Source organism: Pseudorasbora parva, chromosome 2 (genome assembly GCF_024679245.1).
Source record: "Pseudorasbora parva isolate DD20220531a chromosome 2, ASM2467924v1, whole genome shotgun sequence".
Classification (NCBI taxonomy): domain Eukaryota; kingdom Metazoa; phylum Chordata; class Actinopteri; order Cypriniformes; family Gobionidae; genus Pseudorasbora; species Pseudorasbora parva.
Window position 1 is genome coordinate 7,482,896 of NC_090173.1, and position 60,948 is coordinate 7,543,843.

At 39.0% G+C, this 60,948-nt stretch overlaps 2 protein-coding genes and 1 long non-coding RNA gene across 6 annotated transcripts; 2 read left to right on the forward strand and 1 right to left on the reverse strand.

Annotated features, from left to right (window-relative positions):
- Positions 1-3,488: 3,488 nt before the first annotated feature.
- LOC137091157 (uncharacterized) lies at positions 3,489-11,477 on the reverse strand. 4 transcript variants are annotated; one of them, XR_010908032.1, is made up of 6 exons: positions 11,224-11,477; positions 10,877-10,974; positions 10,522-10,555; positions 9,772-10,434; positions 9,281-9,362; positions 3,489-5,716 (listed from the first exon to the last, which is right to left on the reverse strand). It is a non-coding gene; the product is annotated as an uncharacterized lncRNA (long non-coding RNA). The 4 variants fall into 4 exon arrangements; XR_010908030.1 differs by lacking the exon at positions 10,522-10,555; XR_010908031.1 differs by having other exon boundaries at positions 10,877-11,477.
- A 334-nt stretch (positions 11,478-11,811) lies between these two features.
- Positions 11,812-28,552, forward strand: cdc42ep1b (CDC42 effector protein (Rho GTPase binding) 1b). The gene is made up of 3 exons (XM_067455227.1): positions 11,812-11,934; positions 13,130-14,982; positions 28,012-28,552. The coding sequence occupies exons 2-3, from the start codon at positions 14,526-14,528 to the stop codon at positions 28,506-28,508; spliced, it is 954 nt and encodes a 317-aa protein (XP_067311328.1). The 5' UTR covers positions 11,812-11,934; positions 13,130-14,525; the 3' UTR covers positions 28,509-28,552.
- A 10,290-nt stretch (positions 28,553-38,842) lies between these two features.
- Positions 38,843-47,851, forward strand: LOC137048408 (interferon-induced very large GTPase 1-like; the record flags this gene model as incomplete). The annotated part of the gene is made up of 5 exons (XM_067426566.1): positions 38,843-38,894; positions 39,008-39,604; positions 39,846-39,892; positions 40,156-40,175; positions 43,069-47,851. Coding segments are annotated over 5 exons (5,472 nt in total), but the record flags the coding sequence as incomplete, so codon positions are not given.
- Positions 47,852-60,948: the final 13,097 nt, after the last annotated feature.

The following is a 60,948-nucleotide window of genomic DNA, read 5'->3' on the forward strand; positions in this document are numbered from 1 at the left end:
GACAGGTGTGGTGGTGTGGGTCAGTTTAAGGGTAGAGTTAGGGTCAGGTGTGGTGGTGTGGGTCAGTTTAAGGGTAGAGTTAGGGACAGGTGTGGTGGTGTGGATCAGTTTAAGGGTAGAGTTAGGGTCAGGTGTGGTGGTGTGGGTCAGTTTAAGGGTAGAGTTAGGGTCAGGTGTGGTGGTGTGGGTCAGTTTAAGGGTAGAGTTAGGGTCAGGTGTGGTGGTGTGGGTCAGTTTAAGGGTAGAGTTAGGGACAGGTGTGGTGGTGTGGGTCAGTTTAAGGGTAGAGTTAGGGTCAGGTGTGGTGGTGTGGGTCAGTTTAAGGGTAAAGTTAAGGACAGGTGTGGTGGTGTGGGTCAGTTTTAGGGTAGAGTTAGGGTCAGGTGTGGTGGTGTGGGTCAGTTTAAGGGTAGAGTTAGGGTCAGGTGTGGTGGTGTGGGTCAGTTTTAGGGTAGAGTTAGTGACAGGTGTGGTGGTGTGGGTCAGTTAAATTAATATATTATATATTATATATACATATAAGAGTGACTGTGTGTGCGTATATATATATATATATTACACATATATATTTTATTTGTAAAGTGTTTAAATGGATTACTTTAGGACCCCCCCCCCCCCACACACACACACACACACACGCACACACCCCCCCCAGTTGGCCCTTAGCTGGGCCAATAAACAGTTGCTATCTGTGCCGGAATTTGTGCAGTTTCACACTGTACAGTAAGTGCTTGCTGTGTGTGGACTCTCTTCTATGAACTGCTGGGAAAACGAAACCAGGGTGACGGCATTCAGGAAACTGTGGAATCCTGCTCTGAAATAAAGCTCATTTGCATTGAAATCTGCTCCGGCTGTGAATTCTGCAGTGATTGATTCCTCTGAAACATGCGTGTTTCCTCTGGCTTCAGTCCCGAGCTGCTTCCCTGAGCGCTCAAGTTGTCCCGACAGCAAACGGAGGACCAACATTTATGAGAGATTTACTCCTTTGATTGGGCAAACTATGAAATAATCATAAACATATAATGTCATCCACTTTAAGTTGAAACCCACAACAGCCATAGAGAAGTTGGAATATCAATATATGTCATATTAGCATGATATATTACTCATTTAGCAGATACTTATCTAAAGTGACATCATCCAAATGTGGAGTGAGAGTATCTGTTTCCCATGAGAAAGACATAGACCGTGAAACGATAGAAAAAAAATTCCCACACCACATCATCAAACGCTCTCTTTGCTGGTGTGATGCCAAGTTCACGGATGAGTGGGTGGGAAAACCTGAAACCTGTGAGGGCAAATTAAATGCACCTCGATTACACTCATACCATGAAATAATAATAATAATAATAAAAAACATAAAAAATAACATTGAAATTATAAATCAGCGAACGTTCAAAAATAATGTTACCATATGCTATTGTTTGCAAAATGATAAAAATGGGAATAATGTGCTCAAAACCCTAGTAATGTTTGTCTCTGCACTTGAATCCATGTTCATAATTTATACTTTATCAGTCTGCATGTTGCTTGGGAATATGGGATCATGCAAACCACCAGCCCAGAGCAGAAAACACCAGCAAAACCATTTCTAAGCATAACCCGGATTGTGATGGACCCTCCTGTGACGACTGGAGAGTTTGAGGCTTCATAAACCCGGAGCGGCAGAACGCAGACGCTATTAAAAGGTTGCATGGATGCTGTGAGAAGGTTGTAAAAGTGTTGCGGGAAGCCAGTGTGGGCAGCCAGAGCGCTTGGCTCGAGGCTCAGGGTGTGTCTGTCTGTGGTCACGGACACGGAGAACAAACAGCAGCTGGAGGAGAGAAAAAGAGCTGGAGGATCTCTGAGGGTCACGGCCGTCAGAGCCATGAAATCAGTTACTCATGAAACAGAGTTATTTATGTAACATAAAAAGTTCTGGTATTTGCTGATATTTTGATATGTCTGCTTCATTTTATTTCAAGGTTTTTTTCATTTTCAGTATTTTTTAAGGCATATTTTAGGTGTTTTTTCACATTCGTTTTCTGTTTTAATATATTCACAAATAAATTAATATATGTGACGTAAATGTATCAGTACCAGGCATAACATTATGACTACAGACAGGTAAAATGATCTCTTCATCACGGCTCCTGTTAGTGGGTGGGATATATTAGGCAGCAAGTGAACATTTTGTCCTCAGAGTGGATGTGTTAGAAGCGGGAAAAATTGGCCAGATTGTGACGGCTAGACGACTGGGTCAGAGCATCTCCAAAACTGCAGCTCTTGTGGGCTGTTCCTGGTCTGCAGTGGTCAGTATCTATCAAAAGTGCTCCAAGAGGAACAGTGGAGAACCGGCCACAGGGTCATGGGCGGCCAAGGCTCATTGATGCACGTGGGGAGCGAAGGCTGGCCCGTGTGGTCCGATCAAACAGACGAGCTACTGGAGCTCAAACTGCTCCATAAGTTAATGCTGGTTCTGATAGAAAGGTGTCAGAATACACAGAGCACCTCAGGCTCTTCCAGCAGGATAATGCTCCTGACACAAAGCACAAACGCTTCAGGAATGGTTTGAGGAGCACAACGAGTTTGAGGCGTTGACTCGGCCTCCAGATTCCCCAGATCTAAATCCAATCGAGCATCTGAGTGCTGAGCAAAAAAGTCTGATCCATGGAGGCCCCACCTCGCAACTTACAGGACTTAAAGGATCTGCTGCTAACATCTTAGTGCCAGATACCACAGCACAACTTCAGGGTCTAGTGGAGTCCATGCCTCGACGGGTCAGAAAAAGGGGGACAGACACAATATTCCCAGATAGCACACATACGTCGGGCCGATGTCGGCGCGATGCACAAAGTTCCATCGGAAAGACATCGATCAGAGAGCGTTTGCTAATTGGGACAAAGTCGCCGAGACATCGGCATTTGATCGCGAATGCTGTCCGGCCGACGTGTGGACGATGCAAAACAGCAAATCCTGGCCACTATTCATGGGCTTTCTAGGACCTTTATTTAGGTCGAACCTTTCGGGTTACACCCAGATAGCACACTGGCATAGAATCAACGATACACTCACGGCATTAAAGACCAACGTCACACACTCCATTCAAAACATCAATCTACGCAGATCATTTACTTACCTTATGCTGAATGACGTTGATGTCAGTTGAGTGAAACACGATGTTGATTTCAGTTTGGTACAGTTAACGTTAACACATTTTCTGTTTTAAAAATAGCAAATACTTAATACTAATAAGATACATTAGCCTGTTTATGTAATAATCACACATAGCATTCAGTTAACATTGTTTTAATATTTACAGAGCAGTTACAGATAGCCTACATGTTTAGAGCAAACAATCTATATAAATATTCAATATGACAATATAATAGAAGAGGCATTTAATAGAAAAATATATATAATAGAAAAGGCATTTACATTCAAATACACAAAGAGGTAGGCTATACAGGTACATAAATTAAAAGCAAAATTTACTCAAGAACAACTGATCATGTACCAGACACATTATTTTTATTGGAGCACAAAAGGATATGTCAGTCAGAACATAATGAGACTCAAATCACAGGTTCTTTTCTAATGGTGACTGAGACTATGTGACTCTTTTTGTGTTACACAAAATAAATGCATATGGGTGAGTAGATGGTTTATAAAGAAAGCTTACCCTTGAAAATGTAGGGCAGAAGAATATTGCAGATGAATTGGTTCTTTTGCAACTATTGCAGCCTACTATCAGCAAGTGTAAACTCCTTGGTGAAAAAGGTGACAAAGATGTAACCCACATTTTCAATAGCATAGAGAAAATATTTTTAATTACTTTAAAAAATAAAATGCATATTATGAGCCAAAAAAGAGGTTTAAACCACGCTGAAAAGTCATTATTAAATACCGATGAGAAGGATGCAATACTAGAGAAACTGGAAAATTAAAGCTTGACCATTGGACGAGAAATACTGATCGAGTCCGCAAAGTCCAGCCAATCTCTTAAATTAAATATCAATTGTATATATATTGACTACAAACAGAATTAATAGTTGTTAATGAAATAGGTTTGGCATTGGTAAATTGAGACTGGAAAAAATATAACCAGAACATCGACTCAAACTATGCATGTGCTGTATAATATCGAGTATTATTTTAGCAAAACTAAGCACTGCTGACAGTGCAGAAAATTTCAGTAAAGTCACTGAGAAAATGTATTAGGATTTGTAAACTTGTAGTTTTCTTTTCTCTCACAAACACAACAGTTACATTTGTACTAATCCTATTCTACAAATCACAAATTAATAAAATTGTGGGCTCATTTTTTCCATCAAGGGGGAAAAAATCATACTCACGATCTCACATCATCTAACAAGTAAAATTTGTCCATGGCTTCACACTTTTGATACATGTGTGCACCAAACGCAGAATAAAGGTACGGTCACACTACACTTTACATTACATTGACGAGAAACCTTTGTATTAAAGTCAAGTAGATATTTTTTTTATATTTTGAATATACTGTTTTTAAATGTTGAATTCATGTTTATATAAAGACTCTGCAGAGCATGAAGTCATATCATGTTTTGTCATGTTTTTATCATTTGTTAATTTGTAGAATAGGACTTGTGCACCACCAGAAAATAATTTGAAAATGTTTAACTGTTGTGTTCTTTGTAAGAGAAAGAAAAGTTTGCAACTTCTAAAAAAAACATTTTTTCTGACTTTAAGGGTGTTTTCACACCTGCCTTATTTAGTTCAGTTGAATCGTACTAGAGTTCATTTTCCTCTTTGGTGCGGTTCGTTTGGTGAAAGCAGCAATCGCACTCGGGTGCGCACCAAAAGCGGACTAAACAAGCGTACCGAGAGCTCCTTGAAGAGCTGATCTCGGTGCGCTTTCAAACGAACTCTGAAGCGGTTAGCTGGTGGTGAGAACGTGATCCGACCTCGAACAGAACCAACTGCAAAAGTACTGATAATATTTTGACTAAACCAGCTGCCGTAGTTAGCTGCGCTGACATTATGTGCATGACATTATTACCTGATAGATCGTTGGAAATATTTTCGGAATGAGCGTGTCAGAGTTAAGAATAATTAATGCACGCCTCCGATTGAAGTGACGAGTGATGTGCGCTCGCCTTCTGCAATACGTTGTTTTCAAGTCGCATCCGCGCTTCATTATAGAAAGGTATTGTTTGCATACTGTGGTTAATACACAATATGTAGTAGATTATGGCCAGGGACAAAACCTGCCCGCAGTCGTCCTTCTATAGTGTTATAGTTTGCTGGCTTTTCCTCTTCTGTTGAAATTTTCCCACAAAGTAAATTCTGACCAATCGAAAAGCAGTTTAGGTAATACACCATGGCCAATGAGTGATGTGGATGTTGTCACGTGTTTAAACTGGTCCGGACCAAAGCAATCAGCGTGGTGTGAAAAGGAACCAAAAAAGCTGTAAAATGTAACAATGTATTATTTAATTGTTTGGCCTTGGTTCGGACCAAATTAACTGAACAAGAGATGTGAAAGCACCCTAAGTGCACTGATGTGTGACTATTCTTTACAACTACAAATCCCACTGTCACAGGTGTTCAGTTTTTCTATAATAATACCCTCACAGAACAGGGTATTGATCAGCCATCCATGCAAAAGCAGAGGTCAGTGTGGTGGACTGTTGGTACATCTGTCCAGGCCAACATTTGATGTCTTCATGCCTTCAACTGGGGATTCCCAGAGAACCTGTAACAAAAATAGTACAGTTCAAAATCCATTGTACATACTCATTACAAAGTATTGAATCTGGTTACACAAATTATCATACAAGGTTCAATTTAACTTTAGCTCAATATACAATATTTGCAGCATAATATTGCACAAAAGGCACGGTTTTGTCTTGCACTCTGAATATTCCATTAATTTGGCAATTTGTGACAAGCCCAGTGACATTGTCACATTTTCTTCTCTATTTAATTTTTATACAAAATGAATGATTAATGTAAAATATAAACAATTACATAACTAAACTGGAAAAATATTAGGGATGTCACAATTCTCAATATAATATTGACCCATTCGGTACGACACCCTTGGATCAGTAGGCGCTTGTGTATTGCATTAATTTCTGTGCATTTTATTTCTCTCTGAATTGGCTCTGTTTTGTGTGCCAATGAGTCTATGCTGATATGAGCAAAATATCCAATCACGATGCACTAAAGTTAGGGGGTGTTTAGCCACGGATGCAATGCTGGTGTCTTAGAGCGGTGAAGTGAGGCTGCAGTGCGCACCTCCATCGTTTAAACCTGTGGTGTGGGTGGGGTGTGCGATATAAAGTTAAAGAGTTAGTTCACCCAAAATTAACCCAATAACCCAATAAATTCTGTCATAATTCCTCATGTGGTTGGACACCGGTCAGACCTCCGTTCATCTTCACACACAGATGAAGATATTAGTGTTGAAATCCGATGATTTGATTTGATTTAATGGTTTATTTGAAAGGGGACAGTGCAATTTCATAAAACACATGAACAAACATGGTTAAAAAAGCCAGAATTAGCTAAAAGGCTATTTTTCATCTGTAGTCCCCTGGCCAAGATGTAAAAAAAGCAATTAAATACATATAAAAATATGTATCAGATTGCTCAGAAAGGCCTTCATTGACACCAATGTCATTTCCTCTCTCAAGACCCATAAAGGCACTAAAGACGGCGTTACAAAGCCCATCTCACTACAGTGGCTCTATAATCATTTTATGATAGTAAAGTAGTAAGTAAGGTAGTACTTTTTCAAAGTTCAGGAACTTTCGAGGGCGGGACTTGGGCGCTGAACATGCTGATTGGTTGAGCACACGCAGCATTTTATTTCAACCGCGTGTTCGTCTCAGCCATCTTACGTGCAATGTCTGTAATAGCTAATAATAATATACATTGTCATTTTAAATCTAGCTTTACAAGCTTTCTGAATATGCTGCTGAATTTGCATATTAGTGCTCTTTTCTGTCATAACCAGCAAAAGCAGCACAGCTTGAATCTCTTCCATACTTGTTATAAATTTTTTTTCACCATGTAAACGACCTGACCGATTACTTTTAAGTGTGCGTTCTTACATGACGTGACGGCGCGCGCCGCGCTCATGTTGACAAGAGAGAATAGTTAATTTTTCTGAGGGGTAAACATTTTATTTCGTAAGTTATGAAGATAATGTTGGAGTAATGACACAGCGTATATTGCCCCAGGCAGTTTTTACTTTAACTGCGCCTGACAGAAGATTTTTTTTTCTGAGATGATTATTACACTTTACAACAAATAAATAGCTATAAATAATACTGTATTAGTCCTGGTGGCCGTTAAGAGTTGCTATGTCTACAGTTAACACATTCCAGCTGCTGGAGAAAACAGCGGTGACATTTTTGATTCGGCAGACAAACTGCATGTGACAAAATGATTGCGATTGAAAGTCATCACATGTAAACACCAGATCAGTTTAGATAACGGCTCATGTAGACAGTCCACTAAATCTTTCAATCGGTATACACAAAAATGATTTCTGTCCAACACTGATGGAGGAGCAGTCGCGCAGTAGGTTACATCACCAGACTAATTTGCCTAATCTTCTCGGAACTTTAGATCGCGGTCGAAACGCAGACAGTTGCAGGTTTGGGGGGGGGGGTCTTGATGAGTATCTGCTAGGATACTCATCAAGATGGACATGTTGACATACTTCTTGTGCGAGTTTGTCCGTTTAAGCGCAAGACTTGTATGAGAACTCAATATTTGAGACGTGCTGTGAGACGTGCACGCTCTCGGATGATGCACAGAGACAGATCTTCTCAAAGCGCGCTAGAGTTCTCATTCGTGTCTTCTGGCTCTACACGCGGGTGATGAAGGTGAAAATGACTGGTTTTTCTTTTATTATCACTGTTGTTGTAGTGTATAACTGAGGAGCCAGTACATGTATCCATCGACAGGATAATTTAATAAACAAAGCATAATTTTCAAGTTATAACCCATATTATATAGTTCGGCCATATTGTTTTGGTGATGAAAGTCTTTTGGCAGAAAGCCGAAAATTTGGTGCATCCCTACTAAATAATGACTTCTATAGTGATGGGTGATTTTAAAACACTTCTTCCTGAAGCATCCGAGCATATCGATTCATGACCAAACTGCTGAAATCACGTGACTTTGGCGATCCGAATCATGATTCGATACTGATTCATAATGGTTCGAAGCTTCAGGAAGCGGTGTTTTGAAAACAGCCATCACTATATAAGTCGTTATTTTGCTTTTTTTGGCGGACAAAAACTATTCTCATCGCTTCATAAAATTAGTGTAGAACCACTGTAGTGAGATTTTTCATTTTTGGGTGAACTAACCCATTAAATTCATATAACAAGATTATAACAGATAATTCCATTAGATTTTGAAAAATGTAATTCAATTTTGTGGAAAAGTTTTCCTTAATTTAAGTTCGTTCAATAGCTTTGTTTTTGAGTGTATTTTCCAGACTAACAATGTAACATTAAACCTATCAAAATAAATTAAAGGGATAGTTCACCCAAAAATGAAAATGTGATGTTTATCTGCTGACCCGCAGGGCATCTGAGATGTAGGTGTGTTTGTTTTTTCAGTAAAACTCAGATGAAGATTTTTAACTTTGACATGCATTATACGAGCGATATTAATCCATATTAAACCCCAACCCCTGTGGCTCGTGGCGACACATCGAAACGATCGGTTTCTGTGATAAACACAACTGTATTTGTTATTTTTTTACCTCATATAAGACGAATCTCATTTAGGATGAGTAGGTCAAAATCCCGGCGCGAACGTAGATGCCTCATTCGACCGATCCATCGAGGCACTAATAAGGCATATATCTATGATCGCACCGGATTTTGACCTTCTTAGATGGAACTAATGGCGTTGGGAATACTAGATGAGATTCGTCTGATATGAGGTAAAAAATAACACAAATACTGTTGTGCTTCTCACAGAAAGTGATCGTTTTGTGTTTTAAGACATCAATGTGTCGCCACGTGCCGCTGTGTTTAATATGGATTCGTATGTCTGTGTGTTTTTTACTCTCATAGAAATACACCCCATTGACATGCATTATATGAGCAACAGCTAAGTTAAAAATCTTCATTTGTGTTCTACTGAAGAAATAAACACACCTACATCTCGGAAGCCCAGCAGATAAACAGCACAGTCTAATTTTTTGAGTGAACTATACCTTTAATACAGATTGAAGCCTGTTGTTTTCAGTCTTTTGATGTGGGATAGTGGCAGCTATTGGGAAACTCACCATCTTCATGTACTAATTGTAGATGTCATCAAGGCCTTGTCCTGAAGAATCTCAGCACCAAACGCTGGGCTTTATATCTGATCTGGTAATAAGAGCACAGCAATAACTGTAAGAACTCTAATGATATCTTTACCCTCTGACACTGTATTGTGATATAATTCAAACATTTTAGAGGCTAATAGTATGAGCAGTGAGTACGCTGAAAAATAACTTAAATGCCTAAAGTTGTTGACCGCCTGAACCACAGTCAGCATTTAAAGTATTTAAGTATTTAGTAAAAGTATTTAAGACCATAACATCCTGTTATCATAATAGTTAATCATAAATACAAACTATAAAACATTACATTTGTCACCTTGTCTAATTTTGCTGATTATTTTACCCTAAAGGCTTTTCAGACGGTCTTACTGTAACAACATGGAGTTAATGTTTTTAAAATGTACAGACCCCCAACTTTTGAACAGTAGTATAATTTTTGAGGTTTTGCTTACCAGTCATCTAGTTTTTAGCCTGAGATTTTCTTCAACAGGAGTGCAGGCCATCAGCATGGAAGAATCTAGGAACATAAACAATTTATCACAGAGCCTATATAATGTCAGGCTTATTAGAAGGAAACAAGCTAGAGCAGAGGTGAAACGCAGATAAGAGAAAGTAGAATATGCAGAGTATACATACAATAATTTCTTAACATAATTTGTTTTAGGCTTACTTCATTTTACATTGCTCAGTGTTACTTACGTGTGGTTGTCAGAACCTTGCAAACTGTAATAAAAAATAATTTTGCAAAAGAAAATAACATGCATGGTGATGTAGGTAAAATATTTATTATGGTAACACTTTGGTATGGGAAACATTCACTTAACTTTTGCCTCAAATTCATAATTTACTGCTTAATAGATAGTAAGGTAGTTGTTGTAGCGTTTAAGTTTAGTTAGATACCAGGAAGAATTTAGGGATGTTGTAGTATAAGGTCATGCATTAATATGTGCTTAATAATACTAATAAACAGCAAATGTGCAAGCTAAGAATTGTTCACCTTACTAAAGTGTTACCTTTTGTAGAAAAAATACTAAAGATCTAATGAGATTTTACCCTTCTGTCAGCAGCCCATGGGACCATCCTTTGCCTCCGTTGTTGTATTATTATTTTTTTTACTGAAATCACAGGGGGGAAAAAAATGAACATAATTGGTATTAAATAATTAAACATTAAATGTAATTTAGGTTGTTGTTGTTTTTTACCGTGAAAGATCATTTCATTTGATTTTGCCGTTTCCTGTAATAACATTAACTTATAGTGAAGTTAGGTTAAATAAATTAGCTCACTTCCAATAACCCATTGACAGACTACCAGCAAACCTAAAAAAAAAACTATCAAAGCCTCTCTTCTGCACATAAAGACGTGATTAAAAACTCACTTTCATTAGAGCTATTAGCAAACTGCTAATAAAAAACGGTTGAGATGCTAACGGACTTTTTCAAAGACACTGAACAATTTTAATAAAGTAAATATTCGACAGAAGCGTGTCAATTACAGTAAGAAACGTGTACGGAACAGTTTTATATTATTTGTGTAATGTTTATGGACTAAACTTACCTGAAAGCAGCGAAAATAACAGGAGCGTGTCCGTTACTGTGCTGTTGCTGGCTTGCTGCAAACTCCGGCCCGTTTCCATGGTAACTTCCAGTGTTTGACTGTTCAACGCACGCCCGTCAAAGTCACGCAGCAGCATTACGTAAATAAACACGTACATTACCAATTTAATGAACAGTCAGTTTATTTATCAGATGATGACAAATGTTCAGACAGTTTGGCAACTCAAAAAACTTTGGCACAAGAGTATGCACCATTTCTGACTAAAAACTGTGAGGAATTCTTGGAGTGAAAACTGCGATTACAAACTGCCTGTTTTTTTTTTCTGATTTCCTCAAGTGAAAATTTACCTAAAACCCACAGATGGCGTCGCGTCGCTTCGTCTTTCTCTCGGGTTGGTGGCAAAGAGATGAATGGGCATCATGAGCAAACAACAGATAAACACAGCATCGGCCTCCAGTATATTGGGCCGACCCAAAGCCGACGAGCTGGAAATAAAGCGATATTCGCGTATGCCTGGCCGATACTTATTCGATGTTATGATTTGGAGGCCGACGTCCGCTCTGGGGCCGACGTCGGCCAGACGTATGTGTGCTATCTGGGTTAGGTCATGTTATGCCTATGTGTGTGAGAGTGAGAGTAGTAATAGAGGAAACCAAGAAGGTGAAACTGTAATTTTGTCCTCTCTGTGGGAGCGTCTGTCCGGCGTCCAAGTCCAAAAAACATTTTCTCTTATGAATAATGTTCTTCAGCCAGAGACTGTTTTGCTTGGAAATGAATGGAATGAGAAACAGAGGGGAAAGAGAGCAGTTAATAAGCAGTTTTCTTTTTGTTAAAATAAAAAAACGACTGCTGTAATGTAGACTATATATATTTTTCATGTATAAAATTTTGAAAATAAAACTATGTTTATCAAAAATGAACACTGTGTGAATATGGCATTAGGTCCGCTCACAGCTGCAGGCGCGCATGCGCGTCATCCTCGCCTCGCGGGTGCGCGTCTCTGGAGTTTATTCATCTGCGCTCTGACAAACTTTGGCATTTATCTAGTTTAAGATAAGGTAAGTTTAATGTTTATTACGTAAATGGGAAATAAATTACATTTGACAAGTCGCTTTGAATGTAAATGTTCATGTTTGGTTATATCCCGATGGCTCAGTCATGATTGTGTTTGTGAAGTGTTTTCCTTCAGACTGTCTGGATGGTGAAAGCCATAAATGTCGTCACAAAATTATTTTTCACATTACAGTAATGAGAATGAGATTAGTTTGCAATACAGGACGAGATGTTTGTTTTGTTTTTAATGCAACGTCAAATGTAATTTCTTTTGATTTCGTGGTGAAAACTAACAAGCTGATTTGTCATCTGTCGCACATTATGGGTGTGCAGGGAGGATTTGTTACCTATAGTCCATGGTTAAATCATCACAGGAAGATTATCCCATAAGCATATAGAATAATGCATGGCCTGAGAGTGAAAGAGAGGAACAGACAAACACACAGACTGTTTCCTTTAGTTCGCACTTAGTCTGTCTGATGGGCTGAACGTGGTTGTGTGTGTTTGTTTGTGCAGAGATAGACACACACTGGTGTGATTAAACTCAACGACAGTCTGGATAGATGGAGACGTGTGTGTTTGTATGTTAAAAACATTACTTTAACATGCCAAAATCCTCCAGAGCCAGATGCTAATTGTGTACGTAAAAAATGTAAATGCTAATATAGCAACAAAGTTTGAGGCCCATTAGAGTCACTTTGTCCAGTAACTCTAATATCACAGGCAGTTTTCTGAGTGCTTTTCCTTTTCAAATGACTTTTATGTAATGTGTTTATCTCCAGTGAGTGTGCATAATATAAAATACTGATCAATCCTCACTTCATCTAGTGATTTCATGGACAATGATGAGCCCAAAAAAGGAAAACAATGAAGATAAAAAACTAAACAAAAAAACAATAAACTATTTATAAAGACAATCAAGATCTGTTTGTCTCTTTTTTTGTTTAGTTTTACATTATTGTTTTAAGAAAATGCTGCACAGATGATGATGATGATGATAACACTCTAAAAAATTCTGGGTTAAAAACAACCCAAGTTGGGTTGAAAATGGAAAAACCCACAAACTGTAAATGGACCTATTCAAACAACCCAATTTTTGTCCATTTTTAACCCAACTTGGACAATTTTGAGTGAAGATACTTGTTTAACACTATGATGAATATGTCATCTGGTTTTTGACTCTCGTTTTCTCTTTCTCAGTGTGCGTGTCACGGTGTGAAAAGAAAAGACTGACTGACGGGCAGCTAAATGGATTGAGACAGTCCGACGAGTAAAAGAATAAGAGAAGTGACAGAGAGAGAGAGAGCGAGGACCAATAATCCCGCTAATCCCGGCCAATCCCAGCCGCTCAAACTCCTCTGGAGCCACAGACAAAACACAGCGGATCACACACGCACGGCTGATGCGCTTTAGACCGGGTGTTTGGGGGGATTCGGGGACGCCGAAGGCCTGCGGTGGGATTCCTAAACACTAAAACATTGGATCAGAGCGATGGAGGATGACAGGTGCGCCGGGACTGAAGAAAAAGGACGGCCAAAAATCTAACAGAACATCGGAGAAACCGTGTGGATGTGCACTCAGGTGCGAATGCAGATTTGAAAAGAGCCGTGAGAGGAGCAAGACTGATGTTTGGAAGAAGTTGTGAAATCCTACCATGTCTCTAAATGCTGCGTGCTATTTTTGAAGACATTTTGTGCAAGGAACGTCATTTTTTCCACTATCGAAGGGGGTTTGTGCTCGCTGGAAGGTGTTTAAACTCTTCATAAATCCTATTAGGCTTCTTTATCAGGTTATTTTTAAACTCTGGATCACAGCCACTCACACAGTACAGCCTATGAACGTGTGGACCTCTATGAACATTTACAAACACTGGTGAATTTGTAGTTCGTATTTATTGGTTAATGTGATGCCATCAGTATCAAGATGGCACTTGTGTCCAGAGTTTGTCGAAATGTCGCTCTTAAAAACGACTTTCAATGACTTATAATCAAACGGAGAGTTTTTGTGTATTTTCTGCCCATCTTGAAGTTTAAATCTGATCAGTTCACATAAAAAGCACTTTAATTATTAATGGCTTTATCTTTAAATGTATGAGTATAGCATTAGGACGTTTATTTGAGTATTTTCTGACATTGTTGACTTTTTTTAATGAATGTAGCATTTATTGAATTGGACTTATCCAGATATTTGATTAATTCATTAAACTAACAAAGTAATTAATTTTTTTGTGTTTTTCTGAAACAAAATCGTTTTGTTTTCTCTCTCAATCTCCTTGAATGAATATTAGACACTAATTTAGCATTTATTAAGCTTAATTTATCTGGGCATTAGGTATTAAGCATTTTTCTGACATAATTTAGCATGTATTATGCTTAATTTGTCTCTGTATTTGATTGGGTCTTTACAATAGCATTAGGCTAAACATTTTTGCAATTTTCTGATGCCTTCCATTTTCCACCAGTGACTTTTTTGGGATCTCTTTTAGTATTTAATTGACACATCAGTTGACTTTTTTTTGTTTGTTTTTGATGAGCACATCCTCATCAACAGCTTTTGGATCTTCTTATAGGCTCATTTAAATCACATATTCCTCATCATGAGTCTGGGAAAGCTGCCGGCTATCAAAGGACTTGTGTCCACGACTCACGGCAAACGTCGGTTTAAGAGCGACCTGTCGGTGGACATGATCAGTCCGCCTCTTGGCGACTTCCGCCACACAATGCACGTGGGCCGTGGCGGCGACGTCTTCGGTGACACGTCGTTCCTGAGCAACTACGGCGGTTCGGCTAACAGCGATGCCATGCGTTACCCGGATTCACCCTCTGGCTCCAGAACGACACGTTTTTTGTCGCGAACTCTACAGCACGTACGGAAGCCACCTATGCCCCGGCTGAGAGGAGGGTCACGTGACTTCTCGTCGCCTCCACCGCCCATCTCGCCCATCATTAAAAATGCCATCTCCCTGCCCCAGCTGAACATGATCAATGGCGGCCTGATGAGGGCGATGCTGCCCACCTCCACCAGCTCGCCGGACGAGCCGCTCTCCTCCTACGGTACGAAAACACAGACACCAAACACCACTGTAGTTTTATCTAGTGATGTGTCCAAATATGCCCCCTTCTCTACTATATATGTGCAAAAAACAATATCTGAAATATCTGTCCGAATTCATAGTGCTCATAAAACGGTAGGCGAAAAGTACCTGGACTAAAGTGCCGCTAAATGTCGCTACGCATACTAATTTCGCTAAGATTCTGAAATGTGACTTGATGGACACTATCCCATGAGGCCATGGTCCAAGAATGGGAGTTGCTATTCCCAGAGTTGTCCCGCCCAATTGCTACTCTAATCCAACCCAAAACAAGCCCAATCACGTTTCGGAGGGTGTTGCCCAGTAAAAAAAATCACGGTTTGGGGGAAACCGCAAGAAAACCGTGGACTTAGCAACACTGGCTTCTTCTGAACGCTTAACCCTAAAGTATACTTCGGCCGTCTGTATCCGCGCCCTGTCTACATTATGTAAGTTTCGTCATCTGGAGGGTTCGCAGACGCTAACACAGGTGCAATTTTTAAGACTGCATTGGCGGTGTGCGTACAACAGCATATGTGCCAGAAAGATAGAAGAGTCACAACAGTTGTACTGCGAATGTGTCAAAATGACCCATCCGCACTCATCCGTACCTGAGTAAGCAAACCAGGGTCTTCGGGCAGCTGACTTGTTGCTTCACCGTCTTATCAGGCAATGACTTTGCAGGTAGCGTTTGCCCACAAATGTTACTCACATAACGGTTTAATGATCTACAACTAGATAAAGAGAGCTTCGGTGATAACCAAGCAAATATTTAGTTACTGCAATACTATTTTTTCCCTAGAAAAGTGGAAAAACTTTCAGCTATTCAACTATTTTTAGCTCAATTGTCAGGGAATAGAGCACACAGGATTGTGGGATATCAAAGGCAACAAAGGATAGGCTGTCTTGAAAAATCAGATGAACCGGATGAAGGAGGTATCAATAGACAGGATGTGACACGATCGTTGTATTTGTTATAGCTTGTTATAATGTTATAGCTATAGTTTTAAAGGTATACTATTTAACTTTTGATGCTCTGGTGGTTAATAAACAACAATCTTGCGGAAGCACTGCAAAAAAATGTTTTTTTAGTATCTTACTTAGTATTTTTGCTTCTAGTCCAAACATCTAAAAATTCTTAAAACAAGAAGTATTTACTAGACAAGCAAAAGTAGTTGTCTTGTTTTCGGAAAAATTACTCAAAATTAAGAGTTTTTGCGTAAAATTTGGCTTTGGCACCAAATCTTAAATCTCCCCTATATCCTTAAATAGGGAATTTTAGGGGACAGCCATTTCTAGTGGTGTTCGAGACCATAGAGAAAGTTATCGAGAATGTTATCCTGTAATGCACCAATATGACCAGTGTAAAACTGATGTACGCTCAACAGCTAGAAAATGCCCATAATGCACTGCGAGGGTCACACTGAACTGCTGGTCCAATGTGGGTACAGCGTAATATCATACAGGTATAAATTCCTTTTAAATTGATTATTGAATTGTTTAATTAAGGTTTATACATAGTTTCCTGAGTGAGTAATACACATTTTAATCTTACTACCGGAGCTTATTAAACAGCAAACACAAAATATGCATAAGCTTTTTTGGCGCACTCAGTTTCCGAATTCACTCACTCGATTTTATTCACTCCCTCGAGTGGACTGTTTTAGTGGACTAATGTGGGGAATGGTGAATTAGTGTAAAGGGGGTGACAGCCTTTGCACTGCCAAAAATGCTTTTCTGACATTATTTTTCTGAGTATTTTTATCTTGTCCAAATATCTAAAAATTCTTAAAACAAGAAGGATTTACTAGACAAGCAAAAGTAATTGTCTTGTCTTGTTTACCCCTCAAAATTAAGAGAGTTTACTTAAAATAAGCAAAATAATCTGCCAGTGGGATAAGCCAAATAATCTTAATTCAAACAGAAAGCAATATTATTTTGCTTATCCCATTGGCAGATGGTTTTGCTTATTTTAATTACCAGAAAGTTATTTCTGACCCAAAACAAGACAATTTTTACTTCTAGTAAGTGTTCCTTATTGTGAGAATTGTTTTGATATTTTAAATAGAAACAAGTTAAAAAAGTAAGAAAAGCATTTTTTGCACTGTGTATATGAAGAGTCACACAGTTACTGGGCTACTTTGCAGCAATTGACGCCCGGCTTCGCTCTTTTGTAACTGGTCCTACTTAACCTGCTCCGAGCGGGATTTGGACTGGGGTCTTCAACGTGAGAGGCAGGCGAGGATCACAGACACTAGTTTGCCTCTTGTGGACAAGGGAGTGAGGTTTACATCAAGCGGCGACCTCCCGCAGATTCATACCTGTCAAGTATCCCGTTTTGTCTGGGAAAGTCCCGTATTTTACCCTTCTTTCCCGCCGTCCTCCCGTATTCGTTTTTTCCCGTAAATCTTCCGTATTTTAACCTGCGTTATTAAAAAATAACAATACCGGAGTAAAAAACCCAAAACATTTCCAATTGAGCTCTGTAACTAGCCTCGCAATAATTGCCATCTGCAGTAGCATACACTATAGGTGGCCGTTGTCATGAGGTTAGTGTGTGAGGTCAGATGACGAGTGATAACGCGGGGAAAAAACAAAACAGAGACGGATGATGGACGTAACGATAGAGACGGAAGGCACTCCTGCCAAAAAACCCAAACCCTCGTGTCAATACCGTGATCAATGGGACAGCGAGTTTAATTTTCTGAAGAGGAGCAGGTGGGGGACAGTCACGCGTTTTGTAAGTTTTGTAACTGCGACTTCATCATGTGGGACAGCGGAAGATCTTTTAATGTGACAGTATTCACTTATAATGACAATGTAAAGAACAAAAGTACTTGCTCACTAAATATGCTCTGCTCTTGAGTAAATAACTTCAGTACCTTTAATAAGGATTATTCGATATATAATTCATAACTTATGCAGTGCAAACTAACTGATAACAATTTATGAATATTTCCTACTTGTTAAGTTGCTATACATGTAAGAAGAGGACTGGTACAAATAAAATGTATTATTATTATTATGGCTTTATGTGAGGATTTATGCCCCCTGTTATTTTTTTATAACTCATTTGTTTACATTATATAAAGCCATAATTAAGGGTGTGGCCACTTTGAGTGACAAGTGGATAGCCAGTTATCTGCTAATCTGATAGTCATCGCATCAGCTCCGTCCATGTCCCGCCTCTTTGGCCATTTTCTGTTATCCGGGCGTGATGCAAGATGGCAACGGCCAGCTCGTCTACTTTACTCTTTAAAACTGCACTTCAGAATCTTATGGGTGACGTCACGGACGCAACGTCCATATTTTTTTACAGTCTATATTTTACACACACAACTCTTACTGGCCTATGTCCATTGTACTCATCCCCCTAAACCTCAATCCCATCCGGGTCACAACACCAAATGTAGTCGGTCCTAGTCAACCCACTCCGTGCCTCGGAGACCTAAGCGTGCCTCTTGCGATCAGGAGAGTGAGGTTTTCTCACACAGCTCTTACTGACCTACATCTTTTACACTCACCTCCTTCAACCTCACTCCCATTCAGGTCATGGCACCAAATGTAACCGACCCTATTTTACATGGTCCGTATGGGATTCGAACCAGCGTTTTTATCGTGGGAGGCAGGCGCTAAAAAGGATGCTAAAGACCTAGTGTGTCTCTTGAGATCAGGGGAGTGAGGTTTACTCCCACAGCTCTTACTAGATAACATATTTTACACTCACCCCCAAAACCTCTCTCCCATCCGGGTCATGGCACCAAATGTAACCGGTGCTATTTGACACGGTCCGTGTGGGATTCGAACCAACATTTTTTTTTTGTAGGAGGCAGACACTAACAAGGATGCTAAAGACCTAGTGTGCCTCTTGAGATCAGGGGAGTGAGGTTTACTCGCACAGCTCTTATTAGATAACATCTGTTTCACTCACCCCCAAAAACCTCTCTCCCATCTGGGCCATGGCACCAAATGTAACCGGTTCTATTTGGCACGGTCCGTGTGGGATTCGAACCAACATTTTAGTTGTAGGAGACAGACACTAACAAGGATGCTAAAGACCTAGTGTGCCTCTTGAGATCAGGGGAGTGAGGTTTACTCGCACAGCTCTTATTAGATAACATCTGTTACACTCACCCCCAAAAACCTCTCTCCCATCCGGGTCATGGCACCAAATGTAACCGGTTCTATTTGACATGGTCCGTGTGGGATTCGAACCAACATTTTTTTTTGTAGGAGGCAGACACTTACAAGGATGCTAAAGACCTAGTGTGCCTCTTGAGATCAGGGGAGTGAGGTTTACTCGCACAGCTCTTACTAGATAACATCTGTTACACTCACCCCCAAAAACCTTTCTCCCATCTGGGTCATGGCACCAAATGTAACCGGTTCTATTTGACACGGTCCGTGTGGGATTCGAACCAACATTTCTGTTGTAGGAGGCAGACACTAACAAGGATGCTAAAGACCTAAGCGTGCCTCTTTGGATCAGGGGAGTGAGGTTTACTCGCACAGCTCTTATTAGATAACATCTGTTACACTCACCCCCAAAAACCTCTCTCCCATCCGGGCCATGGCACCAAATGTAACCGGTTCTATTTGACACGGTCCGTGTGGGATTCGAACCAACATTTTTGTTGTAGGAGGCAGACACTAACAAGGATGCTAAAGACCTAGTGTGCCTCTTGAGATCAGGGGAGTGAGATTTACTCGCACAGCTCTTATTAGATAACATCTGTTTCACTCACCCCCAAAAACCTCTCTCACATTCGGGCCATGGCACAAAATGTAACCGGTTCTATTTGACACGGTCCGTGTGGGATTCGAACCATCATTTTTGTTGTAGGAGGCAGACACTAACAAGGATGCTAAAGACCTAGTGTGCCTCTTGAGATCAGGGGAGTGAGGTTTACTCGCACAGCTCTTATTAGATAACATCTGTTTCACTCACCCCCAAAAACCTCTCTCACATCCGGGTCATGGCACCAAATGTAACCGGTTCTATTTGACACGGTCCGTGTGGGATTCGAACCAACATTTTTGTTGTAGGAGGCAGACACTAACAAGGATGCTAAAGACCTAGTGTGCCTCTTGAGATCAGGGGAGTGAGGTTTACTCGCACAGCTCTTATTAGATAACATCTGTTTCACTCACCCCCAAAAACCTCTCTCCCATCCGGGCCATGGCACCAAATGTAACCGGTTCTATTTGACACGGTCCGTGTGGGATTCGAACCAACATTTTTGTTGTAGGAGGCAGACACTAACAAGGATGCTAAAGACCTAGTGTGCCTCTTGAGATCAGGGGAGTGAGGTTTACTCGCACAGCTCTTATTAGATAACATCTGTTACACTCACCCCCAAAAACCTTTCTCCCATCCGGGTCATGGCACCAAATGTAACCGGTTCTATTTGACACGGTCCGTGTGGGATTCGAACCAACATTTTTTTTTGTAGGAGGCAGACACTTACAAGGATGCTAAAGAACTAGTGTGCCTCTTGAGATCAGGGGAGTGAGGTTTACTCGCACAGCTCTTATTAGATAACATCTGTTACACTCACCCCCAAAAACCTTTCTCCCATCTGGGTCATGGCACCAAATGTAACCGGTTCTATTTGACACGGTCCGTGTGGGATTCGAACCAACATTTTTTTTTTGTAGGAGGCAGACACTTACAAGAATGCTAAAGAACTAGTGTGCCTCTTGAGATCAGGGGAGTGAGGTTTACTCGCACAGCTCTTATTAGATAACATCTGTTACACTCACCCCCAAAAACCTTTCTCCCATCTGGGTCATGGCACCAAATGTAACCGGTTCTATTTGACACGGTCCGTGTGGGATTCGAACCAACATTTTTGTTGTAGGAGGCAGACACTAACAAGGATGCTAAAGACCTAGTGTGCCTCTTGAGATCAGGGGAGTGAGGTTTACTCGCACAGCTCTTATTAGATAACATCTGTTACACTCACCCCCAAAAACCTTTCTCCCATCCGGGTCATGGCACCAAATGTAACCGGTTCTATTTAACACGGTCCGTGTGGGATTCGAACCAACATTTTTGTTGTAGGAGGCAGACACTAACAAGGATGCTAAAGACCTAGTGTGCCTCTTGAGATCAGGGGAGTGAGGTTTACTCACACAGCTCTTATTAGCCTCCGTCCATTAAACATGGTTTAAATACATTTAAGTACATCATGAATAAGTACATTCTTTATTGTACATAAATTTTGCAAATTTTGAGCAAAAAAGTTGCATAGTGGACCTTTAACAGGCCTGTAATGGTTTAATGGCTGTAATGGCCTGTAATGGCTTCTAGATAACCACTCAGATTGAGAAGACACCAAACAAGCCTCACAGTTTTAGTCATAGTTTCAGTCCTTTTGGTTTCAGCAACAAAATAACTGTGCTTGCGTACTTTCAACCGAACTAAACGCTCCAGTGGAAATTGCATTAACCCCTGTACACGTTTCTGCTGTGAACTCACAGTATGTTTCTACTCTGCCCAATTCTTTTGATTGGTTTTTAGCTTGAAAATAATGTTAATTTGCTGCACTGCACATCTAAACTTAAGCTTTTTTTTAACTTGACAGTGTATCTTCAAAAAATGCCAGATGAAACATGAGATTCTGAGAAAACAGCGATAGCTATGATCTGTAATGACCAAAGACACGGAGACTGAATGACCTTTATCGGGAATGGTTGTTGCTTGAGTACACACACCTGCATTAAATGAAGCAGAGACTCAATTGAGGAAGGGACTGAAGAAAAGTGGTGCTGTTCTCTGTGGTGTGTGTCTAATGTCTCTGGAATTCTGGAATTTCCCTTATTCTGGGAAACCCAAAACCCTCAAAGACCCACATAAAGACAACTAAATATAACAAGCACACAACACAAAGGCCTCATGCCGCCACCTAATGGACATATTATAGATATTGCAACCATATTCCATGAGTTGTAACTGTACAATAACATTTTTTGTATATGTGTAGTGTCATCAATCATGTGACTCATTCTAAAAAAACAACAATTCAATAAAAATGTTCATTCAAGTTTTTATGCTAAGAATATATACTTTTAATTGAATCAAAAACTAAAAAATAGAACTTTATTGAACCCCCATTAGTGTATATTTTAGTACTATACTGTATATTAGTTATACAGAATGAGAATTTGGGGTTTAAACAAGGCATTATTTTATTATGACAAATAAACACACTGCAAAAAATCTGTCTAAAATAAGCTTCATTTTCTTGAGCTAAAATATGAAGGGTGACCAATATATACTACAGTTCAGACCGTAAGTAATTGACTGGATGGAGAAAGTGTCTCTGTTGAAAATATGTACAATACACATTTTCATTTGATAAATCATTCACAACAATGTACGTGACTTAGCAAGTAAATAGTCAATATTTGATCTATTGCCCTACTCTAGTACTACCCTATTTGGACATGATTGAAGTCCGAATAGGGTAATAATAGAGTAATAGAGAATAATAGAGAAAGTAATGTAATTTACCACAGAACATCTGTAATATCAATGGCCAATTGTCAAAGTATCTGTTTGAGCATAAGTATTTGTTGAGCTGATTGAAAACAACTTTTTCAATGATCTTGCCGATGAAGGGGAGATTTGAGATTGGTCTGTAGTTGCTCAGTATGGAGTTATCCAGATTTCTCTTTTTCAGAAGAGGCTTAACTATTGCAGTTTTAAGGGCGGTTGGTAAAGTCCCATAGAGAAGTGAAGAGTTTACCACTTCTAGGAGATCTGCTTCTAAACTGTTAAACACACTTTTGAAAAAATTAAGCGGTGAGTGTGTCAAGGGCGCAGGTTGATATTTTAAGGTGCTGTATCATTTTTTTCTAAAATGTTATCATCAATTGCTTCTAAATCAGACATAGTAACTTTCTAAGGGTTTGGTCTGATCTGACTGACCCCAGAGCAACTCAAGGATGTGCTGATCGCCTTTCTGGTCTTATTGATTTTCTCTGAGAAAAATGAAGCAAACTCACTGCACTTGCTGTCTGAATATTTCACTTGGAATGTGACTCGGGGTTTGTCAGTCTCTCAACAGTAGCAAAAAGAGTGTGCGTGCTGTTTCTCCAAGGTGCTTTTTGTTTGCCACTCTTTTTCCTGACTTTCAGAGGAGCAATATCATCAATTACACTCTTAACTTTTGAGTTAAAGGAGTCAAGGAGAAAATCAACAGAGTCTGCAGATATGCTTGGTGTTATAGATAAAGCCTTCATAAACAGCACATTAGTGTTCTCATTTAAGCATCTCTTTTTGACAGAGACAGATCTAGCTTCAATGGCAGGAGAGATTGATATGTCAAAGAAAATACAGAAATGATCAGACAGTGCCACATCCTTAATAACAATCGATGAAATGTTTAGACCCTTACTGATAAGTAAATCTAGAGTGTGTCCACGATTGTGTGTGGGTCCATTTACATGCTGTGTCAAATCAAAAGTGTTAAGAACAGTCATGAGCTCTTTTGTTGTACTGGATTCAGCATTGTCTATGTGAAAGTTAAAATCCCCAGCAATAGCAAAACAGTCAAACTCTGAGGAAATTATTGATAACAGTTCTGTAAATTCCTCAATAAAGCCTGCAGAGTATTTCGGTGGCCTGTAAATAATGATAAGCAGGATGCGTGGAGCACCTTTTAACACAATACCCAGATATTCTAGAGACAAATATTCACCAAATGACACTTGCTTACATTGATAGAAATCTTTAAAAAGATCAGCAACACCCCCACCTCTCCTAAATGCTCTGCAGACACTCATAAAAGTAAAGTTAGGAGGGGTTGCTTCATTGAGGACTGTTGCACTGCAGTTTTCTTCTAACCACGTTTCATTTAGAAGCAAAAAATCTAGGTTGTTTGTAGCTATTAAGTCGTTGACTAAGTATGATTTGTTCTTAAGTGATCGGATGTGGGTTTGCTATACGGCCTGAGCGGGCCTTAGACTTTCTTTCACGAAACAGAACAGAGATAGAGAAAGAGACAGGCACACTGGGTTCCCACTTGTTCTGTAAACATTTAATAAAGTTACTGTTATCATAGCGGGGACCCAAAACACATCACTGAGAGCTGGAATCAGATGTTTTTGGTTCAGGAGGAGGAGGGTGTGTTAGAGGTCTTCACAGAGCACCCGCGACCCGTGGATATTTTAAATGGTCGGCCATGTTCGGTCGGGTCCTTATCTGTTACTTTGGGTCTTGGGTCTGTTTAACGGTGTGTGTAATATCTCTCGTCGTTCAGACTCAGAGAACACCTGGCCATGATCAGAGTCTGTCAGCATGGCGTTAAAATTGCATAAAAAGCTTGAGTTAATTAAGCATGCTTGGAATAACAATAGAGGAATAGCATGGGTAGAACTTATTCTTAGCAAAGATTGTAATGCATTGCAATCAGCTACAAGGAAGGGAGACGATGGCTATAACGTTAGGTAGGCTGAGGCAAAAAGTTTTATTTTTTGCAACTTGTTTATTGTGTTGTTAAGAGGAGTTAATTGTGGAATATGAGACAATCGGGATCTGTTGGGTTTGTGTCTTCCCGACGGGGTTCGTTGCAGCTACCAGGTTCGTTGCAGTACGAATTTTTGGACCCCGTGTAGAGGGTGTAGGCCCTCACAGGAGGGACAGGGCGAGCTGGGCCCACAGGCTTTGTTGGTTGTGGGGCTTGACGCTTTTTGGTTGATATATGGGGGCTCGCAGCAATCGAGTGTGATAGTCTGGCTAAACTAGCTCCTCCATTTTCTCTGAGAAGCTCAGATGTGGGGATGCTGGAGAGAGGAATAACATGTCCGGTGAGGGGAGCTGTTGCTCTGGTGTTATCGGAAGCTGAAATATGTTATCCTGGCTTCCCTGTCCATTTTCCAGAAAGTCATCTTTGGGTGCTGAATCTTGGAGCAGTTCTAATCCTTCACAGTCAGTCTGTGGTGAGCTCTGTGGGCAGGGCTCAGCTGAGGGTGTGTTCGTGAGCAGTGGTTGTTGTTGTTGTTGTTGTGACTGTGTTATTGTGAGCTGTAAACTAATACAGTCTTGTTCAAAATAATAGCAGTACAATGTGACTAACCAGAATAATCAAGGTTTTTCGTATATTTTTTATTGCTACGTGGCAAACAAGTTACCAGTAGGTTCAGTAGATTGTCAGAAAACAAACAAGACCCAGCATTCATGATATGCACGCTCTTAAGGCTGTGCAATTGGGCAATTAGTTGAAAGGGGTGTGTTCAAAAAAATAGCAGTGTCTACCTTTGACTGTACAAACTCAAAACTATTTTGTACAAACATTTTTTTTTTTCTGGGATTTAGCAATCCTGTGAATCACTAAACTAATATTTAGTTGTATGACCACAGTTTTTTAAAACTGCTTGACATCTGTGTGGCATGGAGTCAACCAACTTGTGGCACCTCTCAGCTGTTATTCCACTCCATGATTCTTTAACAACATTCCACAATTCAGTCACATTTCTTGGTTTTGCTTCAGAAACAGCATTTTTGATATCACCCCACAAGTTCTCAATTGGATTAAGGTCTGGAGATTGGGCTGGCCACTCCATAACATTAATTGTGTTGGTTTGGAACCAAGACTTTGCCCGTTTACTAGTGTGTTTTGGGTCATTGTCTTGTTGAAACAACCGTTTCAAGGGCATGTCCTCTTCAGCATAGGGCAACATGACCTCTTCAAGTATTTTAACATATGCAAACTGATCCATGATCCCTGGTATGCGATAAATAGGCCCAACACCATAGTAGGAGAAACATGCCCATATCATGATGCTTGCACCTCCATGCTTCACTGTCTTCACTGTGTACTGTGGCTTGAATTCAGAGTTTGGGGGTCGTCTCACAAACTGCCTGTGGCCCTTGGACCCAAAAAGAACAATTTTACTCTCATCAGTCCACAAAATGTTCCTCCATTTCTCTTTAGGCCAGTTGATGTGTTCTTTGGCAAATTGTAACCTCTTCTGCACATGCCTTTTTTTTAACAGAGGGACTTTGCGGGGGATTCTTGAAAATAGATTAGCTTCACACAGACGTCTTCTAACTGTCACAGTACTTACAGGTAACTCCAGACTGTCTTTGATCATCCTGGAGGTGATCATTGGCTGAGCCTTTGCCATTCTGGTTATTCTTCTATCCATTTTGATAGTTGTCTTCCATTTTCTTCCACGTCTCTCTGGTTTTGCTCTCCATTTTAAGGCATTGGAGATCATTTTAGCTGAACAGCCTATCATTTTTTGCACCTCTTTATAGGTTTTCCCCTCTCTAATCAACTTTTTAATCAAAGTACGCTGTTCTTCTGAACAATGTCTTGAACGACCCATTTTCCTCAGCTTTCAAATGCATGTTCAACAAGTGTTGGCTTCATCCTTAAATAGGGGCCACCTGATTCACACCTGTTTCTTCACAAAATTGATGACCTCAGTGATTGAATGCCACACTGCTATTTTTTTGAACACACCCCTTTCAACTAATTGCCCAATTGCACAGCCTTAAGAGCGTGCATATCATGAATGCTGGGTCTCATTTGTTTTCTGAGAATCTACTGAACCTACTGGTAACTTGTTTGCCACGTAGCAATAAAAAATATACTAAAAACCTTGATTATTCGGGTTAGTCACATTGTACTGCTATTATTTTGAACAAGACTGTATATAACATTTAGGTCCTGTCCTGTTAAACGACTTATTAATTAAATTCTGATTGGATTATGTTGGTAATAGGCACTTATCTAAAGTTAAAAAAGTTTGCGCCTCTGACAAGTGCTTTTAACCTTTTTTTTCTTCCTTTAAGGGTGCGTTCACACTTGTAGTTCGGTTCTTTTGGTCCGGACCAAAAAACAAAACATATAGTCCTGGTCCGCTTAGCGTTCACACTGGCATTTTTAACAGCAAACCTAAAAGTTACCGAAACAAAGGCACAGGGAGACGCGCTCAACCTGATTGGTCGGCTTATATGAAGTAGGAGCTCGCATACCGAACATTCAGAACAATGCTGTGCTGGATTAAACGCTATCATTTTATGTGTGTACATATGGCATTATTTTTACCAGCTGAGAACTCATGAATGTTCAAAACAGCAGCAGGATTTCCTCCATTGTATACAGAAACAAAGATCTGCTGCAAAAGAGACGGCCGTTCTGTCGTCTGTACTGACTAATGGGCAACACAGGTCCTTTGATGAGAAGAGCCAGGTATGCTTTTTGTGCGTTTTTTCTATCATTTTCAAAACATGCTCGACTGACCAAATATTGATGAGGCACCTCCTCGTTGCTCCACGTTTGCCCTCTAACGTTAACGTTACTCATTTGGGATACACCAATCTTTCCGCATCATCAAATCAGCTGACTTGTAGCGTCGCATCTTGTGACATCACGTCCTGTTTTTGGTCCGTTTACATGTCTTTGGTCCGTGTTGCGTTCATATATTAATTGAACCCCACCAGAGTTCGTTTGGAAGCGGACCGAGACCCTTTTAGATCTTTTTAGCGATCTTGGTACACTTGTTTGGTGCGCACCAGGGTTCGGATGGCAGCGTTCACATATGTTCAAATGAACCGCACTAAACGAGCAATCGCAGCAGGGCTCGTTTTAATCGAACCAAACATGACAAGTGTGAACGCACACTAAATGTAAGGCAGACAAAACTTGAGATTTGCCACAGACTTGTCCGGGTTGAAAGTTAAACAGGAAATTTCTGAATATTTACATATTTACAGCGGGTCTATTGGCATGGGATTATTATTACTTGAGGTAATTTTCCCCGACCTTTTTACAGAAGGTAAAAGTCATCATAATCTTTACTGACATTGTCCGTAATGACACTGAGATGGCACTTTCGGATGGAACAAAAATCACTGAGAAGCTCTGATAATAATTATTTTACCTCATTTCCCCATCTTAAAGTAATCCCATCTGAAGAGGGCTTTAGTGGATCTGTGCGTCCTGGCACACTTCACTAATGTGAAGGATCTACTGAAACTTTTTTTTCTCTCCTGCAGGTCTTCAGTCTGGTTTTGTCACGCTGCCTCGTTTATCACAACTGGACCAAAGCTTTGCAGAAACGTCTGAACTGCTCAGTGCAGACAGTCGACGGAGTTCCCTACCGGAGAACAGCGACGCCTCGATGACGCGATCTGATTCGCTCTCGTCCTTCACGGTGGACCTCGGGCCCTCCCTCATGAGTGAGGTTCTGGAGTTGATTGACAGCTCATGCTGCCTCATTACAAGGCATCAGGATCAGGAGGAGGAGGAAGAGGAGGAGCCGAGCTCTGTGTTTGAGATGGATCATAATCAGCCGACGGCAGACGCTTCAGTCAGGCATCCAATCGGAGCAGATGTTGGGATTGAGCCTAGGAGGTTCCAGCAGGCTGCTAGCATGCTAACACGTCACTTTGGAGGAGGAAGACCTGAAGAGGAGCGGCAGAGACCTTCATCTTTCAGACACACAAGGACGCGGTATAGCTTCACTGAGGCGGAGGAAGAAATCAAAGTATGAACATCAGAGACTTTTAAAGCCAGTTTGATTTAGTAGGATCGCTATTTTTAAGTCCACTTACATTTTAAAATGTTTTGAAGTTTTGTAAATACCAATCCAGGGACTTTTTGACATTTAAAAGGACCTGAAAGAGGCCCGCTGTACAGTCAGTGCATGAACCGAGAGCCGTCTGGAGTTTGCCTCTACAGACAAGCATCATTCAGATGGACATTAACATCTGTAAATGTCTTTATTTGTCATATTTAAGAGATGAATCTGTCCTCACATATTTTCTCAAGTACATTCTTCATTTTCTAAATGTAAATGACATTCTTATGTGGTGTATATGCACTTACAAACAATAAAAGGCAACTACTAGTACTTGTAGCCACTAGAGTTGATGAAACATTGATTTAGATCTCTCTGGTGAAGCCAGTGTGAACACAAAGATGATTGTGTGATCTTTATTTGTTTTCATTATGACATTATTTTATAAACAGAACTCAAACATATACTTACATCTGATGGGATTAATATGTATTTCAGAGCAAATATGTGACATTTATATCAATCACATAAATTAATAATGTTCCCTTGCAGTGTATATGTAATTATGCATAGAGTTAATATTTATATCTATAGTAGACAAATTGTATAGTTATACTGTTAAAATAAAGATATTTTCAGGAATATGTCATTGTGTTGTATTAGAAGAGGTTAAAGTAGTTTAATATCTAGTGAGACTCATATATATAGGAGTGTTGATTTAACACCACTGATTTTGCTGTGCATTTTTCCCTTCAAAAATGTTTGAAGATGTTTGAAAAATGTTTTTTTTTTTTCTAAATGTACCAATGGGTACATTTAGAAAAGAGAGAGAGAAATTAATAGTGTAAAAAAAAAACTATAGAAAATACTTAGGTAGAGTGTGTTTTCTTGCATCATAAATATTCAATTATATGTTGAATATTGAATATTCAATTATATTGTTGAAGAAAAGTCAACAACATAGTAACAACATGCACAAATCTGGGTGGTTCATTTTACCCCAATGGTCTAATTTTTTTTAGTTTTTGTACTGCATAAAACCAAAATCATTGATTAGTCTACAAATCGCTCTATAAAAAAAAAACAGACACACACAAAAAAAATCCTTCAACATAATACAATGACACAGATCACTATTTTCCAGACTTGTTTTTTTTTTTTTTTTTTTTGATCAAATAACCTCAGAACTGTTTCAGCTGACTAAATCTCAAAAACGCACATTTACAGTTTTTTTCAGTCGCTAACAAGCGTTTGTCCAATCAGTTGTCACATTTTCAAAACTCTAAACACAATTAGCACAGCATCAGTCTTTTGTGGCCATACCATTCACACATTTCATGTCGTTTTCACACAATATGCAGTTAGTGAACACATTTCCACAATGCTTATATTTTCTTAACAGACAAGCTATACCTCCCAACAAAATTATGGATTGTTTTTGTTGTATTTACGAATGCTAACACACAACATCCCACAATAGTAAAAACAATATTCCAAACCTTAGATACAGTATAAAAACCCTGCTTCAGCAATGCTATCATTTCAAAAATAATATATCTCAGCTGATAATAATTTCATTCTCAATTGACATGTCAATAAGGTCATACAGTAATGCATATGTAGAATATTTTGTCCCTCTAAAGAATACAACGTCTTCCACCCTCTGGGAGAAGAGGAAAGCTCCTCAATAATGATCAAGAGCATGCCACATGGTTCTTGAAAATAATGCAATAAAACCGCAAGATATTCAAACTAGAATTGTGGAGGACCATGAGATTTTTGACACTATCGATAGCATTAGCCTCACAACCATTACGCGGGCATTGTCCAAACACTGAGTGCGAATGAAGCAGCTCTACACTCTTCCCTTTGAGAGGAACAGTGAGAGAGTCAAGGAGCCCTACCTTTCCTCAACCCCATAGAGGAGATCTTTTGTGCATGGAGATGGAAGGTTTATGACCATCAGCCACATGACCAGATGTCCCTCCTTGAAGCCATGGATGCTGGCTGCAGGGACATCACAGTTTGTAATTGCTAAGAGTGGATCCGACATACCAAGTGGTCTTATCCCAGGTGCATCGACCTGCATCGATAATATCAGATGTGATGTTGATGAAAACATGGCCTATCCCTGTAGATCGCAGAGATTAGATACAGTAATTTTGTGCTTATTTTTTTCTTTGTTCAAAATGTTCTTGTGTGTTAATTTTGTTCACTGTAAGCAATACTGTAAAACTTTTTTCTGTTCTAACATACGTTGTATCTTCTTTATCTCCTGTAGTAAATAGTAAAGTAAAAAAAAAAAACTGATTTGTTTTTTACTAGAATGCTTTTGAATGTGAACATTACTGTACATGTGGACATACAGTTCCCAACCAAGATATTTAGTGCAAAACGGAGGATTGCATGTTTTGCATGCAAATACCTGTAAAATTGAAACATAAAAGTCTATGCAGTCTTTGTAATGTTAACAATAGCCAGAATTTTGAAACCTGGTATACTTTAATTGACTGCATGTACCTTGTGAAGTGAAAACAAGTGTTATTCTTTGACAGAATAATTCCATTTTGAGTCAGATTTCCAGTGTTTTGGTAAAGTTAGTGTGTGCAGAGAAAGATGTGTTCTGTTTTGAAATGAAGAGTTAGTGTATATTTAACAAAATGTGTTATTGAGAATAAAATTATCCATTTGGCCAATTGTGTTTTGTAGGTGTAAGTCTGTGTTAAGAGTTTAGAAAAATTATCTGAAGTATGGGTAAGTGCTTGTTAGCGACTGAAAAAAACTGTAAATATTAAATGACATTTAAAAATAACAAAGCCGTTTGTCAAAAATGCTGAGGGAGATTTTGCGCCATCTATAGTCTGGAAAAAACAATTAAGGTGGGGGGTGTTCATCTTATCTCGAGAAGGTTAAAATGGCTACAACCCTACATGTTGAGACATGTCTTCACAGGCCCCAGGTTCACGGCACGCATACTCTGTTTGAAGAGTGAACAAACTCAGTTACAGCGGCCAGAGAAAAACTAACATTAAAAAACAGTTCAACTAAAGCAAACACTGATCTCCATAATGGTGACTTTATTATTTTCATTAAATCATCATCTAAACCTCTGTTGATTCTCAGTAAGAAATAAAGTCAGTCTGGTCAGTAATGTGTGACGCTGGTAATGCTGTTTGAGGAGGTGTTTAATCCTCCTCTGATGAGATCTTCAGAGATTTAATCTCTTCTTTATCTTCAGTTGATTTCATCGAAGGCTGTGGCTGAAGTCAGTCGTAGTTCTTGCGTTTCTCTGTCCTTCATTGGTTCTCCTTGTTATCATCCGGTGTCTTCAATAATTAAACAATCATTAGTAATTAATCACGTAAGTTTTTAATTAGCTCTAACACTGCTGCTTCAGTTTAACACCCTGCTGGTGGATCCCATATAAACACAGAGTGGTGTTAATTTAACACTTGGGATTGTATTGTGCACCCCTAAGCCCTATTCTGACGGTAATTGTTTCTTGTGGGGTCATAAGGTATTTTTAACATTTACGGGGCTAGTCATTTTATTGCCGTCCAAATCCAGAATGTGTTTTGTCTCCTACCATCCTGTTTTTAGACAAACACCATGTATGGTCCGAATCCACATCTCCGAGTTTTTAAGAATATATTACTATATATATTAATATAATTCACTGTTTGTATTCCTTTTGACCCCTGCAGTGCACCATACGGTTGCACATTTTTAAAGATCCAGACTTCTATTACTGAAATACTGGAAAATATTTACAAGGGCAATATATTTAATCAAAAAAATAAAAAATAAATAAACAGAAGAAAAGCCTGTTCATTTGAAATGGGCCGTTATTATGGCAGTAATTATATATGTTAAAATAAAGACAGCATTAAGATTACCACATGTAAATAAAAGGCTGCACTGTAAAAAATCCAACTCACAAAAAGTTAGTCTAATGATTAAGTTTTAGTTAACAGGACAATTAAATGCAAAAAAGTTGTCTTAACCAGTGAAAAGAAGTTGGTTTACCAATTGTTGGACCAACTTAGTAGCAATTGTAAATTTGATTTGTAATTGCAAGTTAACAAGCATACAAGTTGCAACAAAGTGCTGAATGTACAATCGGTTTTAAATCTTATTCTGCTTTTCTGATTAAAACCGTGCTGGATCTTTTCTAGCATCATAATAAAACAAAGGTAATAGTATATTGCTCATATTAAACTCAGTCAATAAATCAGTGAATTAAACTACTACACAATGATTAAATTCTTATTCAGCAGCCAGAGAAGCACTAGCATTAAAAAGTCATCAAACTGCTCAACTAAAGAAAACACTAAAAAAAAAAAAAAAATACAAAAAAAAAAAAATCAACAAAAAAAACCCTCTAAAATCTTAGTCAGCTGAACAAAAGATCTTAAATTGGGAGACATGCAAATTCACTAATGGAGTCGAGTGAACTACTTTGTAAACTCAAAAACGCAGTGCAGCAAGTTGCCGTACAATTTTAAGTTATGTCAACTTTTCTTTTTTTACAGTGTGTATTTACTTTCTTTTGCTCATTTCCATGTGGTATAAAATGACATCCTTTATTTTGGGATAAAATACATGACAGAAAGCCATTTTGCTATAATGTGCATGTATATCTGTCAGGGTTCTGTCACCGATGTAAAGATGAACGGTGTGTTTTTCACTGGCTGCATGTCATGTTTTGTGTGATACGCCACGCCACCCCTAGGGGAAGATTTTATTTGTCTTATTTTATTTTCATTAAACCCCGTTTCATCTGAATCACTGAGCCCTCACTCCTTTCATCTTCCCTGACAATATCTTTCTGTTTTTAAACAGATTTAAATAATAATTAGGATATTATTGTCATGTTATTAAATTAAATATGCAGTTATTCTTATTATACCGAGCATATGACATTTGATTTACAGCATAGACAATCATGCTATTGACCACTCGCTCCTCCACCGTGAATAAATCACATCCGAATGCACAAGTTTTACCACTGAGGTGGCATGCAAATTTATTTTTACGGACTTCCACGTGAGAAACAAACACCATCTGAATAGGGCTCTAGAAGTTCTGAAATTGACTTATTATATATTTATTTGATATTTATCTTATCTGGTCTTGTGTTATTTTAATGCCATCCCCTCCCCCCTGTGCAGAAACACTTTTTGTAAATGTCTTGTTTTGCAGAATCTTTCACATACCAGTGGAAAGAAAAACATCTGAAGTTCACCGACTCCACCCTCCTGTCCACCGAGAAACTTCTTCCTTGTTCATAAAGAGATTCAACAACACCTCGAAACGCAGGTAACTTCTTTCCTTACAGCATTTTTAATGTAATGTAATGTCTTATTATGTAAAACATTTTATTAATGTCTTAAATGTAAAACGTTTTATGTAAATATATAAAAGTTTACCATATAACAAGAGTTTAGTTCATTATAAATACACATATTGTCTAAAATGGTATAATGACTTTATTTTTTTATATTGATATTTTTTATTTATTTTTACAAATAGTAAAATTAGCTGAATTGACAATTCTAACAAAAAATGTCCTTGGGTGTAAGGTTGATTAATTAAATGCAAAATGTATTCAGTTAAATGTTACTTTTAGTTGTGTTTTAAACAGCATGCCATTCCAAACTACACTAACATGAAAAAACACCTGCCATAACCTGTTCTACTGGTTCATTGGATCACATGGTGTAGTTAAAATTACACATCATAAAGTCAAATCAATGCTTATAGTGCTTAATGTGCAGTTTGCTTAAATTCATTCTCGAAATTCACATATAGATATATTCCTTCATGTATGACGTATACATGTAATTACAATTTCAATACAATATCAGTAAATTAAGTTATTTAATGTTCTCAGTCAATAGTTTCAAGTTAAAGTTAAATTGATAGATTTCACCAGTTATTACTTGTCTTTATGCCTTCTGTTGTAGCCATTTGTTTATTATTCATCAAGTTTATTATTACGGACACCTGTCAGGTGCGCAAGCTACATGTCACTGCGTATGGGCAGGATGGGAAGTGACATAGAACTAATGTTTGGATTTTAGGATGGTGGTTTTTCACAGGTTTTTTTTTATTTTTTAAACGAATTTACAAATGCTTTTGAGATGGAACTTTTTGTGTTTAATAAACAAAATGTAATTTTGAAATGAAGACGGCGGTGGACTGGAATGCGTGCAAAAAGTTAATCACTGTTCCTTGAATCCACGGCCTACAACGAAATGCCGACACACCTTCACTGTTATGGAACTCTTACCATTACACATTCGACAGTTGGATTCAATTTCCCAATTTAAAGTTCAGATAAAAACACATCTGTTTAGATTAGCTTTTAATGATATGTTAGATTGATTGACGTGTAAGTTGACTTGTTTTTTTTTGCTTTATATTTTATATCTTGTTTATTTTATATCTTGTTTGTATAATGTCCTTGACTGTCCTGAAAGGCGCCTTTAAATCAATTTAAATGTGTTGTTATCAAGCCAAAGATGATAGTGGCAGGGACCAAAACTCCATCATGTGACAGTAGTGGAAAACCAGGCTCAGTTACAGTATGAGCACAATGTTATTGATGAGAAAATCATAAAGCAGCTCATTTACATTGTAGACAGACCTTGACAGAAACAGCTGAAATCATTACTGGTTGTAGTCATTTTACATTTAACATTTAATCATTTAGCAGACGTTTTTATCCAAAGCAACTTACAAAAAAGGGGAGAGCAATAGAATTAGTGCAGAATTAGTCTGACTGACAACAGAAGTCTCACAGGGTATGTTAACATGCACTAATTTTTATTGGTCAGAATGAATCTAATCCGATTTCAGATGTTCTGTTTAACAGTGCCATCCAATTCACATACATTTTCTGAATAAAACTTTAAGCGCATGCGTAGTGCCACCGCAATCATGTCCCTGTGAGTCAGTTTAAACTGGCTGTTGTACAGTGTAGAAAAGAAAACTCTTTTTGAAAAAATTTGGTTTAAGCAAAAAATTAGTGAGAAACTGGCGACAGAAGCAGAAGTTATTTCACCCCAGAAACTGAGTGAAATAACACTTACTAAACCAAAGTAGAATAAAGTAGCTAATCATAGAAACAAAGCCTGAGCTGGAGGAAAATGAACTAAGAACTACAGCTGACTTCAGCCACAGCCTTCGATGAAATCAACTGAAGATAAAGAAGAGATTAAATCTCTGAAGATCTCATCAGAGGAGGATTAAACAACTCCTCAAACAGCATTACCAGCTTCACACATTACTGACCAGACTGACTTTATTTCTGTCAGACGAACACAGAAGCTCTTATTGAGAATCAACAGAGGTTTAGATGATGATTTACTGAAAATAATAAAGTCACCATTATGGAGATCAGTGTTTGCTTTAGTTGAACTGTTTTTTAAAGTTTAATGTTAGTTTTTCTCTTTTCTCTTATTGGGATTAACAAAGGTTTAGATGTTGATGATTTATTGAAAATAATAATGTCAGGGTTTGTAGAGTGGAAAAGGAGCGAGGACTCAATTGCAGGAAGAATGGGCTCTTTATTATAAAAATCAAACAAAACAAGACAAACAAAAACAACCCCGAGGGGGAAAAACAAGACTTGACTTTTCTTGGCTTGGCTTGACTCGACTTGACTTCAGGAGCAGGGAAACATGAGGAAGGTTTGACGACGATCCAGCACAGGACTGCAAACACAAGGACATTAAATGGGGAGCAAACAACCGAGGGTAATGGGAGAAGACAGGTGGGGCAAATGAACCAATAATCAGGAAACAAGGTGGGTGGGGTTAGACAATTGACATGAGAGCACATGGGACAAAGAAACACATGAACATGTGCTCACACCAAACATGACATGAACATGCAGTTAATGAAAACTCATAAACTGCACGTTCACACGAAACATGACAACACGAAAGCATGCAGCAAGTAAAACACCAGCTGCATGCTACACAACACAAAACACAGACAGGACAGCGCACACACACACAACAACACAGAGTGCACAAGAATGAGCGAATGCTCATTCTGTGCACTCACAACAGAAGACAAAACACAAGGAGCATGAATGTCCGAATCCCAACACAAAACCGAAACCCAACTAGACAGAAGTGCTGGGACCCGAACACCACACAGAAAAATGACAGGGACAGAAGAGCACGCAGCTCGAGCATGCTCAAAGCTGCGTGCTCACACAAGACAAGACAAAATACAGGAGTGTCAGGACTCTGTCACCAAACCAAGAGAAAGCTAGACCGAAGTGACAGAACCCTGACAAATAAAGTCACCATTATGGTGATCAGTGTTTCCTTTAGTTGGGCAGTTTGATTCTTGGCTTTATATGTGAGTTTGTGGACTTTATAACAGTGTTTGCTTGATTGCAAAGAATGCTAGAAACAGACGATCAGGTGATCTAGTTTTTAGCATCATAAAGTACAATAATTCACTAATATTACCACTAATCAAAAGTGGTTATTTGTTAGTACTAGATTATATTCACCAACAATACTTTCTTGCCACAGATCAGACATTCTTTATGTTGATTTTTAGAGTATTTAGAGTATTTATGTTTCAATAAAATATCAAGATCTAAACCTCTGTTAATTCTTAATAAGAGCTTCTGTTCTGTGGCTCAAGTCATTTTCTGCACGATGTTGAACCATCATCACATTGTAACATTGATTCAATGCCATTACATTTGATTACAAACATTTTTTCAACATTAATTGGAGGTGCAAAAGTGATATTTATTCAATGCAGTTAACATTGACACATTAACATTGATTTAACATTGTTTCAATGGTAGCTTGCAATCTGGCTAGTTGGATTTAAACATTTACATGTTTGTGTCCTATTAATTGAATTATTTCAGGTCTAAACTAGCCCTTTCAATCTGAGCCTATTTTCATTTGGATTGAGCTAAATTGTATAGATTTGATGTGTTTCCTTTAAGTCTTTTCAGTGCAATTAAGCCATAAATCCTATATCACTAACAGATTCTCATTGTTGGGCTCTTTGTTATACGGCCTTAGCTAGTTGTTGAAATCTGTTGACCACAAGCGTCTGTGTTGAAGGGTCTTTTTTTTTCCTTTTCCTTTTTTTTAGGGGGGTTGGTTGTAGAGAACCGTATTGTGATCTTGTAAGTCTGATTGTAAATCTAATATCAGGTCAAGATGCAGACTGGATCAAACTGACAGGTCATCTTGGGATAATCTAAGGATGTGTTTAATCTAGATGTTTTGGGGCGGCAGTGGCTCAGTGGTTCATGGTTGTCTACAAACAGAAAGCACAGCCTAAAACAACAGCCTAAAAATTCACCGTAGGGCAAAATATAATTGCTCCTTATATATGAGAGCATAAAACCAAGCTGTATAGACAATTTTTCTGTATTTCAACATCTATTGCTGTGCTTCTCGTGTCACTTCTCTAATGCTTACTTTTTTTTTTTTTGTAGAGCCAAACATTGTTCTGCGTGAATGTCCAGGAGGACATTGAAGAGTGAAACATCTCACATGAAGCTCAGATGCCAAGTGTGTTTATCCAGCACTGAATTAAGACACTGATGGAATCAGTGGACGACACAATGGCCAACAGGGAAAGCGAACGACGTGAGTAAAGTCTGCAGAAACGTTCTTCATCAGCTCTCCTAATGGGATCTTGGCCACATTCAGCTGCAGAATATGATTGCAGTCAGTATGGTGTTAAATATGCTCACACACTTCAGTTATTATTGAGAGTGACAACTGCATATGATAACCAAGCAGATTTCAAGGGTCCACAGATTGTTTTATGTGTTGTTCAATAACTACATTTTGGTAATATTTCTTAACTTTATGATTTGTTAAAAACAAAAATGGGACATTTGAATAAGAATGTTTAACTTTCTACATTAAAATATAAATTGTGGCAATGCAGAAATATGTAATTCATATAAAATAATTTGATTACATATTTAACATTGCATTCCTACTCAACGTGTTATAATGAGTTAACATCTGTCTAAAGCTTTGTTTTAATGCGTTTTGCTTTGCAGCAGCTGTTCAGACTTCTCTCAGAAGAAACAACAGCATGGAAATACCCCCGCCCATGTGTAAGTATCTACATGAAAAAAAAACAAGTCTTTTTTTACTTAAATTGATTGTACTGCTTTATTTCATTACATAATGTGTGTGTGTGTGTGTGTGTGTGTGTGTGTGTGTGTGTGTGTGTGTGTGTGTGTGTGTGTGTGTGTGTGTGTGTGTGTGTGTGTGTGTGTGTGTGTGCATGCGCGTGTGTGTTGTGTTTGTTTTGCAGTTGCCAATAGTCCAGAATTGGATCGCCTTGACAGTAAGAAAATTAAATGATTTGACAGAAACAGAAAAGTGTAACACTGAAGATATACGATACTTTGCAGCACTGATCAGGTTATTTATTGTGGGATTTTGTTGTTCTTCATTTAGGTCTGACTGTTGTTCTGTTTGGAGACTCTGCATCTCTCCAGTTTGATCCTGAAAACATTCTGCTTGGAGAAGAAAAGCCATGCTGTAAACAGGCAGGAACATCCAGGATTGTTCCTTTAGAGAGGGAGATAGCAGAGCGTCACGTCTCCTTGATCAACATGATTGATTTACATGAGACTGATCTTGAGGATCATCTCATTGATCAACTTGTGAAAGAAAATGAAATCCATGCCTTCTTCTTTGTTGTGCGACTGGGTCAGTTAACAGATGCTGATAAGATGGGCCTTGAATGGCTTCAGAGAGTGTTTGGAGACAAAGTTCTTCAGTTTGTGATGATTCTCTTCACCTACGAGAGAAAAGAAGAGCGTGACGCTATAAAAGATATAAAAGATCCTGATCTGAAGCAGCTGCTGGAGAAATGTGGAGGAAGATATCAGACCTGCAACAAGAAGATGAACAACCAATCAGAGATCATAGACCTGATGAAAGAGATTGAGCGTCTGTTCAATAAGAACAAGCAGCAGCGCTACACTGGAGAGATGCTCAATACAGTGTTAAAACAGAGAGAAGAGCTGACAAACAGTGAACGTGAAAGTGGTGAGAACACAGATTTAGTTTCCTGATATTGCACATGTTTTTTCTGATGTGTATTTTCTCTGATGCTATTGTGCTGATTCAGTATTTAATAACCTTACAATTATTGAAACAAATATACTATAGTACACGTAAACCATACACAAGCTCAATGTTATATCTAAAGGGCTTTCTCTTAAATTGCGTGTGTTTTGTTTCTGTTTTCTTAAAGCGGATGGTTGTTCAGAACCCACAGTCAATAAAGAAAGAATGGAGGACACTCCAACATCAGAGACTGGAGAAACACATGCCGTGAGTGCATATTAAATACTGGCTAAATTGATAAAACCAGCTACTACCCTATTTTATAATTTAACCTTTTATAATTTTCAAGATAAATGTGTTATTGAACAAAAAATGCTTCTCAGGTCTGAATATAAAAATAATAATAATAATAAGGAGACAACAATAAATTGGTACAAATCAAGTGGGTGATATAGATAAACAAAAAGAAGCAGGGTATTGTCATCTCTGAGGATATTAGTAAGAAAGTGTCTAAATTATTATGATTATAGGGACAACAAACTATAAAAACGTTAAGTGAAATATGAACTATTAACTAATTCAAAATGAACTCAAAACCCATAACTACAATTACATATTACTTCATCAATCAATCAATCAATCAATCAATCAATCAATCAATCAATCAATCAATCAATCAATCAATCAATCAATCAATCAATCAATCAATCAATCAACTTTATTTATATAGCGCTTTTACAATCACGATTGTGTCAAAGCAGCTTCACAGTGTCAAACAGGATAATATTGTGACAAAATTAGATTTGGCTGTACAGTCGTACTGGAGAAAACAGTGATGTTATCAGCTTATTTTAATTTATCATATAGCAACAATGTTGGCAGATCAGTATTATAGTTTATAGAATTAAATAAGACCTAATTCATACATTTTATTTGTATAATAAGTTGAATAACTTTAATCCTATTTTTAGTGTCCCCAACTGAGCAAGCCAAGCCAAAAGACGACATCAATTAGTTAATAGTCATGTGCCCCAACAAGTAAAGTCATAACATAATGATACCTTTATAAATCATTAGCTAATGATTAATTAAAGCAGACAACTGGAAGCTAAAATATGCGAGACTTCGACCCATTGTGCTAATTAACACATTAATTTAAATTATTAGTTAATATAATATGTTATTAAGAAATGAATACCATATGACATTTAATTAATAACAATTTAATGATTACTTAAAGGGTTACTTCAGCGATTAGCATATGGCTTTGTATCAGTAGAAACCCTGGAGTATATTCAAATGATTGCACTTTCCCCCCTCATATCTCCCTGAGACAAGATATTCATGCATTTTATTTCTGGAAAAATTCCTCTCCTGACGCAAATTGACGATATTTACGTCATAGGAGGAATGTTTGGCCAAAGGCTAAAGACTACAGCCAGCAGAGGGAGCCATTTCCACATGTTTTGAACCCGCACATGGGGGATGGAGATCACACTCAGAGCTCAGCTCCGCTACAGGCACTCATTTAAACAGATGCTGAGCAATGTAAGTAGCCTAGATATCTAGACGCACCCTAGCGGCAGCAAATTTAATCTGCCCGCGAGTGTCGTCTAGCAACTCTCAATACCCTTCTGAGCTGTATTCCCCTCACTCTTGCCGGGCCAATCACATCGTGTATAGAGTCGGTGGGTGGGGCCATAATGACGACGGCAGAGTTGCGTTTGCGTGCTTCTAGTAAACACAGAAACTGGCGAACGGCGGTCTTTCGAATCAGCTTTGGCCGCGACTCTGGAAGACTTGGAGTTAAGCTTTTTTCTGAGAAAAGAACAAAGAGCGGCACTGAAGTCATTCTTAAAAAGGGAAGATGTGTTCGGAGTTTAGCCGACCGGATACGGCGAATGTTTAATCTGTCAGCGAGCTCTGCTTCACCTTCGTTGCTCTGGTTGGTTGTAGCGCTATCCTATCGCGTGCAGAGGGAGTTTGAAAGACAACCGTTTATCCGCCCCTCAGATTGAGCTGTCAATGGAGAGTTTCCAGACCAAACATCTTGATGTGGCTCTGGCTTGTCAGGCTACAATGTAAGTGTTTTAACATCTCAACTTAATTTCTATAAAAGTTAAGCTTCCAAAGGCATGAACTGAAACGCGCCAGACTGAACTCGCGTTGTGAATGTATCCATCAAGTGTAGTCACGATTTCCTCATCTCTCATCACAATAGCTCTTCAGCTCATTTATGACGTTAAATGTAATCTGACTCCTAATCTGAGTTAGTGCTGTGAGACTCACGCAGCGACTCGAGTGTTATATTGAACACACATTCAGTTTTTAATTGTAATGTCTGTTCTCTTACTCCAACTCAGTCTCTGTAATCCAGTAGCGGTGGCTTTGGGAATGGCCTCAGAGGGCAGCGGAGCATTCTGGGAATTGTAGTCTTTCATCCCCATGACACAAAAATACATTTTCTGTCTTTTCTCAGTCTAGAAAGCACCAAATTCAAAAATAATTTCACATTTCTACTACATTAATGACCCAGTTTAAATACAGATTCATCTTCCCAGCGCTGAAGTACCCCTTTAATCTATTAATCATGATGAATCTTCATTAGTTGCTGATAATCATTAATAAATGGGTTAGTTCACCATTAGTAACACATTAACTCATGATTATCTGTGCATTAGTTAAGCATGAATGAATGCATATTAGTGCAACCGTATTGTAAAGTGCTACCAAGAAAACAAACTAAAAACAAAAAATAAAATGCAAAACAAACCAAACCTTTAGACAAACATCTTTAATGCATATATTATAAATTGTATTTGTTTTATTTTATTTTACACTTTGCACTTGTCCACTGTTTCTTTATAGTGATTTCCTTGTACATTTTAACATTTTATTTCAACTTGGAAATTAAAATAAAAAAATCTTTTAAATCTAATCTAAGTTAAATTTAGAAATTTAATGGTGTTCAAAAACAAACTTTTTTTTTGACTGTTTCTTCAAAATAAGCTGAAATTTTCTTCAAATGACACTTGTAATAAGCCATTTATCCAGCAATTGTTAAAAAAAAATTATTACACTTGCTATAATACATAATAGTATTATGTTGTAAAGCTCAAATGCTCTGAAAAACCTGATTCAAATGCTAAAGGTATTTTGTGAAACTGAAATGCATCAATAGTGTTTATAGTTACTGTTTTCAATGTTTGGTTAAAAGAATGGATTCTACTGTGTAAGCAATTGAGAAAAAATACAGTATAGAAAACAATAAGAGTACAGAACAAATAAGATTTGCTTCATTGAGCTTTTTGTACAAAATGCAACATTCACAAATGTAATGGTCAGACTGATTGCATTGTACAGTTAGTTAAAAGCACTCATCAACATATATGTTGTTTATTTATTTTACAGGGAAAAAACAAAGACTTGGAAACAAGATTCAGACCAGATCAATGCCTACAACAGGAAGATACTAAAATAAATAAACTATTTCACAGACTTCATCTTGAAGGCAGGCCACACAAACTGAGGGCTGCAGATTTTCTTCAGATAAATGAACATTCATTAAAATCCAATGACTCTTGTGCTGAACAGGAGCTAATTCAGATTTTCCTACAAAGACTACTAATGATGGACTTCAGAGCAAGATACATAAATATTAATAAGGACAAAGAACAGGATAATACACAACAAAGAGATGAAAACTCTGACAATGAGGGTGATAGTTTTGATGATATTTTTAAATCTTTATCTAACAAAGGAACAAGCCAATCTGATTGCATTCACCCGATGGATGTTCAGATGGCCGTGTTTCATTGTGCTGATGGATTCCTGAAGCAGCTGATGGTCACTAAACTGTCCCAGTGTCAGTACGCTCTGCCTCTACTTGTTCCTGATCCAGACACACAACAGATTGAGTTTCCTCTCTGGACATTCAGACAAATCAACAAGAGCTGGAAGATGAGAAACACCAACAATAAAATCATCAGTCAAACCCAGCCGATCTACAGGGCAGAAACTCCAATGGTGTCTTTCTTCAGGTTTGGCTCTGTGTCTTCATCCAAGTCTCAGCTGATGAACAGTCTGATCAATGAGAAACACAACACGTTTTTCCACAGGAACTGCCCAGGCAGCAGCAGAACCAGAGTCCTGATGGATGGGGTGGTGGAGATCGCCTGGTTCTGCCCCTCTGGGAAAAACACGGATAAATTCACTGACTGTGTTGCGTTCTGTAATCTACACGGTGATGCTGGAGACCATGAGAAACAGCTGCAGATCCTCACTGAAATGGCCTCAGTCAATGTTGTTCTTCTACCACGACTGGACAGGAATGACAAAAGTGCTGCAATAATCCAAAAACTGTACACTAACAGAAAGCCACTCATTTTTCTTTTTACTGAAGATGAATTTGCACTAAATAAGATGAAGAAAGGGAAATTCAAGATTGGTTTGAAAGACAGAAACCAGTCGGAAGTATCTGAAGAACTCAGAAGAGCAATAAATGATTGTATCTCCGAATCATCTTCCACTTTCAGACTTGAAGATGTGTCCAAACACTCAGACATCAGAGTAGATGAGGAAGATGATGATGACTGCAGAAGAGGAAGAGAAGCAGCACAGCAGATGATGAGTTTACTGGAGAAGAAAGATCTGACAGAAATCAAAGAATCATTTCTGCCTCATCAGGGGAAACTGTGGCATCAGTGGAGTCAGAAGAACAAAGAACTACATCGACCTCAAGGAAATGAACTAGAAATGGACATCAGTAGAAAACAAACAGAAATGAAGAGAATCCGTGAACAGCAGCATGAATCTGACATCAGTGAGTTCATGAAGTTCTTCATTAAAGAAATTAACTCAGATGCTTCAAATAAAAATATTTATTTTCTGTATTTGCTCGAAATATACCTGGATGAATATATCTCTGCTGAACTTTCTGCTATTCATAACAAATATGATGAAAAGTGGTCAACAGTTGTAAGACTTAAAGAGAATCATGATGAATCTGAACAACTCAAAGCTGAACAAACTGAACTTGAGAGAATATCTGAGGATCTTCAAGCTGCAGCTTTTGGTTTGGAGCACATCATGAGGGAGATCGGTCAGATCTATGAATCGTGTTCATCTGTAAAGAAGAACAAGAAAGACCTGCAGTTTGACTTCTCTTCTCTCCCGAGTCTTGCAGTAGAGATGATGATCTCTGGATTTCCTCTGGAGCTGATGGATGGAGATGCTGCTCATGTTCCTCTAGTCTGGATCTCTACTGTTCTAGATCAACTCATCCAGAAACTGGGAGACCAGAGGGTCTTTGTGCTGTCAGTTTTAGGGCTTCAGAGCTCTGGGAAATCCACCATGCTCAATGCCATGTTTGGACTCCAGTTTGCCGTCAGTGCTGGCAGGTGCACCAGAGGAGCTTTCATGCAGCTGGTCAGACTGTCAGATGAGATGAAAACACAGATGAACTTTGACTATATACTGGTTGTTGATACTGAGGGTCTTCGTGCTCTAGAACTGCCTGGAAGATCAACAAGACATCATGACAATGAATTGGCCACATTTGCTGTTGGCCTTGCAAATCTGACCTTGATCAACATCTTTGGAGAAAACCCATCTGAGATGCAGAACATTCTTCAGATTGTTGTTCAGGGCTTCATGAGGATGAAGAAGGTCAAGCTGAATCCAAGATGTGTGTTTGTGCATCAGAACGTCTCAGACGTTACAGCTGGAGAAAAAACTAAGGAGGGAAGGAGAAGACTTCAGGAGACACTGGATGAGATGACAAAACTTGCTGCTGAAGAGGAAGTCTATGATGCAGGATGTTTCAGTGATGTCATTAGATTTGATGCACAGAATGATGTGAAGTATTTTGCTCATCTCTGGGAGGGAAACCCACCGATGGCACCACCAAACCCAAACTACTGTGAGAATATTCAAGAACTAAAGAAAACTATTATGTCTCATGCAGCAAAAAGAGATAAAATTATGCTGACACATTTAAAAGACCGTATTAAAGATCTCTGGGAGGCTTTACTGAAGGAACGATTCGTCTTCAGCTTCATAAATTCTCTGGAAATTTCAGCCTACAAGAAACTGGAGACAGAATACAGCAAGTGGTCCTGGAGTCTTCGCAGTGCCATGATGGAAATTGAGAACAAACTACACAACAAAATAGAAAATGAAGCAATTCATGAGGTCGAGGAAACTGATCTTCAAAGAGAACTGAACATGACAAGTGAAGAAGTGGAGAAATCAATGTCTGAATTCTTTGAGAAGGACAGAGATAAAGATATACTGATTCAGTGGAAAACATCTTTTGAAATCAAAATAAAAGATGTTCAGGAAAACATTGTGAGAGAAACAAAGAGGAAACTAAATGAGATTCTTCAGCAGCGAGATCTGAAGAAAATGATTGATGCTCAGAAGACACATCATGAAAACGCTCTCTTTGAAAAGAGCAAAAGACTTGCCTTGAAACTCAAAGACAAAGCAAATGATGCGGAAACCCTGAAGAAAGAGTTTGATTTGTTTTGGGAACAGTATGTAAAGAAGATCATCACAGACATTCCTCGAATCAAAGACATTGACATAATAAGAGATGTAAAAAGGCTTCTCAGTGACATCCGTCAGGGATGTCTCCCTGAAGACCAAAGAAAAGAGACCAGTGAATACAACATTTTTAATGTATTGAGTTTTTCTGAATATGTTATTTTCAAAAGGTCCACAAAAAAAGAGTTGAGAGATGGTGTAAAGGATGCTTGCCGAACAGTTAAAGGAACACCTGGATCTGCTCAAACTTTGTCTCCAGAGAATGATGCCCAAATAAGATCATTAGTCACAGATGTTGCTCAGCAGACAGACAAAATGATTCAGTCATTCAACATTTCAAAGATGGGCTACAACATCAGTAGCATTCAAAAACTCACAGGTTACATCCAGAAGAGAATAACAGAACATCAGGAAGGATCTGTGAAATATAAGTTCAAGAATGAATTCTTTATGTATTTGGTTATTTCCATCTGTAAAAGAGCAAACAAGATGATCACTGACCAACACAGACTGTTCAAGGAAGCCAATGATCCTGTTCTCTATTTGGAGAGGAAGCGAATAGAGTACTATAGTATTTTCCAGAAATACTGTCATGGAGCCGCATCAGCCGCCATCATTGGAGAGATCATCTGTCAGAAACTGAAAGAGCCCATTGAGCAGAGTCTCTACAAGAAGACTGCCAGAAATCTGACAGATGAAATGAGATCAAACTGTGAATCACTAAATGGAAACAGATCAAATCTGGAGAAACACATCCTGAAGACACTGGCAGAACAGGAGGACTTTGACAAATTCATGGAGTACATTGATAATCCCAGAGATCACTTCAAGAGTTTCATCAGAGATGAAGTCAGTCAGTACATCACTGATAAGTTCAGTGTCAGTGTTTTACCAAAGATGAAGAAAAACATTAAACTCCTGCAGCAGAAGATCATGGACGTAGCATGTGAATCTACTGAACATGTTCAAGAGAACAGTGGAGATGCTGGTTTGTGGTTGAAGAGTTTCACACAGCAGCTCTCAGATGTGCTGATCTTCTCTGAAAAAGACCTCAGAGGAGTGAAGCATGATGATGTTGATGATTTCAACCTCCTAGAAGATGTGATAAGACAAGAACTTCCTGCTATAATGTCAGACATCTGCAGTAGATTCAACAAAGAAACTTTCCCAGGAAATCTGGACTATAAGTTCAGGCCAGGAGAGATTCTGATTGATCACTTCTGCCAGTGTTGTTGGGTTCAGTGTCCATTCTGTTACGCCATCTGCACCAACACTATAGAAAACCATGATGGAGACCACAGTGTTTCATTTCATCGTGTTATTGGACTGAGTGGAATATATTACTCAAATACAGAAAACCTGTCTGCCCATATCTGCACATCAGCCGTAGCAAACAGCAATCTATATTTTTATCCCAATGAATCACAAAAAGTCCTCTGGAGAGATTACAGAACAGCAGGAGAAGATTATGCAAAGTGGAGCATCACCCCTGATCTCTCTGAGCTGCCCTACTGGAAGTGGTTTGTGTGCAGATTCCAGAAAGATCTGGAAAAACACTACAGTAAAACATTTGAGGGACAGGGTAAGATCCCAGATGAGTGGAAAAAATACTCTAAACAGGATGCTTTCGAGAGTTTGGATAAATACATTTAGTTCCTCATTTGCAAGTCGAATTGGATAAAAGAGTCTGCTAAATATATACAGTCTTGTTCAAAATAATAGCAGTACAATGTGACTAACCAGAATAATCAAGGTTTTTAGTATATTTTTTATTGCTACGTGGCAAACAAGTTACCAGTAGGTTCAGTAGATTCTCAGAAAACAAACAAGACCCAGCATTCATGATATGCACGCTCTTAAGGCTGTGCAATTGGGCAATTAGTTGAAAGGGGTGTGTTCAAAAAAATAGCAGTGTCTACCTTTGACTGTACAAACTCAAAACTATTTTGTACAAACATTTTTTTTTTTCTGGGATTTAGCAATCCTGTGAATCACTAAACTAATATTTAGTTGTATGACCACAGTTTTTTAAAACTGCTTGACATCTGTGTGGCATGGAGTCAACCAACTTGTGGCACCTCTCAGCTGTTATTCCACTCCATGATTCTTTAACAACATTCCACAATTCATTCACATTTCTTGGTTTTGCTTCAGAAACAGCATTTTTGATATCACCCCACAAGTTCTCAATTGGATTAAGGTCTGGAGATTGGGCTGGCCACTCCATAACATTAATTTTGTTGGTTTGGAACCAAGACTTTGCCCGTTTACTAGTGTGTTTTGGGTCATTGTCTTGTTGAAACAACCATTTCAAGGGCATGTCCTCTTCAGCATAGGGCAACATGACCTCTTCAAGTATTTTAACATATGCAAACTGATCCATGATCCCTGGTATGCGATAAATAGGCCCAACACCATAGTAGGAGAAACATGCCCATATCATGATGCTTGCACCTCCATGCTTCACTGTCTTCACTGTGTACTGTGGCTTGAATTTAGAGTTTGGGGGTCGTCTCACAAACTGCCTGTGGCCCTTGGACCCAAAGAGAACAATTTTACTCTCATCAGTCCACAAAATGTTCCTCCATTTCTCTTTAGGCCAGTTGATGTGTTCTTTGGCAAATTGTAACCTCTTCTGCACATGCCTTTTTTTTAACAGAGGGACTTTGCGGGGGATTCTTGAAAATAGATTAGCTTCACACAGACGTCTTCTAACTGTCACAGTACTTACAGGTAACTCCAGACTGCCTTTGATCATCCTGGAGGTGATCATTGGCTGAGCCTTTGCCATTCTGGTTATTCTTCTATCCATTTTGATGGTTGTCTTCCGTTTTCTTCCACGTCTCTCTGGTTTTGCTCTCCATTTTAAGGCATTGGAGATCATTTTAGCTGAACAGCCTATCATTTTTTGCACCTCTTTATAGGTTTTCCCCTCTCTAATCAACTTTTTAATCAAAGTACGCTGTTCTTCTGAACAATGTCTTGAACGACCCATTTTCCTCAGCTTTCAAATGCATGTTCAACAAGTGTTGGCTTCATCCTTAAATAGGGGCCACCTGATTCACACCTGTTTCTTCACAAAATTGATGACCTCAGTGATTGAATGCCACACTGCTATTTTTTTTAACACACCCCTTTCAACTAATTCAACTAATTGCCCAATTGCACAGCCTTAAGAGCGTGCATATCATGAATGCTGGGTCTTGTTTGTTTTCTGAGAATCTACTGAACCTACTGGTAACTTGTTTGCCACGTAGCAATAAAAAATATACGAAAAACCTTGATTATTCTGGTTAGTCACATTGTACTGCTATTATTTTGAACAAGACTGTAAGTGTAATTTTCGTTGGACAAGTAAATATTCAAAGTTTTAGATCTTTACAGTCTGAAATTACTTTGAGGATTAAATGATCTCCACTTAAGACAACAGATGTTGGAACAAAAGGAAAGTCTTCCAATGCTGTTTGACTCCACTCTACAATGCTACTACAATATCTTTTGTACTAAACTACTTAGACTTTTGTTTAATCTAATGAGAAAGTTTTTTTGGAGTAACTAGTAACATCAGAATATGTATTGCATGTTTTCAGTGCACAATGTTTTTATTATTAACAGGATATTTTTCTTAATCACAGACAATACTGAGTAAAAATTGTCTCCAGAATTCAGCATTTTATTTTTTAAAATCATTAATTCTATACTTAACAAGAAATGTAACTTACATAACATTCAATCACAAAACCCTCACCTATTACCAGTTCAGCTAGTTAGCCCACTGGGGAACGTAGTGAGTGTCCGTGAAAGATGAAAATAAATGATGGCACACTCCACAGAAGCACTTTTGTGGAAGGTGAAATTTATTTACAGTGCCAAAATACCCAGGACGTATGTTTTGTTGTTAATAAGTGATATAGTGTATATTTCTACCCGAAAGACTCAGGAGCCGAGAAAAACATTTGAATAGGATTTATTTACAGTTTGTATACAAGTAGTATGAAATGAATGAAATGATAAAGTTCTTTGGTGTAGGCTCCATCCATAGTCCGAATCCGGAGGGTAGCGGATGCTTGCAGTTCCTGCCTGAAGATGAAGAAAGTTGCAGAGCCTACCATTGGAGTGGTACCCTAAGGAACAAAAATGAAAAGGTACATCTTTGTACCTTACTTGCTAATGGTACATATTAGTACTTTAAGAGTGCGTATTAGTACCTTCAGTTTTGTACCTTAGGGTACCACCCCAGTGACCATAATGTACATTTTTTGTATAATAATGTACATAGTGTGGTGGTGATGAGGATGGGGATGAACGCTGGCGTTAGTATCTGCAAACGTAGTATTGGGTTGGAACAGAACTTATAAACCACAGATGACAAATAATGATTAACTAGATAGATAATTCGTGAATGGCTTGAAATCCGAGTCTTCCAGGTAGAATTACGCTAGAGCTCCCATATATCAAAAAATAAAAATAAAAAATAAAATAAAATAAAAATCCTTTGTGCTTTTGTCAGTGAAATAAAGGTTTAAGAGGAATAACTAATCACAGATTCACAATTGTATTGCATTTTAAAAAATGTTGCAGCTTTTCTGGCAATGGGGTTGTATATTTCTAATGCTTTTCTTGCGTGTATATGTTTATGATTATATAAAAGTCAATATATAAGCAAGTCACACTGAATGGATTCCCGACAACATCTTTGAAAATATATCTCACATCCCAAGTGGTTCAATGTAGCCTGGCTCCACCCTCCTACATACTTCTGCTCAATTTTCATTTTCCTTCAGTACTACGTCTGGGACTGCGGTGTAGTCTTAGGTTTGCTCTGAATACATTTTTACCGGTCCAATCAGCGAACAGAGGGAGTGGCTGAGAACGATGACGTTAATGTCGAGCGCTAGTTTGAGATGTAGTTCCGTAATGGCGGCGGAGAAAGATGCAAACTAAACCATTCATTCTGTTGTGGCACCGCTGCCAAATATCCAGAAGCTAAAGCCGGAGCAAGAACAATCTTTACTGGGGTTTGTTGGTGGCCTTCCTCCCCAACAGGGTGAATTCGAGAAAAGTTTGATTTTCCAACTCGCTCCATTAGTGGTGAAGGAGTTTGCTGAAGCCCTATTCGGACGGTAATTGTTTCTCGTGGGGTTGGAAGGTATTGCCATCATTTAAGTTACAGGGGCTAGTCAGTTATTTTATTGCCGTCCGTCTCCCACCACCCGTGTAAAAATCCCCGGCCGAATTACCTACTGCTTTTGACAAACACCAAGGTCGTGTGTTAATGAACCAAGGTCGTGTATTAAAGAATATATCACTTAAAAATTCACTTTTACAATCTATCACTCCCTCCAGGAAATAAACGACACCGTGGTTCTGGTTACTGATGGATTTATTGCATGTCATCCTTTCTCCGTCATCACATTCACCGTCAATTTAATCCACCGTCAAACTACAGTATGACAATATAAAAGAAACATGTTGACATACACTATAAAGCGGTAAATACAAATAAACTCAGGAAATACAAACGTAATACACATACCTCGCTGGCTGCATATAACCAAGAGGGAATGAGTTGACTTGAAAATACCCGGTTCAAAACACAAAAATGAAAAACATCTTCACTTCTTTGAGCTAACATGAGCAACTATTGTAAACACAAGCTACTCTCTGCACATGGAGAAAAACGCTGCCTTCACCGAAATGTAAACATTTCCTGTTGCACCTTTTAAAAATGTCCGTGTGCAACACAAATGAACCTTAGTTCCTTATTGACATTAACACTCAATATTCATGAAAAGATTAAACGAAAATAACAAAAAATGTTAAATAACAAAAATATGTATGGCAGTTATACTCCCACCAAATGACTATTTGTCATTTCACCTCACAACTTAAACCTTTTCACAGCTTAATCTCAACCATACAGTATGCCCTTAAACCTTACAGTAACCAAATACTGTATTAATCAAATGGCAACCATAACCTTTACTCTGCTTCAAGCAGTACAACTGTCTTTTGTACAGGCCTATCAAGGTAGACTGGCTTAGATATGCGTCTGCCCTGGCTGTCTAAGGTCGAGTCACTAATTAACAGTTTCACCTTTCGAACCTTTCCATCAGAGCTCGGATACACCTCTGTCACTCTTGCCAATCTCCATTGGTTACGTGGAGAACTGTCCTCCTGCAGGATGACAATATCATTAACCTTCGTATTTCTCTTCTCTTTCTGCCATATTTGTCTTTGCTGAAGATTAAGGAGATACTCCTTCTTCCATCTTGTCCAAAATTCGTTTGCCAAAAACTGCACCTGGCGCCATCTCTTGCGCAAGTATAGATCCTGACTCACAAACTCCCCTGGAGGTGGGGATATTATCTTAGACTTCATCATAAGAATGTGATTGGGCGTGAGAGGTTCAAGGCTTGTTGGGTCATTTAAATGCTCTACTGTCAGAGGTCTACTATTTATAATAGCCATCACTTCATACAGAAAGGTTCTGAGCGAAGTACTGTCGAGTCGTTTAGCAGACTGGTCAAGCATTGCAGTTAAAATACTTCTGATCGTCCTTATTTGCCTCTCCCATACGCCTCCCATGTGGCTCGATGATGGGAAATTCATTATGAACTCACATCCGTATTCCTTTAACTGTTCATGATCCATATTTTTCATTGCATTCATGAACTCTCCTCTTGCACCCACAAAGTTAGTGCCTTGATCACATCTCAACTGTCTTACATGTCCACGTATTGCGATGAATCCACGCAATGCGTTGATAAAAGCATCCGTAGTGAGGTCATCAAGCATTTCAATATGTATAGCTCTAGAGCACATACAGGTGAAAATAAGACCATATTTCTTCAGTTCCTTTCTTGCTTCCTTCACATAGAACGGTCCAAAGCAGTCTATGCCACAATATGTGAAAGGAGGTGTCATTTCCATTCTTTCTTCTGGCAAATCAGCCATTTTAGGATCTTGTGTGTTCCTTCGGTACCTTCTGCATGTTGTGCACTTGTAAATATGTGAGGAAACTGCACTGCTGCATCCTATGACCCACACTCCATTGGATCGCAATTCATTGGCTGTTATTCCTCTTCCTTGATGATGCACCCTTTCATGGTAGTGCTTAATAAGCAGCGACGATACATGACTCTTATTTGGTACAATGGCCGGATGCTTGACATGAGGATGAAGAACAGATCTTGTCAAACGTCCTCCAACCCTAAGCACACCATGCTCATCTACAAACGGACTCAGTTTGTGTAGTTTGTCTTTGGGTTTTACTTCTTTGCCTTGCTTTATACCTCTGATTTCACTGCTGAATGCTTCCCTCTGAACCAATTTGATTATAAACAGCTCTGCTTCTTGCCTTTCCTCAATACTTGTTGCTCCACTTACTTTATCTTTGGTGCCCTTGATCTGCTTAGCATGACGCTTTAGAAGAGCAATAGCCTTGACAGCCCTTTTCCAGTCTGAGAACTTGGTTAGGCGGTCTAACAATGTCCTCTTCTCCCTCACCTTGGTGCAGAGCACCAGGCCCTTTCTTAGTTCCGGATCATCATCATAGACTTCTCCCACCATAACATCTCCTCTGGGTAGCTCTCTTTCCCATAAAAAATCTGGGCCAGTGAACCAATTTGAAGCAACAAGCTGCTCTGCGGAAAGACCTCTCGATGCATGATCCGCAGGATTATCTTCAGACCTTACAAAATGCCATTGTGCAGGATCCGTAGTGGACTTGATTCTTTGGATTCTGTTCGCCACAAAAACATGAAACCTTCTGGCATCATTGTTTATATAGCCGAGGACAACCTTTGAGTCAGTCCAAAAATGTTCTTGAAGACCTTCTATTTCAAGTTCATTTCTGAGCATAACACTTATTCTTGCCGCTATCACTGCAGCCGACAACTCAAGCCGTGGCACTGTGGTTACCTTGGTAGGAGCAACCCGTGCCTTTCCCATGACTAATGTGCAGTGAACATCTCCCTTGACGTCGACTGCTCTGAGGTAAGTACATTCCCCATAACCGATGACACTTGCATCTGCGAAGTGATGAAGTTCGTACTGCTTGACATCCTTGAAGTTATCTGGGATATAGCACCTTCTGATCCTTACATCCGATAAGTTTCGAAGATCTTGAAGCCAAATTTTCCACTGTGCTCTTAGCTCTTGTGGGAGCGGCTCATCCCAAGTTACTTTGTCTCGACATAGTTGCTGTAGGATCTGCTTTCCACGGAGAATAAAAGGCGCTACGAAACCCAATGGATCATAGATCGAAGCCACTGTAGAAAGTACTCCTCTTCTGGTATTTGGGTGTTCCTTGACGGTCACTCTGAACTGGAAGTCATCAGAGGATACACACCATTGAACGCCAAGAGCTCGTTCCATAAGTGGCTCCCCCAAAGCCATGTCAATGTCTTTGACACTTTCAGCACACTCGTCCATCGGTATTGATTTCATAACCTCCTTGCTGTTGGAGATGAACTTGTGTAGTCTAAGCTTGCCTGTGCTGCAAAGTTCTCTCGCTTCTTTAATCAGTTGGATTGCTTCAGCGTCAGATGTTGCACACACCAATCCATCGTCAACATAAAAATTCCTTTGGATGAACTTAACCGTACTTGGGTTAAATCTATCCTGACCCTGAGCGGCTAGATGCTTAAGTCCAAAATTGGCACATCCAGGTGAGGAGGCTGCCCCGAATAGGTGGACCTTCATCCGAAAAATTGAGGGTGGAGACTCAAGATCACCGTTCTCCCACCATAAGAACCTTAGGTAGTCTTGGTGCTCAGGCTTTACATGGAACTGGTGGAACATTTTTTCCACGTCACACATGATGGCAATTGGGCCTTTGCGAAACCTACAAAGGACTCCCACCAAGGTGTTTGTGAGCTCTGGACCAGTAAGAAGTTGGTCATTCAGTGACGTTTCTTGAAACCTTGCTGAGCAGTCAAAGACCACTCGTATCTTCCCAGGCTTTTGGGGGTGGTATACGCCATGGTGGGGAATATACCAGACTGGTTGATTGTGAAGCTCTTCTCCAGGGACCTTTTCTGCGTCGCCACGAGCAATAATGTCTTTCATAAACCCCAAATAGTCAGTGCAGTATTGCTGATCTCTCCTGAGCCTTCGTTCTAATGACATTAGACGTCGAACAGCACATGATTTATTTTTTGGTAGATTAGGTCTGTCTTGTTTGAAAGGCAAGGGCATTTCAAAATGACCGTCTTGCTTCTGTCTGATACCGTCTTTTAGTTTAGCCAAGAAGTGAAGATCTTCTTGAGAGAAGGTGGTCTCGTCTCCAGCTTGCTCACTGAAATCAGATTCCAGCATCTTAATTATGTCAACTGGAGTGACCATCTCACTGATCTGGGTATTGCAAACATAGTGGACTTCTCCTTTAAGCTTGACCATTGCATTAACTTCTGGCATGACTTGTTTTACGATGATGCGGTGACTTACTCCAATTGCATCACCGTAGTGTTCACCGGGGTCACCATAACTCACTATGCTCCATCCTAAGTCGGTCTTCTGAGCAAATGGCTGGCTTTCTTCTCCACAAACGACTTCTCGAGGCATTAGAGCTTGTGGGCAATTGTACCCAATCAACAGACCAATTTCACATTCCTTTTGAGGTGCGATGTGGTCAGCAAGATGCTCCAAATGAGGCCATGCCTTTGCTGTCTCAGGCACTGGGATGTGTGTGCGATTAGCAGGAATGAAGTCACGAGTGTAAACTGTTGGCACTGTTAACTTCTTGGAGGAAAACAGGCCCCTTATTTGTAGGCTATTAAGTCTTTTACAGTGAATGATTGTCCCCTTTGATGACATTGTAGATAGTTTTAACTTAACTTGTTCAGTGTTTGTATCAAGAACATCTGCCACCTCATTAAGAATGAATGAAGAGTCACTCTGTGAATCTAACAGAGCATAGACGAGAACTTCCTTGCCTGGATCACTTGGCGTTGACACATAGACAGGCACTATTGCTGACGTCTGTGTACTATTAGTGTCTTGTACAACTCTGTTAGAGGTTGTTTCCTTTGTGACGTCTGGTGGTTGAGTTCTTTCCTTAGATTGTTCTTTCTTTAGTTCTTGGTCCCCTTTTGAACGTTCTTCGTGCAGGCAGGTGGGGTGCCTCCTTGAGCATAAATCACAGACCATCCGGTTACTGCAGCTCTTGGACTGGTGGCCAGGGCTCAAACAGCCGAAGCACAGTTTTTCACTTTGCATAAATTTTACGCGGTCAGTAACTGGCTTCTCTCTTAATTTATAGCACTTGTTTAAGCTGTGTCCTGATTTTTGACAAAACACACATGTGACTTTTTTCCTTTCAGTGGTGCTTGTTGTGAAGATTTTGGCACCTACAGTTTGGTTCTTGGAGGCCATAATGTTCTGGGTTCTGATCCTTGCTTTATCAGATTCACTTTGCCGTAACGCATGGAAGGATGTAATGGGGTTGCAAGCGATGCTAGCTTCCATTGAAAGGAACGTCACAAAATAACTGAAGCTTGGGAACTTTCCGTGTTGAAGTTGATATTGTGTGGCCTGTCGGTTCCATCCAGAGCTTAACCAGTCAGGTAACTTGGCAGTAAGTTTTTGATTCTCAATTCCATCATTAAGAATGTGAAGACTGTCATTGTTAGCCATAGCACTCTCACAACTGCGTAAAAGGTCCACAAATTTTCTCAACTCAGCACTCTCTCTTGAAGCTATTTTTGGCCATGAATGAAGTTTGTCTCGGAAAGCCTTGGCAATTACAAAGGGTTGGCCATATCTTTCATTGAGCAGGTCCCATGCTGCATTGTACGAATCTTCTGAACCAGCCAGAAAATGACCTTCTAGGGCTTCTCTAGCAGCTCCTCCGACATACCTTTGAAGGAAGAAGACTTTCTCTGCGGTTGGAATATTCTTTTTCTCTATAAGTGTCTGAAAGGAGGATTTCCAGTGATTAAACTTGAGTGGATCTCCACTAAATATTGAAGGCTCTGGAATGGGTAGCCTGTTTGCTGTCATAGCTTCAGCTAAGACCTTCACCAGCTCTCGTATGTCATTTTGAGGTTCACTTTTTGGAGTCACATCTCTAAGCGGTGGTGGATGCTTATCAGCAACACCTGCTTGATAGATTATCTGCATATCTGTCGGCAACTCAGCCTCAGAATTTTGTGGTACAAAATCTTGGGTTGGATAGAACTCATTTGCATTGTACACTTGCAGCTTTGCTTTAGCTGCATTTAGCCTCTTTAGCTCTTCCAAACGCTCAAGTTCTCTTTTCAAAATTTCAACTGACCTTTTCCTTGCAGCATTCTCTTCATGTTGCCTCTTTAACAGTGCAGCCTCTTGTCTCTCTCTTTCTATCTTGCGTTCAATTTCTTCCTTTTCTCTTTGAAGACGGCGAGTCGATGCAGCTGCTTCTTGGTCTGCAACTATCAACTTATCCTCAGCTTCGAGTCTCTGCAGTTCGGCTTGTTGGCTATCTTGCTCACTCATAATCTTCAATACAGCCTGTGTATGTGCATACTCAGCAGCAGCTTCTTGTCTTCTGGATGAGGATACAGCAGAGTGAATGGAATTAGCCTTAGCATTACTGCTCTGAAATGAAACACTGGAGGTTGAAGACGCAAATACAGATGAAGCATCAGGCCAAATAATTTCCTCCTCATTTCCTTGAATTTGAGACTGTGCATTCTGTATAACATTTCTGGTGACGGATACACATCTGTCCAACTTGCGTCTCATGTCATGAGCTGGGCTGTCAATCTTTCGGTATTCATCATAAACACTATTCAGCTCAGTTTCTTCTCTTTGAATACCTTTAATGTGTTCTTGGAGGATATCACTGGGATCTTGTTTGATTACAGATTTTTTAGCCACCTTAGTCAAAACTTTCCAGCGTTCATAAATACTGCCAAAGCGAAGTAATAATCCTTTCACCTTTTCCTTCTGAAATTCCCTTCCTTTCTCTGTTAATGTTCGATCTCTTTCACTTCTACGAGGCTCTGCAGGCTGTACTGCTGGTTGTACATTGCTAGACTTCCCTAACACTTCTTCCCTTTCACTTGTTTGAGACATCTTACATTATCTGGGAAATGCCTGTACACACTTAAATTAGTTGTGTATTATCAGCGAAATCTCCTTTTTCTTTTCTTTTCTGGTTATCAAATTATGTCAATGTTCAATTAAGCAACTTTCAATTAAAGCAACACTCTAAAGACTTGGTAATATTAAGTGAACATCCTTAGAAAAGAATAAATTCAAAAAACTGAAAAATATTAGCTTGCTTAAATGTGCACAAATTATTTACTCCTTTTAAATAATTAACTTTCTTCAATAGACAATGTCAATAAATTCCCCTTATACAAGATAAATCACAGTTATTATTAAGGTTACACACAGTCCCTTGTAGTGTTCAAACTTATTGTCACCTTTCAGAACACAAGCTTAAGTGTCTGACTTTTGGACGTCTTAATGAAACACTGATGAACTGCAGGTCCTTAACGTAAACATGGGCTTATCTGTGTAACGTTACATCCCGCCTTGCCGAGTGTGACGCAGTTGGTCTGGGCCGGGCACGAGCAGCTTCGGGAACGTTGACGCAGGTCCGAGTTTGACTATCACTCCCTCCAGGAAATAAACGACACCGTGGTTCTGGTTACTGATGGATTTATTGCATGTCATCCTTTCTCCGTCATCACATTCACCGTCAATTTAATCCACCGTCAAACTACAGTATGACAATATAAAAGAAACATGTTGACATACACTATAAAGCGGTAAATACAAATAAACTCAGGAAATACAAACGTAATACACATACCTCGCTGGCTGCATATAACCAAGAGGGAATGAGTTGACTTGAAAATACCCGGTTCAAAACACAAAAATGAAAAACATCTTCACTTCTTTGAGCTAACATGAGCAACTATTGTAAACACAAGCTACTCTCTGCACATGGAGAAAAACGCTGCCTTCACCGAAATGTAAACATTTCCTGTTGCACCTTTTAAAAATGTCCGTGTGCAACACAAATGAACCTTAGTTCCTTATTGACATTAACACTCAATATTCATGAAAAGATTAAACGAAAATAACAAAAAATGTTAAATAACAAAAATATGTATGGCAGTTATACAATCCTTTTTGACCACACCATAACTGCTTTGCTGTTATTTGGAAGCATTTTTAGACTTGAATTTCTTCAAAATGCTGGCAAGTATTTACAAGAACAATATATTTAATCACAGCTTAAACAAATTAAAATACGGAAGTAAACACTTGTCAATGGAGAATGGCCATACTCTCTGTACAAATAAAATGTACTAGAGTCTGGTAAGACCAGGCTAGGTTCAATAAAGATTGCTTAAACATTTTTGGATTGATTATCTCAAAAATATATCTTGAATTGTGTTGATATTGCAAAACAACCTATTGCTTATTTTTATTTTACTTAGTTCACAGTGGTCATCTTCAAGGTAAGACTACATCTAACCAGAGGTCATAGAATAAAGCTGACCAACTTACCTTCCTCTATTGGTAACTTTATATAATCATGCCATGGTTTCCCATGTACACTTAGCTAGAATGATATTACAATAATCAGAGGTTGCCAAGTCTGTTGCCTTGCTTCCATTGAGATGCCTCATCCCTGACCAGCCTGTTCTGTTGAGTTCCCTGCCCTTTTTGCATGGACTGTGTTCATGCCACACCAATCTTGTGCTTTGTTTTCTGTTGTTAATAAATATCATTCTGGGTCTGGGTGCTCCTTCTCAGAATCGTGACAGTTGAAGGCGCGGTACACTTGCATGTGTGTGCATGATCAGGATTTTACCACCTCCACATCATTTGGAGCCAGGAAATAATCCTGTGTACACACAGAGAAACCTCTCCCGTGCTACACAGCACTTCAACGCACAGGTATCACCTATTTTATAACATTTTATTGATTGTTTTATGGAAATGTATAACGTAGTGTAAGAAATTCAAATGCAATTACGGTCCTTAATTGTAGTACCACCTTGGTTTTTTACTCATAAAATAAATCTGTTTGTCTAGTTTTGTAAACCATAAACATTTGGTAACTATACTTAATATCAAAAATGTAAGGGATATTAATGTGTTGTAGCCAACCTTACACCCAATGATAAACTAACATTGTTCAAATGTGCAGATTGATGCTGTTAAAGTAATTTACACTAAGCTCTCTTCTCATCATGTTGATATGGTACTTTGGGTTACATCAAGAATTCAATAGTTATTATTAATCACTGCAGACCTGAGAGCATAACGTGTGTTTTCTTTCATGTGTTTAACAATGTGCGGACTGCAACACAAAAGCAAATTATATTAAATTAAAAACTGTTATTATAAGGCAGTGTTGTTATATTGTATTTGGCTTCTTCTAAAACATATTCATTACGGAAGTTTGAACGTACAAAACTAAAACACATGGAGCCTGTTCTTCATACATGGATTACTGTTATCTGGATTTCACTGCTGATGATTTGTCATGATCCAGGATTGTTTGGTTCTTCGACGCTCATCCTGCACTTGCTGTCATAGCAACAGATCAATAAGCTGGAACCCCATCAGGAGCAGTTTATTTAATATAAACAGGATTATATTGCATCTTTTTAAGCAGAGGTGATTCTTATAGTCAGTCCCAGACACTGCTACTTTCTTACAAGAACACACTAATGAACCAGGGACAACAATGACTAAAAATAATAACAATACATTTGAAAATAATATTATAATGTTGTGTGGTCAAGCCACAGCTAGTTTTACTCATT

Bases quoted from the DNA above. Each gene is read 5' to 3' on its own strand.
- cdc42ep1b (XM_067455227.1), top strand. From the start codon at position 14,526: ATGAGTCTGGGAAAGCTGCCGGCTATCAAAGGACTTGTGTCCACGACT. The intron at 14,983-28,011 runs GTACGAAAACAC...TCTCTCCTGCAG, and splicing joins CGAGCCGCTCTCCTCCTACG to GTCTTCAGTCTGGTTTTGTC.